Below are 72089 nucleotides of genomic sequence, written 5' to 3'. Positions count from 1 at the left end.
CAGATGTAGACTGGGCAGGTGATCGAGATAGTAGGAAGTCTACCTCAGTGTACTTCACCCTGGTAGGAGGGAACCTAGTCACGTGGAGAAGTAAGAAGCAAAAGGTAGTAGCTCTATCAAGTGCCGATGCAGAGTTTAGGGGAATAGCCAAAGGAATAACAGAGATTTTATGGCTCAAGAAACTCTTGTGTGAATTGAACTTCCCACTAAAGGAAGATTGTAAATTATTCTGTGCTAATCAAGCAGCTATGAACATCTCAGAGAACCCAGTTCAATATGATCGAACAAAGCATGTGGAGATAGTCAGACATTTTATAAAGGAGAAACTTGAGAAGCAAGTCATCAGTCTTCCATTTGTACGATCCAAAGATCAAATGGCTGATATTCTCACAAAGGCAGTCACAGCTGAAGCTTTTGAAGATGCTTTGTGGAAGTTAGGTATCGGTGATCCGACGACCTAACTTGAGGGGGAGTGTAGGAATATATTGTGCATATATTTAGAGTATATTATGATTTGTAATTATTCGTAGATATTTTGTTCCTTATTTAGTTCTCTTAATCCTTGTATAAATAAGGGCTATTATTGCTTTGATTAATTAATACAAATCAAGTATTCAAAACCCCAAACCATTGTCTTAATCTTTATTTTCGCATTAATTTTTTTGGTAAAGTAAATTTTATAAAATGCCTGAAAAAAGCCAAAGCTTACATCCTAGGTTCAAGAGACTTAGGCGTCATAACCCAACTGAAGCTCCAAAAGGCCAATACACGACCCTTGTCATACGCTAGGTAGGAATGACACCTCAAAAGTATAGCTATCAATTAGCCTTTACAAACCTATTAAAGCTTCTATAGATTCTATTACAAAATAGATACTAAGCTCAATCTATTTGATGCTTAACAAAACATGACAGCTGCACCTATACAAAATATAGGACAACAACATCAACTAGTGTGTTACATGCAATTTCGCAACAGGGCCAAAATACTTTAATTGGTTTGTTCAAATAGCTTCAAGATGTGTTCAACAAGCATCCAACACCTCTTAAGGTGGCTGGCTGGACAATCACAAGACAACAAATAAAAGAATGGAAAAAAGGCATGCAGTTCCACAGCTGACAAAACCCACGCAAAGCTCACCTGCATTATCAAAAACACTACCAGATAGCGATGTTTTATAACCATTAGTTTAGGACAGGAGGTCACCAATAGCTGAAAACAACTAAAAACTCTAACATACCATACATAGTGATCTTTGCACACTAAGAAATGATATTTAATTGTCAAAGAATCAAAATATACAAATGTTTTAAAATTAAAGATCATGGAATAAAAAGCAAAAGGACCCTCTATGATGAAGAGCAAGATGAAAAATACAATAGAAAAGAAGAGCAACACTAAGAAACAACAAAAACAAGAGCAAGAACACAAAAAAGATTAAAGAGGTATCTTGGATACCTCCCCTTCAAACAAGATTGTATAATATTAATTAATCAACATTATATTAATGAAACGAATCCTTACAAGTCTTGAGTACAACCTTCCAAGGACAAAGATATCTTTTTTAATGGAGATCACACACACTCACTGATACAAAGCACTCTAAGTTCACCAAACTTTTAGCATAAGTTAGGATTTAATTTTTGATTTTATTTTCCAACCTAGCTATTAATAGATAGCATTGTATTTTCTTTAGGCCGTGAATTATAATGATATGAGAAAATTGAAGTTTTGTGTTTTAAAACCTTTGTTGTTCTTATGATTCTTGAATTAAAATTATATTTTCAAAAGTTCTTTTGCTTAGTAAAAGTGGCGAACACACTTGTGCCTTAAGAGCCTTCTAACTTGCTAATGGTAACGTACTTAGTGAGTTTTGAGTTTAGCCAAATCTATCTCTAAATCATCCATACAAAATAACTCTATGTGGATTCTTTGGTGGTGAATTTCATATCTTTTGAATTCATTTACTTTCCATCACAAGTCTTTATCTTTTTCCTTCCATTAATCACCTCACGTCTCTATAGAATTATTATCCTTATCTTATCCCTTTTAATTCCTTGCAAACTTAATAAAACCAAAACCCCCCAAAAAGATCATTTTCATTCTCGTCATTAGTAATCCAAAATCATTTATTATATCTATAGCATTATCACATCTATGTTTTTTTTTATTTTTCCTACAAATAAAAAATAGGGAAATTTCATATGGTAGCATCGAGCTTTCATGAAACGTCAGTGGTAGCACTTTTGTAAGATTTTTTCTCATGGTAGCATCTAGTTTATGCATTATTTAACTGCCATAGCATTTTCTGTTAAATTCTCGTCGATTTCTATTTCATTCACCATTTTGACGTTTCTACCCTTATTAAGTGTTGGTTGTTGTCTTTATAATTTGCCCCAAACATTTGAGAGCGTTGATGAATTAAACGATAAACTAAACGTCAAAATGACGAATTAAACATTTAAAAGCATAAAATGGTTTAGGGCAAATTGTAAAGACAACAACCAACACTTACTAAGGATAGAAACGTCTAAATGGTGAATCAAACGGAAATTGACTAGAACTTAACGGAAAATGCTATGGCAGTTAGATAATGCATAAACTGGATGCTGCCATGTTGAAAAATCTTGTAAAAGTGTTATCACTGGCATTTCATGAAAGTTTGATGTTACTATGTGGAATTTCCCTAATAAATAAATAAAACACAAATAAAATCTTCTATATACTTCACACAATAAAAAAAATATTATTTCCAGACAAGCATTAATATTCTCATACTTAATACTAAAATTTTATAAATTTTCATCATACCATAAAATGACACCTCAACTAGAGAGGGAGAATTAGCTACAATTACCTTGTATTTCTTATTTTGACAGGAGTTTAATAATTAATTGATAAAAATGTCATTCAACATTTAGAACAGAGTAACAAGCATCACAGGTGTCAATTATATTCCTTACATCGTGAATCGTGATCATTTCTCTATAGTTTTAGAAGAACATGGGAAACAAGGTTGATTTTATAGAAGCAATAAATTACAATGAAGATAATAAAAGAATCATTTGGGTGGCAATTTAGAAGTGTGCGCACCTCATCTTGATTCTCAATGTATAAAAAACACAAATTTTTGGGTTAGATGTTTCTCATATATGGGTTTAATAGCCCAACTAATACAATTATTAAATATAAACCACTTGTTTTAAGGTCTTCATAGTGATTGATGATCTCTCATGTAGCTAAAAAATAACCTCATGATTTTAAGCTAAACTTTTAGCTCAAGAATCGTGCCGGTGAACAAAACTTTCCTGTCGGTAAAACCAACTTTGCATGGTGTATCATTTTCTTCGTTACTTCATTAGAAAGACAAGTCATATTATCTTCCACCACTTTTATATCTCCAGACCTTAAATCTGGTTCACCAATCTCAGGTTGGACCCGACAAACTGGGCACAAAGTCGAGCAAGGATCCACCAAACACGTGGGGTGGAACACGTGACCACATAAGGGCATCAAACGCAGCGTTTCATGAACATCATCTTTAAACACTTGAACACAAGTTGCACATTTTAAGCTCACCACCACATTTTTTCCAATATAAACCTTTGCAGCCGAGTAAGGAACAAATACCAACGCATTCTTATGGGCACAATTACTTGATCTCTTAACAGCCCGAACATTGTTCGAGTCATTTGCGCTCGCATGGGGTGGTCCGGGCGGACGATACAGCTGCTGCCTGCGGCGAAAGTAGACACAACTAAGATAGATTAAGATGCATAATATAACTTCTACGACAACAAGTGTCAAAGCTAATGTTTTCATGTTTTGACTAGAACAAATATGGCTGCATGAGGAGATATATATATATATATATATATATATATATATATATATATATATATATATATATATATAGTAGTTAATTAGAATCGGACGTTATTGGACGCGAAATATTATAAGTAAAAGAATGGCGATGCTGACCATAGAATTGGTAAATTAATCTAGGATTATGGCCGTGAATTAACAAGGATAAAGTGGGTTATTGTTCAGGGTGTTAAATTTTTTAGTGTCTAAAAATTTTATCTTTATGTATAAGGTTGATATTAATTAACTTGATTTAAATATAGTCTTTATTTTTCTAAGTAATATGAGTAATTAGTATCTTAATATTTTAAAAGACTATTTTTTATCTTTTGCTTTGAGGCACATAGATGAATCTGTCTAGGATGGTACAAATGGTCTTAAATGTAATGTGCAGGTTGTATTATAGTTTATTAAGATGATATAATGATGATGTTTAAAGAGTTTTCTGGGAACTTTCGTAATTATATTTTAGTATTGATCACAGTATTATGTGGAGGGATAATAACTTTGGATGCTTGCTTTAATTTGACCAAATCTAAATCATTACTATAGTTTTTCGTGTGCATTTAAATTAAAGGAACTTCTTCTTTGGTTGATGTTTTCAGCAATCATTTCAAAAGTATAAATATTTTTATATTTTAAATGATAGCAACATATTTTATGAAATACTAGTGATTGAAATTTTTTTTATAATGCCATATTTGAAAACGATAATTTTATTTGAAAATTTAAAATTGATTAAAATCTATTGTTTGGTAAATCAAAAATTTTCAAATTTGAATTTAGATCAGAATCCACCATTGTTTTTAAAGTAGCTAAAATTGAGGATTTGAGAGTGACTACTAAACCTTGTCATTCTCAAATCCTTCATTTATGATTTCATAGTTAAAACCCATAATTTGAAACGAAATACTTGTTCCCAAACACTATATAAAAGATTTCCACAAAATAGCAATTTAATGTTGTATTTAAAGTTACAATAACATTAATGTGCTAAAAACGTTTAATTGACTGTTAAGTTGTGAAATATCTTAGGAATATTTTATATGGTAACAACATATTTTTTATGAAACACGAGTGGTAGCAAATCTTAACTATAAAATCTACTGTAGTTTTAAGGAAAGAAGTCAAGGGCAAATAAGATATTTTTACAATTTAACGACTAATTAAACTTTTTTAGCCTATTAATGTTACAGTATTTTTAAATACAACATTTCAATGTTATTCTGTGGAATTTTTTTTAAGATTTGCTATCACTGCCGTTTCATACTATGTATTTTATTGTCATCCGGTTACCCAAATTTACTGTAGGCAAATACTCAAGGACGAACCCAGGATTTTAAGAATGAAGTTGCACAATATTTTTCAATATGCATTTTAAATTAAAGCACGATAAAATTAAAATTTAATTTTGCTTTACATTGATAAAGCATGAAATAGAATGATGCATATAAAACGCAAAAAAATAAAGTAAAACTTTACTAACTCGTTAGTGGTTATCGTATATGAAATATAGAAAGCATCTTAATTCTAACAAAATTGTACACTTGATTGTTTTATGGACTAACCCGCAAAAGCCCAATATTCATGTATTATCTAGTTTTTGTTTCTTTTTTATTTTTTAAACTAAAATAGACTCATTATTATAACTATTGAATATGTTTTTATTTAATACTCCCTGCAATTCACACTATTGTCTTATTTGATTTTTACATTTTATCCGGTGCACTAATTTAATGTTAAATATCTCTAATTGTGCAAAATTAAAATTATAAAAAACTAATTTTAATAAAGTTTATATTTAAACAAATCAAACAATATTACACTTGATTATATTTTTTTCATCTAAATTAATAATATAAAATACAAATTATAAATAATCGATAAATAATATCAAAAAACTAAATGGGACAACTTATCTTGAATTAGCCTAGAGGGAGTATAGTACAAATTAACAAGTAAAACGCACCTACGGCAGTGGTCTCAAACTGTTGTCGTATTAGCTTTCAATTGGTCGCAAGTTCAATCCAAGGGAACAACAAATGTTTTGAAAATATGTATTTCATTTCAAATTATTAATGTTTATGGAATTATAAATAAGGAATTTGAAATGATAAGGTTTCGCTAGTTAATTTAAAATTTTTAACTTTAACTATTTTAAAAACAAAAATGAAATTGACTCAAATACTAATCTAAAATTTTTTTAATTTGTCAAACACTAAATTTAATCCAATACTAGATTTACAAATAAAATTATGATTCTCAGACACTTCTATAAGTGACAAAAGAACTTTAATAGCATCTCAACAAACGACTTTTAGTTTTAAACCTCAAAAGAACATCCAATACAATTGAACACTTATTATTATACCAACCCCACAAAAAAATTCGTACAAAATAAATGTAGAATCTAAAAATGCGAGGGAAAAAAAAATGTAAAATCAGAAATTTAAATTTCCCAAGTAAAAAAGTCTTTAACACAAAATGATGAAAAAGAATAATTAAAAAGAGCAAAGACTTGACTTATGTTGGTAGTCATACAAATCACATGTTAATTTTTCAAAAATCAATTCATCCCTCATCACCCGTTGATAAACCAAACACTTTATACGCATTTTCTTTGTGCTTTCATCATTCACTTAAATCTAGTCTTCCATCCAAATCCTACCTACACGACGTCGTTTCCTACTTCAATGACCCGCACCCGTCCATGACCAAGTTCAGCTCTACAAAGCGGGCATGTTGTGTGACCCGCTAGCCAGCGGTTCACACAACAAAGATGGAACACATGTTCACATTTAGGAATCTTACGTAATTTTTCACCCTCCTCGAACATGCTCAAGCACACGGGGCACTCTAACGAACCCTTTTCGAGTTCGAGGCTTGAATTCTCGGAATATAGAAAGACAGGAAAAGTGTCAAGCACGGAAGATTCAAGCCCACTTTGGGCTTGATCATGCACATTCTCATGGCTCGCCCACCAACCATAACTATTCCAACATCTACGATAACAAGCTACGTAGTATATAATGATTAGTAACACCAAGATTAATACTCCTTTTATCGCATTCAATTTTGTTTTCGATATATGATGTTGGTGATGTTGATCAATAAATTGTGCTCGTACGAGTGAAAATTGGTAGGAAAATAAAGAAAAGATGACCAATTTAATAAATATGTTCATATTGAAAATGTTTGTAACAAAAAAAAAAGAAGTATAAGAAAGAAAGTATGATAAATTTTAAAATGTGAAGCATTGTGTTATATATAAGTAGTTAGTGGATATCTCAAAAAAAAAAAAAAAAAAAAAAAAAAACAATAGATAGTAGGAGATAAAAGAAATGAAATAAAAACATTGACGTAAATGGTGTGACAATTAATTTGGAAGTTTTTGGAGTAACTTATATGATTTTGGAATCAAAATAGAAGAAAAGATGATATTGTTCTAGAACGTTCTTATTTTTATATTAGTGTAGTAAATTTTGGACTGGAATTTTTTAGTATTGGTGAGTCTACTAATTAGTTATGATAGTTTGTCATTATAAGATGGTTAGTCAATGGAGGGAATATTGAGTTGATAGGTTAGACCCTTTTTGTATGTTAACAAAGAAGATTGACTCATTTAGATATGTTTTAACATTTTATTAGTCATGGCTTCAAGTATTTGTTTTAGATGTACGCTAAATTGTTAATAATTGCTTAAGAGTGTTCTTTTTATATATATATATATATATATATATATATATATATATATATATATATATATATATATATATATATATATATATATATATATATTGTGTTCTTTTTAGTAGTTATCTTGTTGTTATATCCTTTTATAAATTTCTTGATAAACTTATGCTTTTGCATACACTCATTCACCATTAAAGAAACAATTCTAATAAACCATTATATTTAATCTTATTTACGCTTAAAACACTCATGCATTACAAGTGTGGTACCATTCCCACTAGAAAAATACTTGTTTAAAGTTCTAAGATTTTTTTTTTTGAATCCTGGGTAAGTCGTATGTTAGAGGATCCTTATATACAAAGAATAATGCCTTTTATAAGAGTGAAGGAAAAAATCTTTTAACCATTAAGACTAACCTATTATTCTTTAGGCTTCTAAGATTAAATGTAAGTTTTCGTTTCCCTTTAAATTGCATCTAGGATTGATTTAGGCTTATTTCCATCATATATTGTTGTAAATATAATTGCAAAATAACAAGAACAATGTTATCGAAATCTAACTGACTCATGGACTATGTCACTCTCTGTAGAACATTTACGGCACTATCCAAGATTTGTGCTAGAAAATCGTAATAATCAAATGTCTTCATGATAAAACAGCCTTCTGTATATATTACTAGTAATTTGCACAATACTACTAGGCAGAAAATACCAAAATTTATGAAGTAATGCTCAATTTCTCAAGAAAAAATATAAGAGAGAAGAGAATGATTTGTAATATGTATAATTTTTAGTTTACTTTACAAAATGCTCAAACTTCTCTTTATATAAGACTAAACACATATGTAATATCAAATAATTTAAATGGCATTAAAGCGTCACTTTAATGTGCCACTTTAATGCCAAAGTAAATGGCATTGAAGAGCCACTTTAAATATGGAATTAAATGACATTAAAGAACTACTTTAAATATGAAATTATATGTCATTGAAGAGAAATATTACAAAATAATTATATATAACTCTTAAAATTTCAAAATATTAACCCCAAAGATATTTTTTTTTGTAAAATTCACTATTATAATGTTGTAACATATATAAATCAAAGTTTTGTACATAAGTACAAGACAACAAAACTCCTAATCTATGTGATCATAGTATTATAAAACCATTTATAAAATTTGCTATTAAAAATGATAGTAAATATTAAGGCTATAACATCTTATATTAAAATTTCCAACTCTCCTAAAACCCTTACAACTAGTATTGCTATTTGAGTCGGTCAAATACATAAGTATCGAGAAAAGTCAAGTCAAATCACATAGGAGTAATTAACAAATAAAGAAGAGCAAAACGCATCTTTAATATAAATATATAATTGTTATTCAGTTAGGATTTAGAAAATGATGGATTATATACAAAATTAATTTTTATTTAAGAATTAGGTAAGTTGTCAAACAACTTAAAATTAAGTAACACGGAAAATAATTAAGTCAAATACTTTAATAAGATGAGAATTTACAAATTATAGTACAACTGCATGTATTAAGAAGTCAAATTATCTATAGAATAAGGATACAAAATGAGAAATATATAAACTATTTAGCTAGGAACGAAAGAAAACAAGTAGTGATGGTAAACATAATAGGGTTTTATTGTTTGTAATTTTTTATTTTTTATTTTTTAGATTTGATTTCGACAATATATATAGATAGAGAAGGAAAGATGAATTAATTATTCATATAGATGATGAGCATCCAACATCTATAAAAAAGACACTCAGCCATTAGACTATAATCCGAGATTTCCTATTTTGTAATTGGTTGTCTCTATTGTTTGTGGACAAGCTAAGGGTCTTCTCGATCAATTAAAAGATTTGATTGTATTATTTTCTCTTTGCTTAAAATATTCAAAAATTTGAAGTTTTACAAAATTTCCAAGGTCAATACCAATGATCGATATTTAATTTCTTCTGAATTATTAACAAGTCCATGTACACAAAACTTAATTTAATTCAGTATACAAGGCCAACTAGAAGTCACTTTGGATATTGTATACCATTACCAGGCTTTTATTTATACTATGAACACCCATATCTATGGTGATTTAGGATTAGATTATTGAACTAAATCACCATACTTTCTCATAATTTAATTAAGTCTTGTATATATTAATGTTCATAAGAACAACATTGATTGCTTCAAATTATGAAATTTTGATAAATACCAATAGACAATGGTTGCTTAAAAATAAACACAAATAATTTTAAACTTAAAGTAAAAATCAAAAATTATAATTTTTATGTAAATTATTATAATGTTGGGCTTTTGAGGTCAAGTAGATGTGTTTAAAATGAATTTATAAATATATCAAAATCAATGTGGATACAAGACTCGATTTTGAACCGATCCGAAACTGACTCGATAGTCCTAATGGACACCTCTAGGCTCTAGTGCCATCTATACAAAGTAGAATTCTCCAAAACAAAACTAGGGTATTAATTATTTGAATGAAGTATATAATATACATATATACATATATATATATATATATATATATATATATATATATATATATATATATATATATATATATATAGGGTCGCGTTCAAGTGCAAACCACAGTTCTATGCGAACCGTGAGAACCAACAAATGTGTTACCTTTTTAAAGAACGTTTTTAAAGAAAAGGTGCTACTTTTACACAAAAACTGTGTTACTTTTGTTTTCAAAAAAATCTGGTACTTTTTACCAAGAAACAGTAACTGTCAGAAAAAAAATATAAATCTAAAGTAACACGTTTTTCTTGAAAAAGTAACATCTTTTTATATAAAAAGTAACACCTTTTTATGGTTCTCACAATTTTCATATAAGAATAGTTTTCACTTAAACTTCACCACATAAATATATATATATATATATATATATATATATATATATATATATATATATATATATATGTATATATATATATATGTATATATATATATATGTATATGTATATATATATATATATGTATATATATATATATATATGTATATATATATATATATGTATATATATATATATATATATATATATATATATATATATATATATATATATATATATATATATATATATATATATATATATATATATATATATATATATATATATATATATATATATATATATATATATATATATATTAATATTACAATATATTAATTGTAGTTATAATACTCATTGAAATAGTCAAAATAAGCATCAAGTTGATCATATGGAGTAGAAGAAAAGCCCTTTGAGATTGACAGATGATGACTATTTGTAAAATCAAGATCAGCACGACAACATGGGCACGTTTTATGAGAGCTCAACCATTGATCAATACAACAAACATGAAATAGGTGATCACATTCAGGCAACCATCTTATCATCTCATTATCCCTAAACTTATTTTGACAAATCACACAAACCCTAGATTCTTTGCCCATTCTAGGTGGTCGTCGAATTGAGTAAGCAAACGTTGGGAACGTCCTTAATAGGGCGAACCCAACTACTTGATCTTCATGATCTGCCCCACCGAAGGAACTGTATTCTTCGATAGAGCCTATGGATAACCTGTCCATGCGAGAGGGGTCCAATTCCCCACTCGCATGATAAAGATGATCAGGTAAATCCTTAATTTTAAGAGATGATAAACTCGAGTTATTAAAAATAATTATGAGTATTAGAGAAAATAAAGCTCCATATAGAAATGTAAGAGCTTGTTTAGTGGTGGTGGTGCATGGAGGCGAGAGCGAATTGGTATTGGTTTCCACGCCTTGAACACCATCTTGGGACGACCTTAAGGTATAGGTCAATTTGTGAAATGGGGTGGTGGGGCTCAAGAGGAGAATAGATAGGATGAAGAAAAAGATAATTGCATGGAATGTATGATTACAACAATTTTTGGTACACATTATATTAGCTTAAGTTAATTAATTAACTTTGGAGTTCATCGTTTAGCATAGTATATATGTATATTTATAAAGTTGCGAGGAGGAGTCAATACAATATCATACTCGATTTGTTCTTTTAAGTTGTTTTTATAAATGATAGATATTTATTTTATGTAATGAAAAATTTGATGAATGAAAAGTGTGGATCATAAATATTAAAAAATATTAAAAAAAGTTAGGAGAAAAAATATAAAGACCATAAGCAATATAAAAATGTTAAAATAGTGAAAAATATGCAAAGGTTATAAGCATTACTGAAATATTAATATGAAAATGAATAAGCTATGTCTAAAATTTATGGTATAAATAAAAAAATCTTTAAAGAAACCACAAAGAAAAAGAAAACAACTTTAATGAATAAAAGAAGTATTATTCTCTAGAAGGTACACTTACGCTTTATTTTTGCTTATTAAAATGGGTATAGAGCAATATAAATAGATGACGTAGTGGAGTAACATAAGAAGAATGTTTCAAAATTTTAATTTTGTAAATTGCAAAATAAGATTAGCCTATAGTTTGACTTTTATGTAAGCATTATTTTGGTATAATTAAGGATTTAAAATCAAATAAAATGAAATGAAAATAAAATTTTCAAGCTATTGACTGATGTTTTTTTATTTAGGGTAGAAGGAAAAAAAAAGAAGCTTATTATTTGTTGGGGTTGAGAATCGAACTATTGTTAATCGGTTATTAGGGTAAAATAAAAAAAAGCCTTTATTACAAAATTAACCTCGGGTTTTAGTTGTCACTCTCCTTATTTGCTCATGTAATAATATCTTTAATATGATAATAGATTAAATAAATTATAATTAAATTCTATAGAGAAGTACTGCAGAATAAAGACAAATCATACTACTGCAGAATAAAGATAAATTATAAAAGAAAATAAATTTGTTAATTTATTTTGAAAGTTTTTTTTCTATTAATTTTTTATATCATTAATAATAATAATAATAATAATAATAATAATAATTATTATTATTATTATTATTATTATTATTATTATTATTATTATTTTATTATTATTTTATTATTATTATTATTATTATTTTATTATTATTATTATTTATTTTGAAGGTAGGGTAAAAATCCATTAGACAAGGGAAAAGAAAATTAATCTTCTTATATGTGATTAGAATCGAACTTTTGTTCCAAGAATGAAAACAAAAGTCCTCAACCACTAGATTAACTTACAATTTTCTTCGTTATATTATTATAAATAATATTATTATAATTAATAAATGATTTTATTATTATTATTATTATTATTATTATTATTTATTTGGAAAATGAGAAATATATTATTATTATTATTATTATTATTATTATTATTATTGCAACCAACTGACATTCTTAATGTTAATCAAAATAGCTTATTAAATATTTTGTACTCGATCGTTCCTTTTTATTTGTCAACTTTACTTTTTGTATGTTTTTCAAAGCAAATTTTAAACTTTAATATCTCTAAATACGCATCATAAAAAATTATAAAAATCATATATTAAAAAATTTTACATCAAGATGAGTCTATGAAGATCCCATATGAATACATCTTATCTTCAATATATACTTTAAAAATTAAATTTAAATTTCTCTCTTTTAAAGTGAAAAAAATAAAGTGAACAAATAAAAAGAAACAAATAAAAAGAAATGAATCAAGTATTTTATTTGAATTGTTATTGGTATAATCATCTAAACCAATACCAAAAGTTTAATAAACTATATATAATCAAGAATCCAAATTAAAATAGATAAAATTAGTAACTTTGAAATAGCTAACAGGAAGATCATAATAGTCTCATTGACAAATTGACTTTGTTTTAGTAAACCCAAAAAACAATAATACTTCATTAAAAACAATCTTTGATGTACATAGTGGACGTTCACAATATTGTAATGGTCGACTTTTGAATAGGCTAGTGGATTTTGGATAATAATAATGAATAAACCAAATTATTAGTTAACAACTAATTTTCTGAGAGACCGTTTCTTTGAAAGATGTCTCTTAAGCCTAACCCATTAGAGCTTAATTAAACTAAATAATAATAATAAGCCGACTAAATTAGAAATGGTCTCTCAAAGAGAAAGTCTTTCATAAGATTTTGTGATTAGTTAATTAGAATTCATAACTAACTAATGTAAAACTCCTTCAAACTTCCTACTTGCGTATGGGTGGGGGACTTGGTAAACAAGTATTTTTATAGGAAATTTAAATTTACAGATTGCACGTTGCAATTTGACCGGCGTTGTTGTATAGGACCGAATGTTGGCCCGTAAAAAAGGTTTTCGAACAAAGGATGAAAGTAATAAAAATGCGTATGCTGAGGTGGATGTGTGGTAATACTATGATGGATAGGATAAGAAACCAGGAGTTTAGGGAGAAGTTAGGGGTTGCACTTCTCTTCGCAAAGATGCGGGAGAACAAGTTGAGATGATTTGGGTATGTGCAGAGAAAGACACACGATGCCCCAATAAGAAGGATCGAATGCATCATAGTGGAGGGATAGTGGAGGGCAAGAGACGTCGAGGAAGATCTAGAAGAACCTAGGAGGAACAAATTAAAAGTGACATGTATGAACTTCACCTCTCCAAGGACCTGACCAAGGATAGGGACAGTTGGCAACGCCTTATCCACGTCTTAGATTACTAAACCCGTCCCTTTTACCCAGCGTTTGTTATTATTCATTGCCTTTAATTATCGCTCTTTATCTCCTTCTTTGCTTTTATCTTTATTTTTAGTTATTTGTACGTATTCTATTTATTCTATTTGTAAGTTGCAAGTTTCTCTCTCTCTGAAGACCTTTCTCGAGTCGAGGGACTCTTTGACCGCACTCTCATTTATGGGTATGAGCTGTCGTCGTTCTGTTCTCCCCAGACCCTAACCATAGTTTTCTATGAGCGGGATACACTGGGTAAGATAAGGATGACACTTGATCTAACCGATCTAAACTCGGGTAAGAAATTGAAGAATTATTAATAAAACTATATGAATAATCTAAAAAGGGGTAAAAATAGATAATGACTTATATTGATTTAGTTTCTTATGATTTTTCTTTTTGGAGACATGAAAAATAAATTGTGGGGTTATAAAGAGAAGGATTCAACATCTTTTAAAAAAGAACGATTAAGAAGAGAGATACAAGAACATGAAGGTGAAAATAAAGTAGAAAATTCTAAATATTAATGTAAATAGCCATAAAAAGACAAAATAAATAATATTAAAAAAAAAATAAAAAATAAAATAAAAAATCTCAAAAGCCCTCATGTAAAACAGAGACACATAAACGTAATTTACTACTTTTTAAAATAATCATTATTTATGTATACATCGTCAAAATGAAGTGGGTTAAATAGGGAAGAAAAAGGGTTGATCATTGATGTGAGTGTTTTGGAAAGGGCTAAAATTAATTTGATTTGATTACTCAATGGATGGTTTTATTATGAGGGTCGATAAAGGGTTGGTTGATTTTGATGGTTAAAGTAAGATTTCCCATAAAATCTTTTAATTTCATTCATTGCTTTGCTCTAACAAGATAGATTTTGAAAAGATAACTTGTTAAGATGGAATAAAATGTATGATCTAAACACAATAACACTATAATTGTTTTTTAAAAAAAAATCAAATTTTAAACTTAAGAAACAACTTTCAAACTATCTATTTAAAACATTTCCTCTTCATTTTAATAGTTGCTTCAATTATTATAGCAATTACTATACATCAATTGATCTTATTTGATATATAGCGGGAAAAATAAAAATGTAAGAATTATTAAAAACCAGTGTAAATTAGTTTTTAAAAGAAATAAAATGTATAACAAAAGTAAGTAATTAATTAGGGAAATTAATGTATGTGAACTCTTAGCAGCTAATTAATAATAATAGATGAGCTTGAGAAAGAGTCTTAATATTATTATGTTATTTAGCCATGAATGGGATAATAACTAAATATAGATAAGAGATATTTTTCGTTCAACCTAGTAATATTTGAATTTGTCTATCCTACTAACTTAATCCACATTTTATTGAAGAATTAGTATTTGGAATACTTGTTTGCCCATTTTCTTATTGATATTCTTAAATTGTAAATTTGTGGCAACAAACATTCAAATCCTTATTTCTTTAGTTTTGTTTTGCATTCTCAAATGTTCTTTCCATTTGAAATATTCCACTCTAAGGAGAGAGAAATTTAATTGATGTTTTTGATATATATTTAGAAAATAAAATATATCTATCTGAGATCTTATTAGATTCGTCTTAATGTATACTTTTTTATTATTATGTATTTTTTATAATTTTTTATTATGTGTATTTAGAGATATTAAGGTTTAAAATTTACATTGAAAACTATGCAAAAAGTAAATGGGAAGAACAAAAAGAAACGGAGAGAGTAATAGACTAAGAATAAAAATAAGAATATTTCTCATGCTATCTTTGGGTTCGACAATCGCTATATTGCAAAAATCAGAGTTTAGGTTATTTGTAAATTTTTAAAAGGCTGATAAATGATGAATAGTATGCTGAATTGCATTCTTGTGGCGGGCGATCGTGTATACGTAATCTCATCAATTTGCTCATTCACATATATCCAAATTAGCATGTTAGCGAATGAACTCATTTGAATGCTAGGCCTACCACCTGGATTCATCATTTCAATACTTTCACTGTATCTTAAATTATTTTCTCATCTGTTATTTTAGGTCGTTCCATTATTCATCTAAAAAATCTTTCTATTTATATTATAAATTTTAGATATAATTAATTTTATTTATTCAAATTTTAACATTTTATTGATATTTATAATCTCCACATATCTTTCCATAATTTTGTTTTAATATTTTAATATTATTTATAATTTCCACCTCTTTTCCCTAACTTTATTTTTTTTTAAAAAATGATTGGGATCCCTAGATTTTTTCGAATGATTTTATTTTAATATTTTTTTAAAACTCATGGGTCTTTACTTATTTCTATTAACTTACTTTTTTATTGAATAAAATATATAATCATAATCTAAAAATATTCACTTTTTTTTTAATTCATGATAGATAACATTACTTATATGAACATCAATAAAGAACGAAAAGAGTTCTATACAAACTTCCAACTACATCTTTAGAAACCCTTTCTATATACACTTCCATTGTAATGCCAGTTTTACATAATACATAATAGAAACTTTGTAAATTGATTTTTATTGATTAATAATAGTAGTGTTAAATGTTATTGTTATTACTCTTTGATATAGTATTCAAAAGGAAACACTTATCTTTATTTTCATTTCTTGTTGTTTCATATATTCAGGAAAAGTATTTATAGTAAAATTCTTTAATTTATATAAAACTATTTATTTGTTCGTATTTGGGTAATGAGTTGAAATTAAAATTTTCAACGAATTCAAAATTAAGACATGAAGATGATAGTCTACCAAACAAATTCATAAATAACTCAATTCCCTTAATTAAATAACTAACCTAGAAAATTTTTTAAAATAATAAAAAAATAGCAAAAAGATTATAGAGGATTGAAAATGACAAATATATTTCTGAATAATTGAAAAAGAACAACAAAACAAAAATAAAACTTGACTTGAAAAAGAAAAAATTACTTCTAGAAGAAACCTTTAGCTCCTCTGCAGATAAATTATAAATTATACTTTGCAATGAAACTTTGTAATTATTTTCTCTTAGATTATCAATTACATATGACAACTGAAATCGTATTGCTTATACTTGACATATTACTATATTAGTTTAAAAAATCAAATTCAAAATCAAAAAAAGGAAATAAATAGTTAAATAGGAGAAGAATGAAATAGAATATCTACAAAAGTGATCTTAAATAAGTGTTCACAAGAATGAAAACAGAGTATCCTACAGAAAAGATAAGACAAGTCGGAAACGCTTAGTATTACCACCATTGGAGGAATTGTAACATATGAGAGGTATTGGTTAACTGCATCAAACAGTAACTGTTACCAGTATTAATCAGAAAACATATTGTAACTCGTTCACTTATATGAGACTATTTCGATCGCTGTTTATTGCAAACCGAACATCACCCAAGTGTGGAACTGTATTTACTCGTAGAAGCGGTGAATACAAAGGAAAGTACTAACTGTTCCTTTTGTAGGTAGTATTAAATGGTGGTAATGAGAATGAAAACTAGTGTAATTTTAGTTGAAAAATTTCTTGCTACCTTGATGGTCATGTTTGTCCAACTTCAATTATCTCATTTTCTTCATAAATTTCATTCCAACGCATTACCATCGGGAGATGTGGTACTAGGTGGTAATAGAAATTTGTAAACAAAAAAACTTTTTTGTGATCAAGGTTTCATTACCATGGAAATGACATGAAACTTTTGATGAAATTTTACACTATAATCATTCTCATTACCATCATTTAGTACCACAAACTAAACAGGCCGTAATAACTCACAAGCACCATTAAAAGGATACATAGATTGCATCTGTTTTAATTTCACCAAAAAAGAAAAAGAGAAAGAATAGACTTTGAAAGAAAAAGTATGAGTTTGTTAATCTTCTGGGAAACCAAGGAACTCGTTTATAAGCTTTGCAACAGGTTTAGCATCACCTGAAGGATAAGGCAGAAGAGAATCTACATTCATACTAGCAAGAGTCTTGTGAAGGGTTTGGGGACGCGCACAAAACAAATGTTTCCTCTCTGCTAATTCTTCCGCCAATTCAACTTGATGATTGTCCATTAAATCCTCATTCACCACCACAACTAATGGCTTGCCCAACCGCAATGTCTCAAAGATACTGCCTGATCCTGTAAAAATAGCCAGTAACATGCCATTAAATTACGCCCTCTTAAAACAACAGTGTCGGTGAGGTCTACCTCTGCTATAGGTAAGTATTTTCACGGAAATAAAATATTCTCAAAGCTCGCTAATTGGCTCCAAAATATCTTTCGGCAAAGGAAATCTATGAAAACAGGCTACTTCAAAGCTTCAAGGATATCACTGCAAACCCATTTAGCATGCAAAGCATCAAATATTGCAAGAAAGATAATGTGACTCCAAAAGAAATTTCAGTGACCAAGAAAATAGGTAGTCCAACATGATTTATGAGGACCCTTGGTGCACAAATAAACAGAGCTTGAATATCACTGCAAATAAGTAGGGTAACACATTGGCACCCAAAATATTAAACATTTGAACGGGCAACTTTATGGAGCCTAAGCAAAAAAGGACCAACACAACCAATAAGTTACAACGTAACCAGCAAAAATCTGAAAAAGAACAAAAAGAGTAGATATCAATTGATTTTGCCATTTTTCCATCACAAGGCAAGGATACCAATCAACCTAAACCCGTTTTGAGTAATTCTTGAGTAAGGGCGCACCAGTAGCCAGTTTGGAAAATATTTTTACACGGGTCAGTATGTGGTGTAATAATAGTAAATAAGACGAAAAAAATGATCCAATAACGACAGACACATCAAAACCGAATAAAAAGAAAACAAGTTTTTTTTTTTTTTACAGCTATAGACACACTTAGCAACTAGTGTCTAGTTATATTTGGCACTGTTCAACTTTCCCTTGAGGTCGTCTTAGTTCGTGCGGCACCTGATAATATCATCCCTTGTTAAAAAGTTATTAAGGGAAGAAAAAAGCTATTGAAGATATATGTCTATATGGTGGTTGCTTTTAAAAACCACTTTACATTTTGTGGGATTCTTCTGGTCGAGCATAACATGGGATTGAGTTCATATGGATGTTGCTCTTTTTGAAAATGGCTGTGATGGCTCCATGAGCCCTTAAAAATCTCTCAAAACGCACAAAAAGACAATGTGCAATCATTGTATGCAGCTGAGGAAAGCTCAATCACGCTTAAATTGTCTAAAACTACACGCCATATCAAATTGTTGCTCTTGTTCCATGCATTTATTAGCAAAATATCATGAGGATTGGTACGTAGTTGAGTTTTCCTCGTCAAAAGGCAATAGCATCTCCACCATGGATTTTGATCGAGTTAAGTGTTGGAGATGTTGTTAGAAATGAGGCGGAGTACAAAACTTCTTCGCTTTGACGAAAATTTGTACTTGAGGTTTTGAACATTATATTCAGGCTAGAAATAAGAAAGGATCAAATAAGAGCATAAATAATGTCCTTGACAACGCATTCTAAACTTCACAGTACATTATTACCAAATAAAATAATAAATTAGTCTAACCTACTCATGACAAATCTTCATGCAACCATTCTCACACAACAAGAATACCGAGATTGCTAAAGGCTTTTAGAATATATATATATATATATATATATACATATATATATATATATACATATATATATATATATACATATATACATACATATATATATATATATACATATATATATATATATATATATATATATATACATATATATATATATATATATATACATATATATATATATATATATATACATATACATATATATATATATATACATATACATATACATATATATATATATACATATATATATATATATACATATATATATATATATATACATATATATATATATATATATATATATATATATATATATATATATTGTTAGATTGTGTATAGCAATTACATGTATTACAGTTATTAGTATAGGCAAGTATCATAGCAGTTACCAGAAGTAAGTATTATAGCAGTTACTTCAAGCAGTTTCTTTGAACCCTTGTATAAATGAACACCATTACAATTGAATGAATAACACAGAAATTCAGAAAATAAACTCTCAAAATTGGTATTAAACCAGAAATCATGGTATCAGAGCGGCAACAATTCTGAATCGTTTTTGCAACTTCATCATATACCGACTAACCTACCTTAAAATCCAAAATGGAAGAAGAACCAAGAACTGTCATAACACCAGACCAACCGATCATGATGGGGCAATTGTTGCAACTGATCAACCAGTTAAACACCAACAAATTACCCACCGAAAACACCAACACCCTCTCAATATCAGAGAAGCTAACAAACCAGAATTACACAAAATGGTCCAGGCTGATGCACTTAGCCATTAGTGGACGAGGTCGTCTCAATCACATCATCGACGACCCACCATCCAAAAACGACCCAGCGTACAACCAATGGACCAGAAGTGACTCGATGGTTATCTCATGGATTGTGAATATTGACTCAGACCTGGTGAATCAGTATCTCGATTTCCCAACAGCCAAAGCATTATTGGCAAGGGATTGAGACGCTATACAGTAGTGGGAGAGACGGCCTGCAAATATTTGACCTAACAGTCAAAACCAACAAAACTCAACAAGGCACAAACACAATCGAGACCTACTACAGTAAACTACTCATGCTTTGGAAGGAAATAGATAGGAGACAACCGAACCCCATGAAGGATCCAAGAGACATCATCATCTACAATCAATTAACTCAACAAAATCGTTTATACCAGTTTTTAGCCGGAATCAATGATTCATTTGACAAAGACAGAAGAGATCTTCTCTTAGACTCACTCCCAACAGTGGAGGAGGCCTATGCTAGCATAAGGAGGGAGGTAATGAGACGTGTAATCATGAAAACGGAGCCCTCATCAGATCTAGAATCACCGGGCTCCGGTGGAGTTTTTACGGCCAAAGGAAGGACTTACCGACAGGAAGATGACAAGTCTCACCTCAAATGTACCTACTGTGGAAGTACAAGGCACACGAGAAACGAGTGCTTCAAACTCGTTGGCTACCCTGAGTGGTGGCCGGATACAAAGAAAAAAGGGGAAAAGAAACCGACCCATTTTTCCGATCACAACCGGACTGGTAGGGCAGCGGTGGGATGGAGCAATGATGAACCCCCATCAATGGAGGAAAAAGAAAAACAAGGGGCGGCCATGACCAGTATAGGTATCGAAGGAGGAGAAAGAGACCTCCTTTCAATCAGAATCGGCGCACAAACAGAACAAGAAGAGGAAAGATTAGGGTTAAGGGGAGGGGGACGTGAAAATGAGGCTTCTCAGCCCTTTATAAAGGGAAGAGGACCACGTGTTTTTTTTTCATCACAACCCGAATCCCACAATCTTTCTTCCTCTTTTAATATGTCATCCTTTTGTGAGAAAGGGTGGATTTTTGATTGTGGGGCCACAGATACAATGTCATTTGACCCGAATGATTTTTTGACTCATGACAAACCTAAGAAAGACATCATTAAAACCGCAAATGGGGAAGGGATTAAAGTGAGCGGAACCGGAACTATTTCTTTCACAAGAAACCTCACTTTAAAAAATTGTTTATTTGTACCTGACCTGTCACATAAATTATTGTCAGTAAGTCAACTTACGAGAGATCTTGATTGTACGGTCCTCATGAAACCCGGTTGTTGTATTGTGCAGGATGCTCAGACAGGAAAAATTATTGGGCATGGTATTGAGAGAGATGGATTGTATTACTTGGACGAGGAGAGTCAAAAGGGCAAAGCGGCACTTGTTCGCGGGCCAGAGGAAAGGCAACTATGGCATCGACGTTTGGGACATCCTTCCGTAGGGTACCTAGAAAAACTTTTTCCTAATTTTGTAGGGTTAAAACCTGAGTTTAAGTGTGAAACATGTATTCTTGCAAAGAGTCACAAACACTCGTATTCTAATAGCTTGAATAAAGTTGATGTGCCCTTTATGCTTGTTCATTCTGATGTGTGGGGCCCTGCTCCAGTTGTAGGACTACATGGTTTTTCGTACTTTGTTACATTTATTGATGATTGTACCCGCATGCGTTGGATTTATTTCCTTAGACAAAAATCTGAACTCTTTCGTGTGTTTGTTGAGTTCTATAATATGATTTGTACCCAATTTCAAACCCAACCCCGCATGCTCCGAACTGACAATGATAGAGAATATATCAATTCTAACATGGACCTATTCTTTAAACAAAAAGGCCTCATACATCAAACATCTTGTCCTAACACACCCCAACAAAACAGAGTGGCAGAACAAAAAATCGCACACTGCTTGAGATGACCCGTGCTATTATGCTTGACTCTCGCGTTCCCACTCATCTTTGGCCGGAAGCCGTCGCTACTGCCAATTGCCTTACCAATAGACTTCCCAGAAAGAGTCTCCAATACCACACACCCCTAGCCACTCTCCAAACCCATTTCCCTATACCCTCTACGCATATTCTACCTCCTCGCATATTTGGGTGCACGGTTTTCGTTCATTGTCCAACAAGGGTACGAAACAAATTTAAACCAAGAGCAGTGAAATGTGTTCTTATTGGATATGGTCGCAATCAAAAAGGTTATCGGTGCTATGATCCCTCGACTAGAAAAGTCTATATCACGATGGATTGCGAGTTCATCGAGAATGAGTACTACTATCCCCATCTTCGCCGTCAGGGGGAGAAGTATCATGACGACTACGATCTCAGTTGGCTAGTTAGTCCGTGGTTGCCCAACCTTGACCCAAAAGATCAAGTTTACAATGCTACAGAGTCACCTCACCAAGATGTTCTGTCCACTCCTCTACCACTATCAATCCTGTCTGACCATCAGGTAAGTCATACAGCTCTTGATAAAGTTGTTTCAGCAAGCACTAACAGTGATAATGTGATAGTTGATACTTTGACCTAGGAAATTGACGCAGGCAACACTAACAGTGATAATGTGTTTGTTGATACTCTGACTGAGGAAGTTGCCACAGATACAGTTGAAACAAGGTGTCATGATGCATCATATATGTTACCTCCTCGCTCCACCCGAGGGGTTCCTCCAAGAAGATATGATCCTGAGTATGAAGCACAACGTTTGAGATATCCTATTGAGAAGTCGTGCGGATCAGGAAATTTGTCACAGAGTGCCTTAGCATTTAAGGTAACTTTAGATACAACCAAGAGCCCAACCACAGTCGAAGAAGCCCTAATGTCTGCACATTGGAGAAAGGCGATGGAGGAAGAGATTAACGCTCTTAATAAGAATGGCACATGGGAAAAATGCATCTTACCGAATAAAAAGAAAGTCGTCGGATGTAGATGGGTATTCACGATCAAGTACAAGTCAGTTGGCACGATTGAAAGGTACAAAGCTCGACTGGTGGCGAAAGGGTACACTCAGACGTATGGAATTGATTACTCAGAAACCTTCTCTCCAGTTGCTAAGCTTGATACAATTCGAGTTCTGTTCAGCATTGCAGCAAACTTAGACTGGCCCCTTCATCAATTTGATGTGAAAAATGCATTTCTGCATGGAGAGCTACAGGAGGAAGTGTACATGGAAGTCCCACCAGGGTTTACATTAGGGTTCTCAGAGAATGAGGGGTGCAGATTAAGGAAGGCTTTGTATGGGTTGAAACAATCCCCTAGAGCATGGTTTGGAAGATTTACCTCTGCAATGAAGAAATTTGGTTACAGGCAAAGCAATTCAGATCACACCTTGTTTCTTAAACGAAGAGGAGGCAGAACAACATGCCTGATAATTTATGTCGATGACATGATCATTACCGGGGATGATAGAGACGAAATTGCAAATCTGAAGGGAAAACTATTTCAAGAATTTGAGATGAAAGACCTAGGAAGGCTGAAGTACTTTCTAGGGATTGAAGTTCTTAGATCAAACAAAGGAATTTTCATATCCCAAAGGAAGTATGTTTAGACCTGTTAACTGAAACAGGGATGCTGGACTGCAAGCCCATCGAGACACCAATGATGATGAACCCTGGACTACAGATGATTGAAGGAGGGAAATTAGCTGATCGGATGCAGTATCAACGCATGGTAGGGAAACTAATCTACTTAGCTCACACAAGGCCTGATATTGCATATGCAGTAGGAGTAGTCAGCCGATTCATGCATAGACCACAAGTTCAACATATGGACGCAGTTCATCAAATTCTTCGGTACCTCAAAGGATGCCCTGGAAAGGGAATTTTATATCAGAAGAATGGTCATCTTAATCTTGTGGCATATACAGATGCAGACTGGGCAGGTGATAGAGATGATAGCAAGTCAACTTCAGGCTACTTTACTCTGGTGGGAAGAAATCTAGTCACCTGGAGGAGCAAGAAACAAAAGGTGGTGGCCATGTCTAGTGCAGAGGCTCAGTTCAAGGGTGTAGCAAAGGGAATCACAGAACAACCTGTGGCTGAGAAAGTTACTAACTGAACTGAGATTCCCTCCTAAAAGGAGTTGCGAGCTATACTGTGATAATCAAGCGGCTATCAACATTTCAGAAAATCCAGTTCAACATGATCGCACCAAACATGTAGAAGTTGACAGGCATTTCATAAAGGAGAAATTAGAAGCCCAAGTAATCAAGCTTCCGCATGTTAAGTCCAAGGATCGGCTAGCAGACATTCTTACAAAGGCAGTTGGAACTCAGTTCTTTGAAGAGGTTCTATGCAAGTTGGGTGTTTATGACCCTACGACCCAACTTGAGGGGGAGTGTTAGATTGTGTATAGCAGTTACATGTATTACAGTTATTAGTATAGGCAAGTATCATAGCAGTTACCAGAAGTAAGTATTATAGCAGTTACTTCAAGCGATTTCTTTGAACCCTTGTATAAATGAACACCATTACAATTAAATGAATAACACAGAAATTCAGAAAATAAACTCTCAAAATTGGTATTAAACCAGAAATCATATATATATATATATATATATATATATATATATATATATATATATATATATATATATATATGGAGGCAATGGTAATAAATGGCTTCAAGTTCAGGTGGTTCTGACCCAGCGCAAAGAATGATTTGGCAACCTTTCTAGGATATCAACCATATTTTAGAAAATGTTGGAGGAAACAAGTTATTCAAGCTAGATGCGTTCAATGTTGTCCTTAAATTCCGGTTATGTCATTGTTTGACCGTTCTAGACTTCTAGTCAAGAACGTATTGGAGAATGTAGGCGTTGGTTCAAAAAATTGTTGTTTCATTCACATAATGGCTAACATGAACCTTTTAAACCTCGAGAGAGAAACAGAACAAGTGGAATTTCTATGATTGTATGGCCCTTGGGGAAAGCTCCAAACAATTGGATTTTCCAAATCAATTATAGGCCATATCAAATTTTTTGCCCGTGTGCTGTGAAGGCTCTTGCAAACCAACTATAATATTTTCTCTTCAAAAGGCCAAACAGTCTAATCCCGCAAACAATTTAATTTTAAAAATAAAATACACCTAAAGTGTTGTTATATTTTAATGATGCTACCTCTAGCCCCTGGATTTTTGTTAAATTGTTGGTATTGCTAGAAATGAGCAAGGCCTGATGCCATTGGCTCCGTCAAAGACAACTTAATTTATTGACTGGAATCCTTAGCTAGCTGAAGCTCTTCAGGCAAACACAGTATTGGACATAGTGGTGGAACATGAGAGAAGCAACTTCCTATTTGAGGGGGATACGCTCATTTAATCGTCTATAGACGCTATACTATCCAAGATAAGTTTGAGAAGTGCTCAAGCGCTTCTTTACTGTCAAACTGTTAATTGAAGGTTCTCTAGCTATGAAATGCTCATTAGGCACTTTGAACTCTAAAGTTTAGGTTGCTTACTAACTCCCTAAATGGGCAGTGGCTATTTAAGACAAGAGCTAGATGATTCGTTAGAACTTAGAACAGACTTTATGATCTCAATATGATTTCAGCTCAGCTTATCATTTTCCAATATGTTGATAGTTACGAAATTACATCCCTAAACATGTGTTTTCTTATAGCTTCAATTCCCACCAATAAAACCTCTGAGGTGGTCATGGATGGCAATGACAATACAGGAAGATGAAAAAAGCGATTAAATCCAAGATGCACATCTAAAAATAGTATAATATCTAGCTTTACTCACTTAGCGCTTAGCTTCAACCTACAGCACCTACTGCTGCCCTGGCGAAAGGTTCAAAGCACAATAAGGGTAATATAACTCAATTGCAAGAACACAAAAAATAAATACCTAAATCAAAAGACACGAAGGAAACCAGGTCAATTCAAGAAATCCAAGTAATACCAGCAACAGTATAGTAGAATTCATCAAGTTTAGGAAACTCAATTTCAAATGTTGAACTACTCTTTATGAAACATTTGCTGAAACAGAAACAAGCAAGGGCGGAAAAATTAAGATGGATTGAAGTAACATGTGCACTTGTCTATCTTTACTATTATCAATGATGAAGGAATTGAGCTTTCATATGGGACAACACACAGCAATACTGTGTAAATAACAATGGAAGATGTGCAAGGTGAGGTTAATTTCTCGCAGACTGCAACTGTATCTCATGTGCAAGAGTTTAAACCTTGTTTATTAATATTAAATGCTTTTGCTAGAAGAATATGGGGAAAATTTGGATTGGACAGTGTAAATGCTGAATGAAGGTGTAGTTCTGCTTGGTTTTCTTTCAGTTGAAAGTAAGAATAAAGTGCCCAAAAATAGGCCTGAATTGTTTGATAGGCATGAGAAACCTGTCATCATAAACACTTGGGTGTCCTGTTTTATAAAAAAGGGCAGAAAGTGTACAATCAGAACAAATTTGTGAGGTTAATATGGGTTGAACATCAGATAGTAGAGACAAAGCTCTCTTGCGGTAAGGAAAAGCATCAGATTTAGTTGATAATCAAGGATTAGGAGTTCGTATTGGATGACTACACATTCACCTAGTTTGATGTTACGATTTAGGCACTTCTCCTATCATATTTCCTTGTCAAGAAGTAATCAATTTGGATAACATTCATTCCGCTTCTATAAGTCAACAAATAGTTTTAACGCTAAGTATTCACAAATTATATGATTGTACAAATTCAAACATTGATCCTCCCTTCTCATTTCTCGTTTCATATAAAAACCAACATACTCTATTAAAGACACTAAAGTTAACAAGTAAATGAAGAATTTTCGAATTTCTCCAAAATGTGTAGCTATAAATCTCACTCACTTAGCTTTGAAAATGATATAACGATATTTTGCAAAGGAGAAATACAATATGTGTTCCTGTTAGCAGAGCCATTGCATCTTTTGCTAAAATTTCAGGAATAAAAACAGGATAAATCTGAAATCCTTTACATATCACATTTCTGACAAGAGGAAACTTTCTATAGTACTCCCTCGAACTTGCTACTAAAAATGGCATTTTCCCTCACATGTCACTATGTCACTATCATTAGCTTAAAGAGGACTGAGGGAGTAGATTGTAATAGTTTTGTGGACAAGATTTTGTCTAGAATTGCATTGTTCAAAACAGAGTAGTAGAAAACTTCCATACGTAGCAAAATTAATCCTTGCTACTTATCAGTTGTTAAGTTTACACACTTCTTGGGCTTACATGTACCTCATTCCGAAAGCCAAACTTTCTAGAATTCCACAGATTTTGTAGAACCCATCTTTAGAAAGGGAAGTCGATCTCATCTAAGGTGCATACCTATTGTAGCACAGAAAAAGATTTGCAAGAGTAAAAGTGGTGAATCAGGAATTAGAGACTGTTAACTTTAAATCATAGCTGCTGCTTGCTGTGGGCAAATATGTGGCAAACATGAAAAAAAAAATTATCAATGGGTTAAGAGGATAAATGCCGTCTAATTTAAGAATCATCATAACTAGTGGGATTATATTATTTACACCAAAAATACCAAGTCAGGAATTGGAAACATATTTGTCAAGTAAAAGGAGAAACTCATGACTTTTAAATCTCATGGGCATAAACTGAGCTTGATCTTTTCAATTAGCTTTGCGTATAATAATCCTTTGCATGTAAACATCTTCAAGGAGAGGAACAAATTCCTTGTCATGGATGGTTTGGAGTCAAGCGAATATCCCTAAACATTCATTTACAGCATAATTGTCCATTCTCAATGGAACAAATATTTATACTTCATAGTTCTTGGTCTTATTGTGTAATGGACGATAGCAAAATCACTCACGAAATCATGTGCACTATTATAAGTCCTTTATAGAAACTTGAAAATGTAAAGTTAAGAGCTTTGCAACAGGATAAATAGTCTTATTTTTGACTGGTATATACAGAATAATATTCATTGTTTCGTAGAACTAAATGGTGAGACTAAATTCTTTTTTCAGAATCTGTTTTGTTTTTGTGATTTGAGCTGTACTAATTTTGGGGCATGGCAATGACTGCATACATAAAGGGAGGCTTTATGAAAGGGATTCTCACCCCCAAAATCCATAGGAAGTAATAAAGTATGCTGCCTTATTATTATATATGTTTGATCTTCAACAAAACCAAAACTGCTAAGGAAAAAGACAAGTGACTTACAACTTACGAGTGTATAATGCGAGGAATTTTTTTCAATAATATGATTCAAATTGATTACTAGCTATCAAACATGCCAGCAAAGTTTGATTGCAAGGAACATGAACTCAATGCTCATCTAGACCTAGTCTACTGCAAGCCTACAATAAAACCATTCCTAAAAATGCAGTTAAACAAATTAAAAATGAATAAAAATAAATAAATAAAATAAAAATAAATGATCGGACAAGTATACCTGCGTGACTTATAACAAGAGAAGATGATCTCAAGCTCTCTGCAATGCTTGATGAAAATGTGAAATACTCAACAGCTAGAGACCCATCACCACCAATGGACTACAATTACATCAAAAAAAACAAAGGTCAGACAAACCCTGCTACAGAAAAGGAGCTCATGCAGTACTGAATCACTGAAACTTCCAAGTTCCAAGGGACACAAAGCTATATTCGCAATGCAGCTGTGCAAAGACGAATTTTCCCACAGGCCCCCCACAAAAATTATCTCTCCAATATTTAGCTAAATTGCATTAACCTATGCTTCCAATGAAAATTCAAACAGCCAAAAGACAAAGTGACAAACAGACACAAATTATCCATCCAACCCCTTCTGCATATGCAGAGATGCAAGTTAAAAAGGGCAAAGATATCATATTGACCCAATATATGTATAATAGTCATGAACTAGTTTCCTCCAAAAGTGTCAATTGTAAATAAACATTCAGATTAACAGCTCTGCTCCACTTTCTGATTCCGATACCCCCCAAAAGGAAAGAAACAAATCAAGGAACAGAAAAGCACCCACTTGATTCAACAATTAAATGTCTGCCAGTTTAAAACTTCCACATGCTGAATAATTTTGACAGAAAAATCCACCTCAAATTCAAGCATAGCTCCCATGCTTTGATGTTTAAATATAAATTTGTTTAACAAAATACCACTGTTCAACTATGCAAGCTCAAGTGAGGAACCAGCTGAAGTGCATTACCCTTTACATAAGGCAGCAATTTTTACTAGCACACCAACATGAAAAACGCATTGCAAAACAGCATCATATAGGAGTTGAAGTAAAAACAAGGCAAAAATTTGTAAATACCTTGTCAGGGATGTAGGATCCACGACCAATTTGAATTAAAAGGTGAGTAAACCCTTTTGCATATAACTCTTGCTTGACTTCTGGAGTATCCACTGCTCTAACAAGAGCATCAAACAAAGTAGTTCCAACAGTGACAAAAGCTATTTTCTTGGAGTCCTTATTTTCATCAGAAGTTCCCATTCAGTGAAATACTTACTCTTAATAAACTTCAGAGCTGTCCATATGCAGGTTCACAATATCAAACTTCAGGTGAAAAAAATACAAATAAGGCAATAGTTTTGAATCCTAAAAGTATTTAAAAAGAATCAAAAACAACAATCACATTACACTCTTTAGGAACCCTTTCAGCATACACCGCATTGTAGTGCAAATGACAAACAAATTTACCACTATTTAGACCCAATTCAGCAAATCCAAAAAATCAACTATCCTAATTGCTAGATTCATCCAAATTTTATTAAGTCCAACTGCTAGATTCATCAAAAATACCAATCCTAATTGCTAGATTCATCAAAAGATTCCAAAAAAATCAACCATCCTAATTGCTAGATTCATCAAATATGCAGTAGACAAATAAATTAAAAATGAAAAAAATATAACCTAATCAAATTACAAAAATTTCACCATTATTAAGACCCAATTCACATAAATTCCAAAAAAAAAGCAACTATCCGAAATTCCTAATTGCTAGATTCATCAAAAATTTAAAACCTAGAAAAGAAATTGAAATTGAAAATAAATTGAAATTGAAAAAAAATAACATACAAAAACATTGAGAACGCAATACCTTAAGAGCAATACAAGAACAACGGATAGCACCAGGGGGAGACGGTGTTACATTTCACCGGTGCCCGGTGATGGAGTGGATGTGGTCGCGTGGAGGAGTTCGGAGCCCGGAGTGAGAAATAAGAAACCCAATCCTTATAATTCGCCACCCTTTTCATTTTTTCGCCACCCCTAGTAAATTACCATATTGCCCTTGATTTTTGAAAAAATTACAATTATGCCATTGAAGCTAAAATTTTCTATATAAACCACAATCACACTAAAAATACTCTCACTACAACTAAAAACCAACATACAAAAGCAAAATTTGGGAGCAAAAATTAAGTTCAATCCGGAATTTATCAATCGAGGTAAGTTATTTGTAATTAAATTTAATCACGAAAAAAAAAAAAAAAAAATATAGGAGTCGCCCAGATCTGGGCGACTGGACCCCGGTTCAGTCGCCTAATTTTAGGCGACTGAACCGGGGTCGAGCCGCCCAGATCTGGGCGACTCCTATAACTTTTTTTTTTTATTTATTTTTATTTATTATTAAATAAATGTTTATGTTTTGTATATATAAAAATTTTTGTTTTTTAATTTTTTCCTTATATTTAGGAAAAATATATTTAAAGTTTGAAATTTTAAAAAAAAACCTCATTTTTATTAATAAATTAAGTTATTTGTAATTAAATTTAATCACGAAAAAAAAAAAAATTAAAGGAGTCGCCCAGATCTGGGCGACTCCTATAATTTTTATTTTTTTTTTATTTTTTCCGTATATATTTTATTAATTTTATTATTATTAATTTAATTATTATTATTATTCTATTGTTATTTTTGTTAATATTAAATATATGTTAATGTTATTATTATTAATATTATTATTATTATTGTGATTGTTAATTTTGTATTATTAAATATATGTTAATGTTGTTATTATTAATTTTATTATTATTATTGTTATTGTTATTTTTATTTATTATTAATTATATGTTTATGTTTTGTATATATTTTTTTTAATTAAATGTTAATAATTTTTTGTTTTTTTTTTGTTATTTTTTTCCATATTTTATTTATGATTATTATGTATTTAGAAATATTATTATTTATAATATTGAATGAAACCGTAAAAAATTGTAGAAAATGGCTGGTAATCAAGGAAAAGGAAAGGGTTTTTTTAGGCAATTGTTGAGAGGTAATAGTTCTAGGCCTACCTTACTCAGAGGGGACCCGCATGAGAGAGGGGTCACGGTTTCTGCTAGGAGGGCTAGGCAGGAAGAGGCGGCCAGACACAGTGAGGCCCAAAGGTCGAGTACGCTGAACCAAGTGCGTACTCATTTTGATGACCAGGCTGATAGCCTCCAGAGTAGTTGGGGGGTTTATAGTGATGATGATAATGATGCTGATGATGTTCAGTTCCAAGGTCCTGAGCCTGCCCCATTGGACTGGACTATAGTTCGTGGCCCCGAAGGCAGATTTGCCCGTGGCGGCCCTAGTTCTTCCGCCGCATCTGAGCGTGCAGGAGGAAGTTTTGTCGATAATGAGCCGCCACGGGGCAGGCCCTCACAGTCCACTAACACAGACTGGTTAGTGACATCACCCCAGCCCGGGGGGCCGACAGATACGCGACTGATCCCTAGCTATGGCGGGCACATAGCTAAACTTATTTATGACGGCTCCGAGCGTACGCCTCCGATTCTGGAGTGCCGTATTAGGAAGAGACCGGTGGAGTCCATCATCGGATTGAGGGATTTGTCCGTTGAGCTAGTCGATTTTCTACCTTCCACTTCCCTCGGTCGACTACCGGTCATTATGCACCAGCACATCGACTCTGCTTTGATATCGGCGTTCGTCGAGAGGTGGCAGCCGGATACGAACACCTTTCACATGCCCTGGGGAGAGATGACGATTATGTTGCACGACGTGCAACGCATATTGGGCATTTCTATTGATGGTTCTCTGCCGGCTGAGCCTTCGGAGGCGGAGTGGGAGGTTGGTATCACCAATCTGGTCGGCGAGCCTCTGTCTGAGCTTCGACGTAAAGGTTCATTCACCAGCGGATGCATAAGCGTTGCTGAACTGATGCGGCTGTGTCATAGGTCGCATGCCTTGGATACCCAGACCACAGCGTACTACATGGCTGTCATTGGCTCTACCTTGTTGGCGGATAAGACCAGGACTGGCATGCGACCTCACCCGATAGTTGTCGTCAACGACGATGAACAGGACGTGGCTTGGGGTGCGGTGACTTTGGCGTTCTTGTACAGGCAGCTCGGAATGGCATCTAGGGCTGGTTGCAGGACCATTGCTGGATGCCTCACATTGCTCCAGACATGGATCTATGAGTACTTCCCCGCTTTCCGCCCTCATTCTCGCCGAGATGATGTGCCAAACACGACTAGGGCGGAGATGTGGACGCCGAAGAAAGTAGGTCGTGAGCTGGACAGGTTGATATCATTCCGCAAGGTTCTGGACTCAATGACAGAGACTCAGGTATTTTACATTACATTTTGTCATGCATGTTGTTTTTTATGTGTAGGAAATTTGTTTTTTAACTTGGCCTGTAAGCAGGTTGAATGGACTCCCTACAATTGTGGAGCTGCTGCATTGCTGCATGAGCACCCACGCACCACAGTCATCGGGGGTATCACCTGCTTTGATGTTGTGGAGGTGTATTTTCCGGAGCGGGCATTGCGACAGATTGGGTTCGTGCAGTCTATTCCTCCAGCTCCTATGAGACCAGCCAAGGCTCTTCGACCGGCACACGGAACCTACTCCGTGACCTTTCCTTCTTCTGCTGCTGCATTTGTGGAGGCGTGGAGTAGGTTCCCCTACAGTGGCCGCCTTGTTGAGCAGGGACTTCGACGGGCTACTGTTCCTTTAGAGACTGAACCTAATTACGTTGAATGGTTCAGAGTTTGCTCGCACCCGTACATATCCCGAGACGAATTGCTGGCTTCCGGTCCTGGTCCTGGTCAGAGCAGATCTGATTACGTGAGTTTTATTATAAATTTTTTTCAAGTTTCTTTTATTTAATGATTTAATAACGCACATTGTACTGTTGTGTTTTCAGTTCGCGAAAGAATGGGCCAGTCGATTCTCTCCAGTGGCAAGACTACCTACGCGGCTTGCGGATTTGAACTCCCGTCAACGACATGCGTTAGAAATATACCTTAATGATTGTAGAGAATTATATGATCAATGGCAAACTGATCAAGGGCAAGGCCCTGAATAGTCTGTACTGAAACTATTTTACATTATTTATTGCATTTAATTTCGTCAATGATTGCATTTAATTTACATAAATATACACACTAACCCACATCACACAAATACATGTATATTTGTCTACCAGCATTATAAATTCCTCCTATTAATCAAAGAAATAAATAAATTGTTAACATCACACACTGTAGTATAATTATGGATTATATACAACTTCTAATGAATGTCGTGTATAAATTCTATGGAGTATCTAAATTTACAGCATCGTCAGCGGTGTTATTTGTTGGTGGGGGTACCCCGCGTAGATTATTCCACAGCATAATCCTCGTAGTGAAATTTGTGTCAAGATCTTTCGCGAAATTGTCAGCTGCTTGTTTCCAACGTGGGTGGATCGGCGGCAGAGGGGATGAATCGTCGTTCATAAAAAGTTGAACAAAATGATTTCGATTAACCCAAAGTATATGTATTAGTTTATTTACACTTCTCGCGGCCTGTGATTTTATTAAAGGAAGAATCAAACAGTTGTTTAATGAATCACCGTTAGCAGAACCATAAAAAGCAATGGCAATGTTAAGAAACGTTGCTGCAGAGTAGAAAGCCATCGGTGCATCGAACCAGTGCATGAAAGGAGCAGGTCCATCGGTGTGTGAACCTACTCTGAATATTGACTCGTCTAGTGACTCATGAGATAGATACAAAGTTAGGTATTGCGCTCTGTTCATTTGCATTTCCATACTCATAGCACGTCTTAAAATAGGCCATGCTTCCTCGCCTCCCAGCTCTGTGACGGCAATTGCTCTAAATCCACAGTTACCATCACCTAACACATCAATCCAGTCGAACAAATAAGGAGGAAGCATGAATGGGATGTAATCAGGCCATGGAAACTGTGAGAAATCACGACCTCCTGGATCATCTACAATAAATGTAAATTAAGTTAATATAACCACAATAACAAATAATTAATGAAAAAAACTAAAAATTAATTCAATTACCGGATAAGTTGAAACTGAACTTAATTCCTACTGAAGATTGCGTCTCTCGGCCACTAGATCTGCCACTTGATCTCCCGCGGGAAGAAGATCTAGACCCTCGACCACGAGAAGATGATCGGCTATATTCAAATGAACTTTTTCTCCTTCTCATGGTTTTACTAGTGCTTGGTCTTCTCTTTCTCGGTGGACTAGCGTAAGGCTCAGGTATATCCGCACCATCTGGGTGTAATTCATATTCAAGTACCTCAGCCATTCGGCGAACAAAAGCGGGATCAGATTTAAGGACTTCATCGACCAGAGATTGAAAGTACTCTTTGTCATTGGCGTTCGCGTTTCCACTCTGCTGGTAGTATGGTTACCAAAGTGTAAACCATCATTCGTCCACGCACGCACAAATTTCTCTCTAAGTGGAATCCATGTTCCAGTCAAATACCGAACGACCCTTCGGTTCCTAACCGACCACGTAGTGACGATCCCTTCCCATCTCTTTTCATATTCCCGGATTGTAGCACTTTCAACCAAGGGGTTCCATCTACTTTTCCTAAATAACTGCCCTTGTTGATTTTTCTTGCCGCCGCACAACTTGTCCACCATGTTCTCAACATCGTTGCCAATATGCCAGGTGCATAACAAATGACGTACATCTACATTAAACAAAACAGTGAACGTAATTAAGACATTATCAATAGATATAACCACAATAATGAACTCACATAGCGTTTTTACCTGGGAAGACGTCACGAATAGCTGCAGATAAACCTTCGTCACGATCGGTTACAATGACGCTAGGAGTCTGAGCACTGCCGAAAATATCTCTCAATCCCTGCAGCACCCACGAGTACGACACAGCCGCCTCATCTCGCATCAAACAAAATGCAACCAAGAAGTTGTGATTTGTTGGCGTCATTCCGATGACTTCACATAGTGGCCACTTTGATTTGTTCGTTTTGTACGTTGTATCTATCAGCACAACATACGGCCACGTACGTATCATTTGGATTGAAGTAGGATTTGCAATTAAAAGTCTGCTCAAGTGCCCGTCATTATCCAACTCTGTCCAGACCACATAATTATGTTCTGTGGCCATATGAAGACAGTGTTGAAGGGGAGTCCTGCCCTCCATTTAATCTCTCCTTATTGATTGCCTAATATTATATATCTGATTCATACTAGCATAAAAACCAGGAAAATTATCTCTAATAGAATTCATAATAAAGGCCGGTTGCATTCCGGTTGCACTAAGCTGTCGTATGTGCTCCCGAATATCTACATTAATCCTCGCCCTTACATGACCATCTCTGTACACCAAGAACGGGTGGTTATGTTTTCCCTTTACACCAGGACACACCCTTACCGTCCAAGGTCTTTCTCCTGGTTTACGACTACTTCCTACAATCATAAATTTACACCCACAACTCCTACTTTTAGAACCAGGTCGGGCAGCATTATCTACATTATCTACATCACCCCTAAGTTTACCATAGCGGTGACATCTTAAATAACAACTAACTCTGGAACGTCCTTCTTTCTTTTTATAAGAAGCACGTGTAAATAGAAAACCGATTGTAATTGCTATCGCATCGGCCCAACTATGTAACTCATCTATGGAGATAAATTCCCTATCCGTAACAAAGCGACCGGAGTAGTCTACGTTGTCTCCAAAATTTTCAAACTCCTGCACATTTGAAATGATATAAATTAAGTACATTAATGACTACAATAATAATATTTGGATTAATAATAACAACAACAACAACAATAATAATAATAATAATAATAATAATAATAATAATAATATTTATAATAATAATAATATTAATAAATAAATAGATAACGATAAATCAAATTAATAATGACAATAACAATAATAATTTTAATAATAATAAAAACATTACGTTAACAAAAAAAATTTAAAAACATTTAAAATAAATAAATAATGACAAGAAAAATAATAACAATAATAATAATAGTTATAACAATAATAAATAAATAAATAATTATAACAATAATAAATAAATAAATAAATAATAGTTATAACAATAATAATAATAACAATAATAATAATAATAATAATAACAACAAATACAACAATAATAATAATAATTATAACAATAATAAATAAATAAATTACGTAAATTAAAATATTAAAAAATTTAAAAAATAAAAATGTCAACAATAAAAATTAAAATAATGACAACAACAATAATAATACTAACAATAATTATAAAAATAATTTAAAAATACGTAAATTTAAAAAAAAAAAAAAAAAAATAGCAGTCGCACAGATCTGGGCGACTGAACCGTGGTCCAGTCGCACAAAACTGGGCGACTGAACCATGGTTCAGTCGCCCAGTTTTGTGCGACTGGACCACGGTTCAGTCGCCCAGATTTGTGCGACTTGACCATGGTTCAGTCGCCCAGATTTGTGCGACTTGTTTTTTTTTTTTTTTTTTCTTCGAACGGCAATTTTACGTACCGCATCCGACTCATAGTCGCTTTCGTTAGCCATATTCAACCAACTACGCCTTACAACTTCTTTAACACTTTTTAGAGAGATAGTACCAGTTTTTAGTGAGATAGTACCGTGTTTCAATTCGTATTTCAAACGCATCTCAGAGTTCGATATATATAGACAAATCATCCTCATTAATTCTTAATAGTGTTATTAAGCGTGATTTACATTTATTAATTATTTTTTAACTCCAATGGCATTTTTGTAATTCTTTTAAATCCAGGGGCAATTAAGTAATTTTGGAGGGGGGTGGCGAAAAAATGAAAAGGGGTGGCGAAAAATAGCAACACCCATAAGAAATGGTAAAAAGACATCATAAGGATGCCATATAGTATAATTTTTACTAAAATTAACATTAATTTATTTCTTAATATATGAGTTGCATATCACATTATATAATGTTTTTAAATTTTGTAGGAATAAATATATTTTTGAATTTATAAGTTACTTAAAATTTCCAACTAAAGATTCTTAAAATATATATTTGTTTTTTTATGTTGAAGTATTTACTAATTATTAAAGCTTGTTCGATATCATTTTAATTTTTAAAATATTTCACCAAAAAACAAAAAATACATAATATAAAAAGCGAAATTTCACATAGTAGCATCCAGTTTTCATGAAACGCCAGTGGTAAAACTTTTGTAAGATTTTTCCACATGGTAATAGCATCCAGTTTATACACTATCTAACTGCCGTAATATTTTCCGTTAAATTCTTGTTAATTTTCGTTTAATTCATCATTTTGTAAGATTTTTCCACATGGTAGTATGTAGTTTTTGCTCTCAAATATTTAATTCACCATTTTAACGTTTAATTCACCGATTAATTTATTAACGCCTTTAAATGTTGTAACGATTAAGTAGATTTGTATTAATGCTTGGAATGCACCTTTTGAACTTATGAAATGCACATTTTGAGCTTATAAAATGCGTCTTTTGAATTATTTATTAGTGTTTGTAATGCACCTTTCGAACTTTATAATGCCAATAATTTGAATGAAAATAAAATTGTTACAACATTTAAGGGCATTGATAAATTAATCGTTGAATTAAACATTAAAATGATGAATTAAACATTTGAGAGCAAAAATTGGATGCTACCATGTAGAAAAATCTTACAAAATAATGAATTAAACAGAAATTAACAAAAATTTAACGGAAAATGCTGCAGTAGTTAGATAGTGCATAAATTGGATGCTACAATGTGGAAAAATCTTACAAAAGTGCTACCACTGGCGTTTCATGAAATCTAGATGCTACCATGTGGAATTTCCCTTATAAAAAATCATCTTAAGAATGACAAAAGATCATTATAAAACGTTGTTAGAAGATTACCCAGATTTGCGTTAAAAAGTATAAGAACTTTAATTAATACTTATATTAACAATTTGATTCTTTTCATTAAAAACACTATATATTATAAAATCCTCTATCTATTTTATAAAATATATTATAATTTTATACTATTAACATGTAATTGCATATCTATTTAAAATCTATATTTTATACCATTTTATCTAATAGCTTCCTGCATTGCACGAGTTTCTATATTAGTGCAGGAATATAAGATTTGGGTATTTCTAAGATTTTGACATTTAAATGTTTTTTTATTTTAGTAATAAGAGTTGGATCTCACTTATATCACGTTAGATTCGCCCTGGGGCAAATATTTTCATGCTAACAAATATCTGATCACCAATATCAACTCACGAGTATTAGAATTTAGAATCACACCCAAGTACATTACAAACCTTACTTATAAAGGTCAAGTCCCTTGATTAAGAAGCATAATCTTTTTTTTTCCTCCTTTATATATCATATCTAATTCACTTTGATACAATTTACTAACCCAATTGTATAGGTTAAAATATGTGAGTAACATGCAGTATGCATATGTAACGTCTCATATAATGTCTAATTTTCGAAAACACTTTTAAGAAAAAAAAACTCAAACTAAACAACTATAAAAATATAAGAATTCAATAACTACTTTTTAGGCCAAGCGATTAAACGTGCAAAATAAGAATGTAAGAAAAACACAAGAGAAACGCTCAAAATTAGAAAATTAAACCATTCCAACTCCATCACTTAAGCTAATTAAGTTTGAAAATAATTTAAGAAAATAATAGTAGAGTTGAAAATCCATTTGTGCACATAAGATAATACAAAGCCAATTAATTAATGGAAAAATTACCTAGAATAATCTAACATTTTCATAATTTTCCTACAATAATATTAACGATTGATTAATCGTGAATAATCCCAAGTTTAAGGGTTATTTGTCTAGAGTAAACTTGGGTAACCTGATAACTTGATGACCTGTTATAGTAGATAATTCACCAAAAAAGTAAACTGAAAATTAATGTAAAATTAGTGAAAAATTTTAAAAGTTTACATAAAAAGTTCTAAATAATAAAAAAAATAGAAATTTTTTAAAACATCTTTTTAACGTTTTTTTTGACATTTTATTTTAATTTATCTTTTTCTAAAAAAAATAAAACTTGCTATAACAGGTCGTCAGGTTACCTAAGTTCATTCTAGGCAAACACTCCCTAAAGTTAAAATTATTCATGATTAATCTATAGTTGAAATTATTGTAAAAAAATCATAAAAATGTTGGATTATTCGAGGTAAATTTTTCGTTAATTAATTGATATTTAATAATGACAATCATATGAAGTTCATCATCTCAATTAATCAAAGCGAGCTTAATAGTCTTAGGTAATCCTAGTGTGCACATCCCTCATAAACTTGGATCACAATAAATACAAGAAAGACCAGACATCATCTGTTTATTGTCAGCGACTATACTAACCAAACAGGATTCTGAGTTTGGTGAAAGACCAGCTGCAATGATGAACCTAGAGTCTATTGTTTAAAATGGATGTACTCTTTGGTATTGTTTTGGGGCTGCTTTGTCTGCTTCTTGTTTTGTACAGGTTAACAGTCTAAATATGCCGGCCAAGAGCTGAAAAGGGGCAAGGCCAGTGTGAAATGGGCAGTGTGAAATGGGCAGTGTGATGAGGTCAGTGGGATGAGAACAGCACAACTATAATCATTAGTGGCTAAGCACAGTAGAAAACAAGATCAAATGTAGTTATCCTGGTCGATACAAGAAACAAAGCAACATTTTAACATAGCCAAAATAAAAAATGTAGATGTAGTATTTCATATCCCAATCCTTATAATTCGCCACCCTTTTCATTTTTTCGCCACCCCCCTAGTAAATTACCATATTGCCCTTGGTTTTTGAAAAAATTACAATTATGCCATTGAAGCTAAAATACTCTATATAAACCACAATCACACTAAAGATACTCTCACTACAACTAAAAACCAACATACAAAAGCAAAATTTGGGAGCAAAAATTAAGTTCAATCCGGAATTTATCAATCGAGGTAAGTTATTTGTAATTAAATTTAATCACGGAAAAAAAAAATATATTATAGGAGTCGCCCAGATCTGGGCGACTGGACCCCGGTTCAGTCGCCTAATTTTAGGCGACTGAACCGGGGTCGAGCCGCCCAGATTTGGGCGACTCCTATTATTTTTTTTTATTTTTTTTTTATTTATTATTAAATAAATGTTTATGTTTTGTATATATAAAAATTTTTGTTTTTTAATTTTTTCCTTATATTTAGGAAAAATATATTTAAAGTTTGAAATTTAAAAAAAAAACCTGATTTTTATTAATAAATTAAGTTATTTGTAATTAAATTTAATCACGAAAAAAAAAAAAAAAAATTAAAGGAGTCGCCCAGATCTGGGCGACTGGACCCCGGTTCAGTCGCCTAATTTTAGGCGACTGAACCGGGGTCGAGCCACCCAGATCTGGGCGACTCCTATAAATTTTTTTATTTTTTTTATTTTTTCCGTATGTATTTTATTAATTTTATTATTATTAATTTAATTATTATTATTATTGTATTGTTATTTTTGTTAATATTAAATATATGTTAATGTTATTATTATTAATATTATTATTATTATTGTGATTGTTAATTTTGTATTATTAAATATATGTTAATGTTGTTATTATTAATTTTATTATTATTATTGTTATTGTTATTTTTATTTATTATTAAATATATGTTTATGTTTTGTATATATTTTTTTTAATTAAATGTTAATAATTTTTTGTTATTTTTTTGTTATTTTTTTCCATATTTTATTAATGATTATTATGTATTTAGAAATATTATTATTTATAATATTGAATGAAACCGTAAAAAATTGTAGAAAATGGCTGGTAATCAAGGAAAAGGAAAGGGTTTTTTTAGGCAATTGTTGAGAGGTAATAGTTCTAGGCCTACCTTACTCAGAGGGGACCCGCATGAGAGAGGGGTCACGGGTTCTGCTAGGAGGGCTAGGCAGGAAGAGGCGGCCAGACACAGTGAGGCCCAAAGGTCGAGTACGCTGAACCAAGTGCGTACTCATTTTGATGACCAGGCTGATAGCCTCCAGAGTAGTTGGGGGGTTTATAGTGATGATGATAACGATGCTGATGATGTTCAGTTCCAAGGTCCTGAGCCTGCCCCATTGGACTGAACTATAGTTCGTGGCCCCTAAGGCAGATTTGCCCGTGGCGGCCCTAGTTCTTCCGCCGCATCTGAGCGTGCAGGAGGAAGTTTTGTCGATAATGAGCCGCCACGGGGCAGGCCCTCACAGTCCACTAACACAGACTGGTTAGTGACATCACCCCAGCCCGGGGGGCCGACAGATACGCGACTGATCCCTAGCTATGGCGGGCACATAGCTAAACTTATTTATGACGGCTCCGAGCGTACGCCTCCGATTCTGGAGTGCCGTATTAGGAAGAGACCGGTGGAGTCCATCATCGGATTGAGGGATTTGTCCGTTGAGCTAGTCGATTTTCTACCTTCCACTTCCCTCGGTCGACTACCGGTCATTATGCACCAGCACATCGACTCTGCTTTGATATCGGCGTTCGTCGAGAGGTGGCAGCCGGATACGAACACCTTTCACATGCCCTGGGGAGAGATGACGATTATGTTGCACGACGTGCAACGCATATTGGGCATTTCTATTGATGGTTCTCTGCCGGCTGAGAATTCGGAGGCGGAGTGGGAGGTTGGTATCACCAATCTGGTCGGCGAGCCTCTGTCTGAGCTTCGACGTAAAGGTTCATTCACCAGCGGATGCATAAGCGTTGCTGAACTGATGCGGCTGTGTCATAGGTCGCATGCCTTGGATACCCAGACCACAGCGTACTACATGGCTGTCATTGGCTCTACCTTGTTGGCGGATAAGACCAGGACTGGCATGCGACCTCACTCGATAGTTGTCGTCAACGACGATGAACAGGACGTGGCTTGGGGTGCGGTGACTTTGGCGTTCTTGTACAGGCAGCTCGGAATGGCATCTAGGGCTGGTTGCAAGACCATTGCTGGATGCCTCACATTGCTCCAGACATGGATCTATGAGTACTTCCCCGCTTTCCGCCCTCATCCTCGCCGAGATGATGTGCCAAACACGACTAGGGCGGAGATGTGGACGCCGAAGAAAGTAGGTCGTGAGCTGGACAGGTTGATATCATTCCGCAAGGTTCTGGACTCAATGACAGAGACTCAGGTATTTTACATTACATTTTGTCATGCATGTTGTTTTTTATGTGTAGGAAATTTGTTTTTTAACTTGGCCTGTAAGCAGGTTGAATGGACTCCCTACAATTGTGGAGCTACTGCGTTGCTGCATGAGCACCCACGCACCACAGTCATCGGGGGTATCACCTGCTTTGATGTTGTGGAGGTGTATTTTCCGGAGCGGGCATTGCGACAGATTGGGTTCGTGCAGTCTATTCCTCCAGCTCCTATGAGACCAGCCAAGGCTCTTCGATCGGCACACGGAACCTACTCCGTGACCTTTCCTTCTTCTGCTGCTGCATTTGTGGAGGCGTGGAGTAGGTTCCCCTACAGTGGCCGCCTTGTTGAGCAGGGACTTCGACGGGCTACTGTTCCTTTAGAGACTGAACCTAATTACGTTGAATGGTTCAGAGTTTGCTCGCACCCGTACATATCCCGAGACGAATTGCTGGCTTCCGGTCCTGGTCCTGGTCAGAGCAGATCTGATTACGTGAGTTTTATTATAAATTTTTTTCAAGTTTCTTTTATTTAATGATTTAATAACGCACATTGTACTGTTGTGTTTTCAGTTCGCGAAAGAATGGGCCAGTCGATTCTCTCCAGTGGCAAGACTACCTACGCGGCTTGCGGATTTGAACTCCCGTCAACGACATGCGTTAGAAATATACCTTAATGATTGTAGAGAATTATATGATCAATGGCAAACTGATCAAGGGCAAGGCCCTGAATAGTCTGTACTGAAACTATTTTACATTATTTATTGCATTTAATTTCGTCAATGATTGCATTTAATTTACATAAATATACACACTAACCCACATCACACAAATACATGTATATTTGTCTACCAGCATTATAAATTCCTCCTATTAATCAAAGAAATAAATAAATTGTTAACATCACACACTGTAGTATAATTATGGATTATATACAACTTCTAATGAATGTCGTGTATAAATTCTATGGAGTATCAAAATTTACAGCATCGTCAGCGGTGTTATTTGTTGGTGGGGGTGCCCCGCGTAGATTATTCCACAGCATAATCCTCGTAGTGAAATTTGTGTCAAGATCTTTCGCGAAATTGTCAGCTGCTTGTTTCCAACGTGGGTGGATCGGCGGCAGAGGGGATGAATCGTCGTTCATAAAAAGTTGAACAAAATGATTTCGATTAACCCAAAGTATATGTATTAGTTTATTTACACTTCTCGCGGCCTGTGATTTTATTAAAGGAAGAATCAAACAGTTGTTTAATGAATCACCGTTAGCAGAACCATAAAAAGCAATGGCAATGTTAAGAAACGTTGCTGCAGAGTAGAAAGCCATCGGTGCATCGAACCAGTGCATGAAAGGAGCAGGTCCATCGGTGTGTGAACCTACTCTGAATATTGACTCGTCTAGTGACTCATGAGATAGATACAAAGTTAGGTATTGCGCTCTGTTCATTTGCATTTCCATACTCATAGCACGTCTTAAAATAGGCCATGCTTCCTCGCCTCCCAGCTCTGTGACGGCAATTGCTCTAAATCCACAGTTACCATCACCTAACACATCAATCCAGTCGAACAAATAAGGAGGAAGCATGAATGGGATGTAATCAGGCCATGGAAACTGTGAGAAATCACGACCTCCTGGATCATCTACAATAAATGTAAATTAAGTTAATATAACCACAATAACAAATAATTAATGAAAAAAACTAAAAATTAATTCAATTACCGGATAAGTTGAAACTGAACTTAATTCCTACTGAAGATTGCGTCTCTCGGCCACTAGATCTGCCACTTGATCTCCCGCGGGAAGAAGATCTAGACCCTCGACCACGAGAAGATGATCGGCTATATTCAAATGAACTTTTTCTCCTTCTCATGGTTTTACTAGTGCTTGGTCTTCCCTTTCTCGGTGGACTAGCGTAAGGCTCAGGTATATCCGCACCATCTGGGTGTAATTCATATTCAAGTACCTCAGCCATTCGGCGAACAAAAGCGGGATCAGATTTAAGGACTTCATCGACCAGAGATTGAAAGTACTCTTTGTCATTGGCGTTCGCGTTTCCACTCTGCTGGTAGTATGGTTACCAAAGTGTAAACCATCATTCGTCCACGCACGCACAAATTTCTCTCTAAGTGGAATCCATGTTCCAGTCAAATACCGAACGACCCTTCGGTTCCTAACCGACCACGTAGTGACGATCCCTTCCCATCTCTTTTCATATTCCCGGATTGTAGCACTTTCAACCAAGGGGTTCCATCTACTTTTCCTAAATAACTGCCCTTGTTGATTTTTCTTGCCGCCGCACAACTTGTCCACCATGTTCTCAACATCGTTGCCAATATGCCAGGTGCATAACAAATGACGTACATCTACATTAAACAAAACAGTGAACGTAATTAAGACATTATCAATAGATATAACCACAATAATGAACTCACATAGCGTTTTTACCTGGGAAGACGTCACGAATAGCTGCAGATAAACCTTCGTCACGATCGGTTACAATGACGCTAGGAGTCTGAGCACTGCCGAAAATATCTCTCAATCCCTGCAGCACCCACGAGTACGACACAGCCGCCTCATCTCGCATCAAACAAAACGCAACCAAGAAGTTGTGATTTGTTGGCGTCATTCCGATGACTTCACATAGTGGCCACTTTGATTTGTTCGTTTTGTACGTTGTATCTATCAGCACAACATACGGCCACGTACGTATCATTTGGATTGAAGTAGGATTTGCAATTAAAAGTCTGCTCAAGTGCCCGTCATTATCCAACTCTGTCCAGACCACATAATTATGTTCTGTGGCCATATGAAGACAGTGTTGAAGGGGAGTCCTGCCCTCCATTTAATCTCTCCTTATTGATTGCCTAATATTATATATCTGATTCATACTAGCATAAAAACCAGGAAAATTATCTCTAATAGAATTCATAATAAAGGCCGGTTGCATTCCGGTTGCACTAAGCTGTCGTATGTGCTCCCGAATATCTACATTAATCCTCGCCCTTACATGACCATCTCTGTACACCAAGAACGGGTGGTTATGTTTTCCCTTTACACCAGGACACACCCTTACCGTCCAAGGTCTTTCTCCTGGTTTACGACTACTTCCTACAATCATAAATTTACACCCACAACTCCTACTTTTAGAACCAGGTCGGGCAGCATTATCTACATTATCTACATCACCCCTAAGTTTACCATAGCGGTGACATCTTAAATAACAACTAACTCTGGAACGTCCTTCTTTCTTTTTATAAGAAGCACGTGTAAATAGAAAACCGATTGTAATTGCTATCGCATCGGCCCAACTATGTAACTCATCTATGGAGATAAATTCCCTATCCGTAACAAAGCGACCGGAGTAGTCTACGTTGTCTCCAAAATTTTCAAACTCCTGCACATTTGAAATGATATAAATTAAGTACATTAATGACTACAATAATAATATTTGGATTAATAATAACAACAACAACAACAATAATAATAATAATAATAATAATAATAATAATAATAATAATATTTATAATAATAATAATACTAATAAATAAATAGATAACGATAAATCAAATTAATAATGACAATAACAATAATAATTTTAATAATAATAAAAACATTACGTTAACAAAAAAAATTTAAAAACATTTAAAATAAATAAATAATGACAAGAAAAATAATAACAATAATAATAATAGTTATAACAATAATAAATAAATAAATAATTATAACAATAATAAATAAATAAATAAATAATAGTTATAACAATAATAATAATAACAATAATAATAATAATAATAATAATAACAACAAATACAACAATAATAATAATAATTATAACAATAATAAATAAATAAATTACGTAAATTAAAATATTAAAAAATTTAAAAAATAAAAATATCAACAATAAAAATTAAAATAATGACAACAACAATAATAATACTAACAATAATTATAAAAATAATTTAAAAATACATTAATACGTAAATTTTTTTTAAAAAAAAAAAAAAAAAAAAAAAATAGCAGTCGCACAGATCTGGGCGACTGAACCATGGTTCAGTCGCATAAAACTGGGCGACTGAACCATGGTTCAGTCGCCCAGTTTTGTGCGACTGGACCATGGTTCAGTCGCCCAGATCTGTGCGACTAGACCATGGTTCAGTCGCCCAGATTTGTGCGACTTGTTTTTTTTTTTTTTTTTTTTTTTTTTCCTTCGAACGGCAATTTTACGTACCGCATCCGACTCATAGTCGCTTTCGTTAGCCATATTCAACCAACTTCGCCTTACAACTTCATTAACACTTTTTAGAGAGATAGTACCAGTTTTTAGTGAGATAGTACCGTGTTTCAATTCGTATTTCAAACGCATCTCAGAGTTCGATATATATAGACAAATCATCCTCATTAAATTCTTAATAGTGTTATTAAGCGTGATTTACATTTATTAAGCGTGATTTACATTTATTAATTATTTTTCAACTCCAATGGCATTTTTGTAATTCTTTTAAATCCAGAGGCAATTAAGTAATTTTGGAGGGGGTGGCGAAAAAATGAAAAGGGGTGGCGAAAAATAGCAACACCCTTTCATATTGGTGTAGTAGTTGCTTTTGTTTTTGTTTTAGACTTGTAGGTCAGTAAATGGTGTGAATCCGAATTTTGTAATCATAGTCCACTTCTATGTTTTATCCTTGAGTGGCATGTCTCGATGTTGCTCTGTTTGAATGGTTTTTTCTCTTTCGAGGGTTTTTTTTTACCGGCAGTCTTTGCTTTTACTGTTACAGTATTTTTTATCAGTAATACTTCCTTTTTTCAGAACAAAATACTAATAAAACAGGACGGTCTGCTGAATATTTCTATACTTAGATCACAACAAATAGAATGACTTTATTTCTCTCATATTTCACTTTAAGTGATTTGATGTATTTTAATAATTAGCCATGAGCAGACAATCGTATAATCAAACATGCATTGTAGATTAGTTTCATCATTTCAACATCAAGTGCATACAGGGGCGGTTCAGGGTGTGCGACCGCCCAGGGAACCCAATATAAACAAGCTTATTTCTTTTTCAAAAATCTTTAAAATTATTATTATTGAAGGCAAATCAATAACATCAATTCATCCTATGCGAAAAAAATACAAATGCTAATGCAATCAACCTAATATTACCAATTCTCAATTTATTTCTCAGAAAGTAACTGCTAAAAAATGGATATAGAATCCTCTTAAGTAAGTGTTGAAGAATAAACAATGGTTTTGTAAAATTGATAGGGGCTCAATGGCAAGAAACGAAGCAAGAAAAATAATGGTAGTGGCTATTGATGATAGTAATGGCGGCGACATGCGAAATAAATGTGATATTTTGGTATTAGAAGGAAATAATTTCTAGTCTTTCACTCGTGGAAAGAAGTAAGTGCTTGAATATTTTTTAATTGCCATTGACTCTATTTCTTTTATTTTTTGTATTAAATTTTTATTTTTTCTTTTATTCTGATTGTGTTCTTTTTTTTTCTATCTATTTGATGCTTTGATTACTTTTGATCATTTGGCATTTGATGTCTTTTGTCACTTTTATTTTTACTCAAAATTATAGTTATCTTGTTATTTGTTTATTGGTTTGATTGTCATATCTACTTATTTTATTATAAAAATTAGTATTCATAAATGTTTATTTTTTTTAGTTATATAGCATAAAATTTAGTCTATGTTAATTTTTAAGTGTTTCGTGAAGAGCTTTAATTTTTTTAAATAACTAAAAAATAAACAGGGCCATAAAATTCTTTGCTCTACTCCTAAGTACATAATTCAAAATATCTAACCATAGTTCTATTTGCCAAGTCATCATTTCAACATCAATTTAACTCAACCACAATAGTAATTAATATCATAAATATTTCTCATCTAAATATAACCACATCTTATTACATCATCAAAACAATAATAATACAAATTTCCATCTTCTGTGTCCTTTGCGATTTTCAAAACACCACGTCAACACTAGTGGTTATCGTAATTTCCATCGCAATTTTAAAGGATTGAGTATATATAAACATCAGAAAATGATAGAGCTAATCAGCTAATGGAAGATTAAAAAAAAAGGTGGCCAACAGAAAGACAGTAATGGAATGGAAGTATGCATTTAGAAGCACTCAACAATGCCATGCCCCATTAGAAATCCGAGGTATGGAAGAACATGTTACATGTAGCATGTTTGTTAGAAAGATTGGCTTCCAAGGCTTCCAAGCCTTGAGGTGATTGTTAGACGGTGACAATTCATCTGATAATCATCTCATGGGTCTACTCATGCGGAAACACTCACATAGCATTCGTGGACTCGGATCCCAAACTCACAAATGATGAACATTGACTTGTACATATACTTGAGGATGTTAACACTTTCTCACAAGGCCACACTCACGTGGTAATAGAAGGATAATACCCACGTTTTTAATAATGTGGAATTTTTCTCATATGTAAAGTGACGGTACTTTCTTTTGAACTTGACCATAATTTGGAGGAACACTGTAACCCCCATAATGCCACAAAATATAACATTTGCTACTGCCCCAAATATAAGAATCTCTCCTTGATATAAACGTTGTAGGTTAAGAAATCCAACAGAAAAGTTTTAGGTTGCGTTTGGGAATAAATATTTCATTTCTAGTTATAGATTGCAATTATGAAATCATCAATGAAAAATTTGAGAATAACAAGGTGTGGGGAGTCATTCTCAAATCCTCAACTTTAACCAATTTTATAACAATGGTGGGGTGAATTTGATTCAAAACCAAATTGGAAATTTTCTTATTGCCAAACACTAAATTTAAGTCAAATATCTACTTTCAAATGAAATCATCATTACTAAACATAGTATTCAAGAATTTCCTATAAGGTAGGAATGTAGGCATTATGAAGAGAACTACTCTAAAGTTCAGAAACTCACATATAATATTTTTACGTGACCACTAATTTACTCATTTATTTATTTTTTATCCTTTGTTTTAATTATGCTAATGGCTTAGCTTGTGTTGTAAGTTGCAGGCTTACGAGTTTAGCTTTATTCATTCTCTTTCGTTGCAGGAATTTCTCTATTTGGGCTTTTTTCACATCCTTCTTCATAGGTATGGATTGTCGTCTTCTATCCCCCCCTAGAGTAAGATCATAGTTTCTATAAATAGGATATACTGGATACGATGATACTTAAAAATAAATGAAATATATGATTATAATAATGACATTATTTTAGATACTTAAAGAATGAGGCTAATAAAGTTAAGATTAAAAGAAACTAAAAAAAAATGGAGAATTTCAATTCATTAAGCGACAATATAGCTTGCAAAAACTGAAAAAGAGAAAAGAAGGTATGAAAGACAAATCTTTACTTAAAAAGATGATAAAATGGTACAAATAATTTTGTCATTGGATCTCCTTTTTATGGTTTAAAATCCAAAAAATAGATCCTTGATGTTAGTATGAGGAAACGTGAAAGCAAAAGGCAGTAATAAAAGAAGTGTGAAGTTAGTATTAGTAGTAAATAAAAGTAGCCTTGGGATCTCCAAAAGCTTGCTGGTTTATGATAATGATATAAGCCAACACAAACATCATAAGTTCAGTTTCAGTAACTAAAGTGAGGAGTGACTCCACTGAGTGAGTGCTACTCTAATTCTTTTGGTCAAAAATGGAAACACCAAAAAGAAATTCATTCATCATCATACAAGTAGCTCATGTACCATGCAGCTTAATTACTTTGAATTGATACTAATATTTTCTTTCACAACATGTCGAGTATACACTATAAAAGGACGCTTATATAGCGATTAGCAATTTCGTCGCTAAAAACATTGCTCAAGTTATATAGCGACAGACTTGTGAATAAAATAGCCCGTTGTGTTAAATAGTGTAATCTAGAAAAATCTAGGGAGTAATGTATCAAGAAGTAAGTAAAAAAATTCTATGATATCCTAGAACTATCTAGACTAACACCCTAAAGCTAATAGTCTAGAACTATCTACAAGTTGTAGAAAAGACTAGAAACATAATGATGGTGAAAGCACCAACATAAAAGCACTATATATATGTGTTGCATGCTCTCATTTGTAACCAAGCCACATAATACAAAAAACCTTTTTTCACAAAAGCCATCAACTCTCCTCTTTATTTTTCATACTAGCATCTTCAATATTTATTAATCAAAATCAATAATCCACTACAACTTCCGCATATTAATTCTAACATTTGGTATCAAGAGCCACTAATCCAAAGCCTTTTTTTTAATCATATATCATCCAAATTTCATATCAATACCAACTCCACATATATATATAAATGGCCTCCCCTAACCCCAATTCAAACCCAAACACAAACATATTTAATCCCCAAGTTAATTGGGTACCTATATTTAAAGGGGAGAAATTTGATCAATGAAGTATGCAAATGAAATCAATTTTCATTACCCAAGATATATGGGAAATTATTCAAGATGGTTATGAACAACCCAAAGATGCCAATGAAGAGGCTTCTTGGGATGACACAAAAAAGTGTCAATACAAGCAAAACAAAAGAAGGGATCATTATGCCCTCTCTATAATATATCGTGGACTACATGAGACGATCCTACCAACAATCATGACCGCCACAACTGCAAAGGAGGCATGGAGCACTTTGGAGACAAAATATCGAGGCTCGGAAAAGGTAATACTCTTCAAATTACAATCTTTATGGGGTCAATTTGATAGTATGCAAATGACCGATAATGAGTCAATTCAATCATATACCGACCGAGTCTCAAATATTGTTAACCAAATTCGATCCAATGGAGACACCATTGAAAATGTTAAAATAATTCGAAAAATATTAAGAACTTTAACCAAAAAATTTGATCATATTGTGGCTGCTATAGAAGAATCTAATAAAGATTTAAGTTCACTCACCATGACTGAATTAATGGGCTCTTTATTAGCACATGAAGAAAGAATGCGTAAATTTGAAGAGCAACCAATTGAACAAACTTTTCAGGCTAAATTAAAATTTTCTAATAATGGAAAAAATATAAATGGCCACGGTAATAATTTTCAACCAAAAAAGGGCAATTTTAACAACCGTGGTAGGGGGAGAGGAAATCATAAAAATCAAGGGAGCCGAGATAACAACTCTTATTGCATATTATGCAAGAAAAACAATCATAATACAAGAGATTGTCGGTACAAATGCAAAAGATGTACTCGACACTCTCATTTTGAAAAAAATTGTTATTTCCAGCAAAAGGAAGAGGCTAATTTCACAGAAAATAATGATCAATTATTTTACACATGTCTGAATGCTCAAGAAGAGCAAACTGACACATGGTACATCGATAGTGGTTGCTCCAACCACATGACCGGAAATAAAAATTCATTTGCTAATCTTGATGAAAATATAAAATCACAAATAACACTTGGTGATGGGAGTAACCAAGTAGTTGCCGGAAAAGGAACAATTGTTGTTAAAACAAAAAACGGCTCCTCTAAATTCATCCCCGATGTCTTTTATGTCCCTGGGCTAGCACAAAATTTGTTAAGTGTGGGTCAGTTAGTCTAAAAAGGCTATATGGTAAAATTTGATAATAATCAATGCCACATATATGATAAGAAAAAGGGGCAATTAATCACTACCACTAAAATGGCTCCAAATAAAATTTTTCCACTTAAAATGCAATTGGAGTTTAATACTGCCCTAAGTACAATGGTGAATGAATCCGAATTGTGGTATTTGAGATTCGGACATTTAAATTTTGACAGTTTAAAACTGTTAAAAAATAGAGAAATGGTGATTGGGCTACCACCAATCACTAATGAAAAGAAAATTTGTGAGGGTTGTATCTATGGCAAAATGCATAGATCACCATTCCCAGCCTCATCATGGAGGGCTAGAGCTCCATTAGAGCTTGTCCATGCTGATATATGGGGTCCTACCAGGAATCCGTCTCTTGGCGGAAAAGGATACTTTCTGTTGATTGTGGATGATTTTTCACGCATGATGTGGGTGTATTTCTTGGAGAAAAAATCAGAAGCATTATCCCACTTCATGCAATTTAAAGCCCTAACAGAAAAACAAAGTGGGCATTCAATAAAGGTTCTAAGAACCGATCGTGGGGGAGAATTCACAAGCAAAGAATTCAACAAATTTTGTAAACAACACGGCATCAAAAAGGAGCTCACAGCCAGACGCACACCACAACAAAATGGTGTTGCAGAAAGGAGAAACAGGACAATTGCTGAAATGGCTCGGAGTATGATGCAAGGAAAAAATCTGCCTAAACATTTTTGGGCAGAAGCTGTCCACACAGCTATTTACATACTTAACAGGTCTCCCACAAAAGCGGTAAGAAGCATGACGCCGTATGAAGCTTGGCATAAAAGAAAGCCAAGGGTTGAGCACCTCAAAGTTTTCGGGTGCATTGCATATGCCCACGTCCCGAAGGAGAATCGGGATAAGCTAGACGGAAAAGGAGAAAAATGTATCTTTATTGGATACAGTGACGAGTCTAAAGGATATCGTCTCTATCAGCCCGAATCCAAGGAGTTGATCATCTCCAGAGATGTCATATTCGATGAAAAGGCGCAATGGCAATGGAACGAGAACGATGTTGAAGTTCCAGTAGAAGTCATTCCACCACCAAGCCCAGATGAAGGAGAAGATCCAATTCAGTCACCAACTCAATCATCTGCAAGTCCATCACCATCAACCAATCTAGGAACACCATCAAGGAGCCCAAGAAGTCCATCTACATCACAAAGCTCAAGGTTGGAGCCAAGTCGCTCAAGCCCAGCTCAACAAGTTTGAAGATCACAACGAGATCGATGTCCACCATGCTACTTGGAAGATTATCAATGCAATCACACCATCATGGCACTCTTTGCAGGAGAACCACAAAACTTTGAAGAAGCAGCTCAAGAAGAAAGATGGATCGAAGCCATGAACGAGGAGATTAAGATGATAGAAAAGAACGACACATGGGAGCTTGTTGACAAACCTCAAGACAAGGACGTGATCGGTCTCAGATGGGTTCACAAGATCAAGCACAATGAAGATGGCTCCATTCAAAAGTACAAAGCTCGTCCAGTTGCAAAAGGATACTCACAACAACCTGGAATTGACTTCAACGAGACATATGCTCCAGTTGTCCGTATGGAGACAATCAGGTCAGTTCTAGCACTAGCAGCTCAATTTAAATTGCAAGTTTATCAATTAGATGTCAAATCAGCATTTCTCAATGGGGAGCTAGAAGAAGAGGTATATGTCGAACAACCTCAAGGATATATAATCAAAGGAAAAGAAGATAAGGTGTATCGCCTTCGAAAATCCCTCTATGGGCTCAAGCAAGCCCCTCGGGCCTGGAACAACAAAATCGATGGATATCTTCTCCAAAATGGCTTTGTAAAAAGCCCAAATGAGCCATCACTATATATCAAGACCCAAGGGCCAAAGTTTCTCATCTTATGCCTATACGTAGATGATCTAATCTACACAGGCACCGATCTGAGGATGATAGAAGACTTCAAAAAGACAATGATGTCAGAATATGAAATGACAGACCTCAGAGCTATGAAGTACTTCCTTGGCATGCAAGTCAAGCAAAGTCCAGGTAAAATATTTCTCTCACAAGAAAAATATGTCGAGGATATGCTCAAAAAATTCAACATGAGCGATTGTAAGCCAATGGCTACACCAATGGCTACAAATGAGAAGCTCTCAAAGAATGATGGAAAAGAAAAGGTGGATGCATCAATCTACCGAAGTTTAGTCGGATCTCTCATATATCTTACAAATACAAGACCAGACATCGTTCATGCAGTCAGCATCATCTCAAGGTTTATGAGTGAGCCAAGCAAAGCTCACTTAGCAGCAGCCAAGAGGATACTCAGGTATATCAAAGGAACAAAAAGCTATGGGATAATGTACGAGTCCGAAGCAGACTACAAGCTCATAGGCTACACGGATAGTGACTGGGCAGGAAGCATCGACGATCGAAGAAGTACGAGTGGATACGTGTTCCAGCTAGGGTCCAAGTCTATCTCATGGTCATCAAAGAAACAAGATACGGTAGCACTATTATCATCAGAAGCAGAATACGTATCAGCGACAAGCGCGGCATGTGAAGCAGTATGGCTAAGAAGAATCCTAAAAGATCTACAACAAAAGACAGAAGATGCAACTACCATCTATTGTGACAATATGTCAGCAATAGCCATGACAAAGAATCCAGTCTTCCATAGTCGCACAAAGCATATTGAGATACGACACCACTTCATTCGTGAATTGGTCGAGAAACAAAAGATCAAGCTAAAATTCTGCAAGACAGAGGAGCAACTCGCAGACATATTCACCAAGGCACTTCCAATAGAAAAGTTCATCAAATTCAGAAGACAGCTAGGAGTCCAAGATTTTTCAGATTAAGGGGGAGTGTTAAATAATGTAATCTAGAAAAATCTAGGGAGTAATGTATCAAGAAGTAAGTAAAAAAATTCTATGATATCCTAGAACTATCTAGACTAACACCCTAAAGCTAATAGTCTAGAACTATCTACAAGTTGTTGAAAAGACTAGAAACATAATGATGGTGAAAGCACCAACATAGAAGCACTATATATATGTGTTGCATGCTCTCATTTGTAACCAAGCCACATAATACAAAAAACCTTTTTTCACAAAAGCCATCAACTCTCCTCTTTATTTTTCATACTAGCATCTTCAATATTTATTAATCAAAATCAATAATCCACTACAACTTCCGCATATTAATTCTAACACGTTGCTATATGCTTCGTTGCTAAATAGGATTTCATCGCAATATTCATCGTGTTTTTGTGCTGGAATATTTCCCTCGCCTGCATCGCAAAAGTCGTCGCATCTGATACTAATATTTTCTCTCACCATAAGTTTCGTCTCACTACAACAAATTTAACTTTTCGCGACATTGAATTTAGAGACATTTATCTTTAGTATAATAATTGTTGATTTTTATTTTAAGTTCCACTATAAAGTGATTTAGTGACATTTTATTTGACCTTTAGTGGCATATATAATTGTTATTATAGTCTATAGTGACATTAATGAGAAATATCACTAGTAGCTATGTCACGAAAAGCTTTAGTATGATTTTTTATATGCTGCTAAAGGATTTAATAATTTTCACTAAATCCACTTATAGTATTAGAAATTTAAAGTAGTGATATTTAAATTAAATATCGCTAAATATATCTACTAAAAACAAATTATGTTGTAGCATCTCAAAGGATTAAAGGAGTATAAATTTAAGTGATCCCGTTATTTTAAATCTCTTCGTTAGCGTGCAAGTTATTTTAAACTCATTTAATTCAATTTAATACTACCTCCTATTCATCTAAAATGTCTCATTTACTTTTGAAATACTATTCATCTATTACTCTTAAATTGCATTTTATTATTAATCTATAAGTTAAAACATAGTCATGTGGGATCTTATTTGTTTCGTTTTGATGTAAAGATTGTTAATATCAACTTTTTATAATTTTTAATTATACATAAGTCGATATATTAAGTGTTGTCTTAGTAATTTTTGTCCATTTGTAGTTTGGTTAATTTTGTCTTCCTAAATAGTATTGTGTTAATATGTTTGTGTTTTCTACCTTTTGTAATATGTTTTCTTTTGTAGTTTTTTTCTTCATGGGGACCTTATAGGCTAGACGAAACTCAAGTTGAGGGGTTCTCTTCGATGGTGACCTCATCGTGATAAGTGTTAAGATAAGAATGAGAAAGAGTTTGGAAGAGAAAATCCCGTGGTTTGTATTGCTCTGTATTGGAGAATATATACAATGCCCTTGAGCCCTAAAAGACCTACTTACCTAAAACACCTAGTTACCAAAGATAGAACATTACCAAAGGTAGAAGATTACAGAAGATTACAAACTAAATATACACAATATATATCCAAACACTCCCCCTCAAGTTGGCGCATGTAAGTCACATATGCCCAACTTGCGACACAAAAAACAAAACGACTGACGACCAATTGCTTTTGTCAAAATATCTGCCAACTGATGACCAGTAGGAACATAAGAAGCGGAAATAGTGTTGGCTTTTAACGCATCACGAACAAGATGACAATCATTCTCTATATGCTTAGTACGTTCATGAAAAACAGGATTTTTAGCAATGTGAAGGGCTGATTGACTATCACAAAATAATTTCATGGGCACAGAGTGCAACACACCAAGAGACCGCAATAGTGATTTTAACCACTTTAATTCACACGTTGTAACAGCCATAGCACGATACTTAGCTTCCGAAGAAGATCGGTAGACAGTAGGTTGCTTCTTAGTCTTCCAAGACACAGGAGACGTACCAAGCAAAACAATATATCCAGTCAAAGATCGACGAGTCAATGGACACGCTGCCCAATCACTATCACAAAAAGCATTCAACTGCAAAGCACTTTTACTCAACAAGATACCCTGACCAGGATAACCTTTAATATAACGCAACACGCGTAGAGCAGCATCCCAATGAGCAACCTGGGGATTACTCAGAAACTGAGCCAAAATATGCACAGAGTAACTCAATTCAGGACGAGTAACAGATAAATACACCAAACGACCTACAAACCTTCTATATCGATCAGGATGTTCGAATGGATGTCCTTCCACATGCGCAAGACGATGATTTTGCTCCATAGGAGTATCAATAGGTTTACAACCCAACATACCTGCTTCAGTAAGAACATTTAAGGCATACTTGCTTTGAGAAAGAAACAAACCATTAGGACCACGAGCAACCTCTATACCAAGAAAATATTTCAAGACACCAAGATCTTTCATATTAAAGCAAGTATTCAAATATGTCTTGAATCGATCAATACTAGCAGAACAAGAACCAGCAATAATGAGGTCATCCACATAAACAAGAACATGAAGAGCAATATCATTTTGTTGGTAACAAAACAATGAATAATCAGCATATGACTGAACAAACCCAAATTTGTGGAGAGCATCAGAAAGCTTTGTAAACCATTGATGAGGAACTTGACGTAACCCATACAAAGATTTACGCAACCGAAACACCTTTCCAGGCGCAGGACTAGTATAACCTGGAGGTAGATGCATAAAAACCTCCTTATCCAAATCTTCATGAAGAAAAGCATTACAAACATCCATTTGATGCACATCCCAGTTACGTGCAACAGCAAGAAATGAACGTACAGTACCCATTTAAGCTACAGGAGCAAATGTTTCATTATAATCAATACCTGCTACTTGGCGATTGCCATAAACCACAAGACGTGCTTTCAACCGCTCAACAACACCATTTGAGCGATATTTAACGCGATACACCCAACCACTGTCAATGGCCTTCTTGCCCGGAGGCAAGTCCTCCAGAGTCCAAGTACCATTACGTTACAGAGCATCTACCTCTTCTTTCATAGCTGTACACCATCCAACATCTTTAATAGCCTCTTTGAACGAGCGAGGCTCTTTCACCTTATTAATAACTGCCAAAAAATGTTTATGCCTCATAGAGAATTTATCATAATTTACATAACAAGCTATGTTAAACTGTTTACCTGAGGAACTCTGTGAAACAGGAGAAGCAACATTGGATGGGGAGGGGTCTATTTCGCGAATCATAGCATGAGTCACAAAACCACGAAGACGAGAAGAAGGAATTTACACACGTTGGTCACGACCAAGAGCATCACCTGTAGTATGTTCAAGCACACCGTTACCATCGCAACTGCCCCTGGAATCTGCGCACTCTTGCCCCGAACCAGCTTCTGCTCCAGACAGCTCCACACCGCCGGCACAGCAGCAACAGACGTGGTCTGCACAACCACAGCAGAACCAGCAGTAGCACTATACTGCACTTAAGTCACGACACTATCAGCAGGAGCACACCCCACATTAACTACCTCGTCATCATACACACTGGGGTGTGTGGGCAACAAAAACGCATCAAGAGAGCTGGAAGGAGGATACATACCAACAGGAACAGCAGCTTAAGGAAAAACATGCTCCACTAAATGCACATCCCGACTCACAAAATACTCATGAGTATCCAAATCATACATACGCCATCCTTTTTGTCCAAATGGATACCCAACAAACATACAACGCCTAGAACGGGGACCAAATTTGTCTTTAACTTGAGGCCGATAAGCAACATAACACAAACAACCAAAGACTTTCAAAGAGGACAAATTTGGAGGAGAACCATAAAGAACTTCATATGGAGATTTGCCATGTAAACGGGAGTGGGAGTTCTATTGATAAGATGACAAGCAGTTAACACACATTCTCCCCAAAAATCAATGGACAGATTAGCTTGAAAACGCAAGGCACGGGCTACATTAAGAACATGCTTATGTTTACGCTCAACTCTACCATTTTGTTGAGGAGTATCAACACAAGAAGTTTGATGCAACATACCATGTTGAGCATAAAAATCCTTTAAACACAAAAATTCCTGTCCATTATCGCTGCGTAACACTTTTACTTGCTTATGAAATTGAGTTTTGACCATAGCTACGAAATCTTTAATCAATGGGAAATTATCAATGGTGCCCTTGTACTATTGAAAAATTACAATGGTACCCAACTGCATTTCAGTGGTACCCCCCAATTATATGGTAATTACTACCGTGACCTTAATGATGAATTTTCCGTTAAATGTCCGTTAAATTTAGAATTTAACCTAACCATGGTTAGTTTCTTCATCTTCTTCCCTTTTCTCTTTCATGGCTGCTCTTCTTCCATGGCTGCTCTCCTCTCCTTCATTAATTTATTATGAAGTTTGAAGTTTATTAATTTCCGTCACAACATCTTCCTGTTCTTTCCTCAGGCGGTCTACCTCCTTTGAATTTTCCATAATGCTGGTTCGATTCTAATAGCAATTTTCCTACTCCTTAATCTAATTTTTCTAAAATTATTTTAATATTGAGTTAAAAAGTGGAAGAAATTCGAAATGGGAATGAAAGAGAGGAGAGCAGCCATGGAAGAAGAGCAGCCATGAAAGAGAAAAGGGAAGAAGATGAAGAAACTAACCATGGTTAGGTTAAATTCCAAATTTAACGGACATTTAACGGAAAATTCATCATTAAGGTCACGGTTGTAATTACCATATAATTAGGGGGGTACCACTGAAATGCAGTTGGGTACCATTGTAATTTTTCAATAGTACAAGGGCATCATTGATAATTTCCCTTAATCAATTGACTAACCTCATATTTGCCAAGCATCAAATAAACCCATGTACAACGTGAATAATCATCAACAATGGTAAGAAAATAATGAGCAACAAATATTTCTAGAAACATTAAATTACAGGTAAGAGCAGGCACATAAAGTACATTATCTAGAAACAAATCAGCACCAATTTTCACACGACCCTCCTTAGTAGCAGTAATATGTTTACCATTAGGAAGACCAACGAGCTCCGAAGCAATATCATAAATTTGAAAAAATAAATTAAGGTTACCAGACATATGATTGGAGGCACTTGTATCAATAACCCATTGATTAAGAATAGCCTTACCATGTAACTTCGGAGTAGAGGTCGATGTCTTGGAAGAAGCTAATGCGGCAAGAAGTTGCTGAAATTGAGAGTCGGTAAGGGAAGGCAGACTGGAGCGATCCACATTAGATTGTGCGCCGGAAGAAGGCTGCTGGCGTGTGGTATCATCTGAACCTGCAAAGTTATTACCACGACCACGGCCACTGCTAGCTCGGCCCTTACCACAACCTGCAGTCTACCCACTCCCACGGCCACCACGGCCACCTGTACCAGCCACTCTGGATAACCAATAATCTCAAAACATTTCTCCTTTTCATGACCCTTACGCCCACAATGGGTGCACATACGAGGATCACTATAAGCACCACGATTAGAAGAGATACCATCAACAGCAAAACCAACAGTGTCGGAGCGAGTCTTATGAACATCACTCACAGTTTGGTGGCATTCAGCAGAAAGTTCTTTCCCATGTGCATAAGAAACTGAAGGTAAGGGATCCATCAATAACAATGATTGAGCAACATCACGATATTTTTTAGGGTCAAGACCTAACAAGAATTGATGTAACTTTTCATTCTCTAAAAGTTCAGCATATTCATGTGCAGCGGAACAAGTACAAGAAGGTTTCTTAACAGCACTAGATAACTCTTCCCACAGGGTACGCATTTCACCATAATATTCTGACACACTACGACAACGTTGTTTGCAATCACGAATCAAATCTTTCAATTCATGAATGCGAGGACCATTACGAAGAGAGTATCTATCACGTAGATCATCCCACAATACTTAAGCATGGTCAGTAAAGATACAGTTTTACGAATGGACAAATCCAAAGTATTATATATTCAAGCAACTAACATGGAATTAACAATCCCCCATTGATCATAATCAGAAGAAGTAAGAGCAGGTTCTTTAATAGAGCCATCAATGAACCCTAATTTATATTTAGCGCGCAAACTATTACGAATTGAACGCAACCATTCATCATAATTATTGCCTTTCAATAAAACAGGACAAATAACGGTACCCGTATCAACAGAGGGATCCAAATAATAGGGTGTGAAGGGCTCATACCGAGATGACCGCGGAGGAGGAGGAGGGGGCGACTTGTCACGCGTACCTTCACCAACACCGGACATGTTGAAAAATATAGCAGAGAAGAACAATGAAGTAGCAGAGAATACCCAGGCGGCACGTTGCACAAAGAAACTAAATACCAGAAAAAAAAATTATCAAAGAGCACGTCTTTCATTAACTGAAATTAAAAAATTGTCTCTAATTTAGAGAGGCTCATGATACCATGTTAAGATAAGAATGAGAAAGAGTTTGGAAGAGAAAATCCCGTGGTTTGTATTGCTCTGTATTGGAGAATATATACAATGCCCTTCAGCCCCAAAAGACCTACTTACCTAAAACACCTAGTTACCAAAGATAGAACATTACCAAAGATAGAAGATTACAGAAAATAACTATGGGAAAGAATTTCTCATATTTAGCAGTTACATAATATTAGGCAGTTATTTATATTCAGTTTCTTTATAAAACAGTGCTAATGTATATATATATAAGAAGTTACTCTGCAATAATAACATAAGAGAAAAACTGTATTTTTACATGAACAAAATCTTTTAATAATCATCAAATCTTCATGGTATCAGAGCCTTAGGATTTAGATCCGGGAAGGTCTCATCATCTACCGTATCTTACCTGTAAATGGCTGATTTTCCAGAAGAACAAACACCAAATACCCCAATGTCCATGGAACAATTGGAACAGATGTTTCAAATGTTTCAAAGACTCAACAAAACAAATAACCAACCAGAAAACTTTACCTCTGTTAAAATTTCTGAGAAACTAACATATCAAAACTATACGAAATGGTGCAAATTAATGCACGTCGCCATTGGAGGTCGAGGGCGGCTCAGCCACATCACCGCCGTCCCTCCAACCCCATCAGACCTAAATTACGCTCAGTGGGAACAAAGAGATGCCATGGTCATTTCATGGATAATTGAGAATATAGATGGGGAAATTGTTAATCAGTTCCTGGACTATACGACAACACAAAGTCTATGGCTAGGAATCGAAAGCCTTTTGGGATGTGGAAGGGATGAACTTCAGATATTTGATCTTAGTTCCAAGGCAGCGACGACGAAACAAGATAATGACACTATAGAAATTTACTATGGTAAACTGAACATGCTGTGGAAAGAGATTGACCGGAGAATGCCAAACCCAATGACATGCTCAAAGGACATAACAGAGTTCAATAGGTACATACAGAGACAGCACCAATTCCTCACCGGGATACACGACAGTCTTGACAAAGAAAGGAGATAAATTCTCAACCGTGAACCCTTACCGACGGTAGAGACGACCTATGCTACAATCAGACGAGAAATATCACGCCGGAGAATTATGAATGGCGCCTCATCTTGGGGAACAAATCCCTCAGAGATTGGATCGGGATTGGCCACGAGAAACAAAACACTCCAGAAAAGCCGAGAAGAAGATGACCGGACAAAACTCCGGTGCACTTACTGTGGAGGGTCCCGGCATACAAAGGAAGCATGCTTCAAACTTGTGGGATACCCCGAGTGGTGGGACGATCTACAGAAAAGGAAAGCCGCCGCCAAGGCACCGGCAAGCCGGACCGGCGGCAAGGCTAACCTTAGCACTGCCGATCAATCAACATCATGTCAGAGATTAGAAGGAATAGGGGGATGGAGCAAGGGGGAAGAAGAGGCAACAACAACTAATGAACAGGTAGACAACAATGGTGAGAAACAAAAACAAAGAGAGAGAGACACCACATCCGTCAAACAGGGGGAAGGGAAAGGGAAGCAACCCATGGAATGCCCCAAACACCCTTTATATAATACCAAAACCCTAAAACTCACCTCACAACCCCCCAGCCCATCATACTTCGGCCCAATATCACACTCCAAGCCCAATGGCTCTTCTAGCCCACAACACACTCATTCACAAAGCCTTCTTAATCATAACACTACTTCTCAATGGATATTTGACTGTGGGACGACCGATACGATGACCTTTGATCACAGTGATTTTTTATCCACCCACCCTACTACCCGAACACACATCCAAACGACTAATGGGGAGTGTGTACCGGTTGCCCAAGCTGGAGCAGTCAATATTTCTCCTTCTCTTCATCTTAAAAATTGCTTGTTAATTCCCTGTTTGTCTCATAAATTATTGTCCGTTAGTCAGTTAACCAAGGACTTAAAATGTACTATGACTTTAACCTCTGAAAATTGTATTGTACAGGATGCTCAGACGGGGACGATCTTTGGGCGTGGTACTGAACGAGGTGGACTATACTATGTCGATGAGGTGATTTAAAATGGTGGTGCAATGCTTGCTCATGGATCTCCTGCTCACCAATTGAGGACTTGGCATCGTCGTTTAGGTCATCCATCCTTAGGTTATCTAAAACAACTTTTTCCTTCTCTTAATAGTTGTACTAAATCTCTAGATTGTGAAACTTGTGTACTAGCTAAGAGTCATAAACATTCTTATTTTCTCAGTAATACTCGTGCTCCCAAACCCTTTGATATAGTACATTCTGATGTATGGGGCCCAGCCCCACATACTGACTCTCATGGTTTTTCATATTTTGTGTTATTTATCGATGATTGTTCTCGTATGTGCTGGGTTTACTTTTTAAAACACAAATCTGAGGTTTTTGATGTCTTTGTAAATTACTATAACCTGATTCTCACTTAGTTCCATACAAGACCTAAAATCCTTCGCTCAGATAATGGTGGTGAATATATCTCTCTTGTAATGAAACAGTTTTTTCTTGAACATGGTCTTATTCATCAAACATCTTGCCCCGACACTCCCCAACAAAATGGGGTCACTGAACGCAAAAATCGTACCCTTCTTGAAATAGCATGGGCTCTCATGTTTAACACTTATGTACCTGTCCATTTTTGGCCTGAGGCTATTGCTACTGCCACCTATCTCACCAACCGAATCCCCACAAAAAATCCTCAAATTCCAAACTCCTCTTGCCATACTCAATACCTTTACTCCTGTTCCCTCGTCTCACTCCCTTCCTCCTCGCATCTTTGGGTGTGTTGTGTATGTCCATCTTCCATCTAGAGTCCGAACAAAGTTTGAACCACGGGCAGTCAAATGTGTGTTTCTTGGGTATGGCACTACACAAAAGGGCTATCGATGTTATGACCCTGTCGATAACAAACTTTATACCACCATGGACTGTGACTTCTTTGAACAATCTCCCTACTACACCCAACCTCGATCTCAGGGGAAGATTATGAGTGAGGATCTCAGCTGGTTGACTCATCCCTTGGCTAACAGTCGAGCTCCCAAAGAGCAAGTAGGCACTACTACCGATATTGCCACTGACATTGTTCCTGAATCATCTCCTCAGACTACTACTCCAGTCCCTGAGCATCCGGCCGAACGAGAGGTAACACCAAGTCCTACTACTCCTTTCATTGATACTTCCACAGACTATATTGTGCCAAGTAGTGTTGTTGTCCCCAGGAAATATAATTTGCCCCCTCGAAGTACAAGAGGAATGCCCCCTAAGAGGTATGATCCTGAGTATGAATCCCAGAGATCCCGATATCCTATTGGTAGACCAGGTGATGAACAACTATCACACACAGCTGTTGCCTTCAATGCATCTCTTTATTCCAGTACTATTCCGAAAACCACTGAAGAAGCTCTCCAAGAACCAAAGTGGAAGCAAGCTATGGACGAAGAGATCATGGCTCTCCAGAAAAACGGAACGTGGGAGAAGTGCAGATTACCAGGTGATAAGAAGACGGTTGGTTGTAAATGGGTTTTCTCAGTCAATTATCATGCTGATGGAACCATTGAGAGGTATAAAGCAAGGCTTGTTGCAAAAGGATACACACACACTTATAGGGTAGACTACTCGGAAACATTCTCACCAATGGCTAAAATCGATACCATTCGAGTTCTCTTCTCAGTAGCAGCAAATAAAGAATGGCCTCTGTTTCAATTTGATGTAAAAAATGCTTTCCTACATAGAGAGATTGAAGAAGAGGTATACATGAAGCCACCACCCGGGTACTCAGATAAATATAGCCAAGGAGAGGGGTGTCGACTAAAAAGGGCACTATACGGCTTGAAACAATCCCCTAGGGCGTGGTTTGGGAGGTTCACTACAGCAATAAAGAGATTTGGCTACAAACAGAGCAACTCAGACCATACTCTATTTCTCAGGAGGAGTGGAAACCAAATTACATGCCTCGTGATCTATGTAGACGATATGGTGATTACCGAAAACGACTCCAAGGAAATTGATCGACTCAGGAGAAAATTATTCCAAGAGTTTGAGATGAAGGATTTGGGACAACTGAAATACTTCCTTGGAATAGAGGTTCTAAGATCAAGGAAGGGGATATTCATCAATCAGAGAAAGTACATTTTAGATCTCTTAGCAGAAACAGGCATGTTGGACTGCAAGCCAGCATATACTCCGATGGTAGCTAATCATGGTCTACAAATCGTTGAGGGGGCAGAAGCAACAGATCAAGATCGTTATAGAAGGATGGTGGGAAAACTGATCTACTTATCCTACACGAGACCAGATATTGCCTATGCAGTGGGGATTGTAAGTAAGTTCATGCATCGACCTCAAGTGGGACACATGGCAGCAGTCCTGAGGATCCTGAGATACTTAAAGGGAACCAGTAATAAAGGAGTTTTCTACTCAAAGAATGATAATCTTGATCTTATTGGTTACACAGATGTAGATTGGGCTGGTGATCGGGACGACAGAAAGTCTACCTCGGGATACTTCACTCTCGTATGGGGTAATCTAGTCACTTGGAAGAGTAAGAAACAGAAGGTGGTTGCTCTCTCCAGTGCTGAAGCAAGGTGGTTGCTCTCTCCAGTGCTGAAGCAGAGTTCAGAGGGATAGCAAAAGGGGTTACAGAGATTCTGTGATCAGGAAACTTCTAGGAGAGCTTGGCTTTCACCAGACACGGGCAAGCCTTCTATATTGTGATAACAAAGCAGCGATAAGCATCTCTGAAAATCCTGTCCAACATGACCGAACGAAACATGTAGAGATTGATCGACACTTTATCAAGGAGAAACTAGAAAGCAAGGTCATCCGTCTCCCTTTCACTAGATCTAAAGACCAATTGGCTGACATTCTCACAAAAGCAGTTTCATCAGAGGTCTTCAATAGCACTTTATGCAAGTTAGGCATCGGTGATCCCACAACCTAACTTGAGGGGGAGTATTGGAAAGAAGTTCTCATATTTAGCAGTTACATAATATTAGGTAGTTATTTATATTCAGTTTCTTTATAAACGAGGTAAATTAAAGTTTGGATCATAGTAAAGGTTGATTGGTTATGGAATAAAATTGATGCGTTGGTGATTGGTCATTTTCTTTGCTAAGGTAGTTTTGCGGTTTCAAGAATCGAACCGTGGTCTAGGCTTATGTGTAAATACTAAATAGTACAAGGCTTAGTCTAAGATGCTTTCACAGTTTGACGCTACGGTCAACCAAACACAATGTTTCTTTCTGCGCAGGCAATAGGCATCTTGCGTCAAAGTTCTTGGCTTTATTCTTTGACCTATTGCACTATTCCAAGATGTTGGAACATTGTTGGATTAGAAATGATCATACTTTTGATGTTTTTGAAAAAAAAAATAAAAGAGTAGGAAAAGTTGAAAAATGAAAGATTAGTTAATATATTTCGTATAAAATAAAAAAATAATACTCCCTCCGATTCATTTGAGCTGTCCCATTTAGTTTTTTGACATTATTCATCGATCACTATTAATTTGTATTTTATTTTTAATCTAGACGTCAAAATATAGTTATGTGGGATGTTGTTTGATTCGTCTCAATGTAAATTTTATTAATATCAAATTTTTATAATTTTAATTATGCACAATTAGAGAGACTTAGAATTAAATTAGTGCATTAGATAGTGTGCCAAAAGTAAATGGGACAACTCAAATGAATTGGAGGGAATATGTTGTATCTTATAGATTGTAACAAAAAAAATCTTTATATAAAGATTTAGAAATAGTAGAACTATTTGAATTGTGTGGATAATTAATGATACAAAGAAATATTAAAATGTCTTGATGAAAATAAAGAAATGGTAAGTACATTTTCATAAAAAAATAATTATAACATATAAAAAAAAAAACAAAATTAAAAGGAAAATTAGCAAAATCTAAAGGTTAATGGAAAAATCTAGCAATAAATTACCCCAAACCTACTATAGCTAGTATATCGGCAACTAAGCTACTTAGATTTGGCCCCTAAGTTACTCTCTGTTTAGGGATGGGATATGAAATATAGTAATGATTGACCATCTAAATAAAAATTAACCTCTAGCCTCTTCTCTCACTCCTTTTTCCTTTAAAAAATTCTAGCATCTATTGTTATTTTGGGGGCTATAATTAATCTTATGGTTGATAGTAAGCCTTTAATTACTTTTTTTTTTTTTAATTTTTAGTTATAAACAAAATTCATTCTCTCTATATGATAGAGTTATTCTATTTATTTATTAGATTCGATCTATCCATATATTAGGTTTTAATGTCTTTTATGGTGAGAGTTTGAAGTCTTATTATCAATTCAAAGATAAAAAAGGTATATGACGTCATCACAGTTATCAATTTTGCTAATACAGTCAATTGTATTAAACTTATCTCTATTTCAAAAAACCACCTCGAAGGATGCTGTATCAAGCGATGGAGAGAAGACTTCAGTGTTAGATCTCATCTACAATAATCGTGACTTATTCCATATAAAAATTTATTTGATTAAAATTGTTATGGATTTTATTAATTGTTACTCTATTATAGATGTTGTATGACATTTTTATCAATTAATATAATTCCTTTAAAAAATAAAACTATCCTTAAATAGTAATTAGGGAGACTTAGGCACACTTTTTGCGGTTAGCCGGTCCCTTTGTTATTTTTTGGTAAAAGATAAAAGAGTTTTATTATGAGTCAGGCTCGTAAAATTAGCTTATTTTTGTAATTAATCACTTTAAAATTATAAATAATCACTTTAACACATCAAATGCATATGGGTCATCCCAATAAAAATGATCTCAGCATGAGATCGTCTCATTTAAGAATTTGTGTTATTGAATTGGCATGTACATATGTTAGCTGATAATTACTAAGAAGTCAACCTTATTTAGATTTAAACTACTTAAATGAATATACTATATAGTGTGTTTGAAGTTCATTCTTGTTGCAAGTGATTGTGTGAGGAAAGTAATCTGAGCAATGTAATCATTCACGTAAATTGGATCCATAAGCATGTTAGTGAATGAGCTCATTTGCAAGCTAATACCTGAAATCATCAAGTTAGTACTATCCAGACTACCCACCACACTACACTCCTTACAAATCCTATCAACATACACCTTTATAGTTGTGTCCGCGTTTGTAACAAAAAAAGTACACATAACAGTGTCTGAACATGAAATGATTTCTAGTTAATGGTTATCTCATTACCAATTTCAACTCGCTATAATAATCCCACCCAATTATATTATAAACCTTATTTACAAACTCCTTAAACCAAAGTCTCATGATTAAGACTTATAACTATTTTCATTCCTCCTTTATACACCGCATGTACTTTACTTTTACACATCTCACCACCTTAATTGAGTAGGATGGGGTATAGTGTAGTATTCATTATGCAATGTAAGTTAGAATTAAAAATAGAATAAGATCGGCCAATATTTTCATTTGGACACTTCACCAAACGTTTAACGTGCATAAAAAAACATAGCCCACTGTTACAATTCACATGTAATGGAGTATTTGAGAAACAGAACCAAATCTTGCATGTTATTGATTTTGAAGAGAAAGCCCCCTTTTTTCCTTTTTTTTATTTACAATTGAATGGAGGGTCTCTATTTATAGAGAAATGTTTAAACTAATCCTATGTGTCATGACCAACTATCAAACTAATGCTTAGTTGTCTAAGCTGGTACTAACACCCCCCCCCCCCCCCCCCCCCCCCTCAAGTTAGGGACTGGTGAAACCATGCCTAACTTGGTTATTAAAGAGTTGAACTTTGTCGATGGTAGGGGTTTTGTAAAGACATCTGCTAACTGATGTAAGGTAGGCAGATATGTAAGCTCAATTAATCCTTCAAGTACCTTTTCTCTTGTAAAATGGCAATCCAATTCAATGTGCTTTGTACGCTCATGGAAAACTGGATTTTTGGCAATATGTAGAGCACTTTGATTATCACAATGTAATGTGACAGGCTGTAGGTTATCTATTCCCATTTCTTCTAACAAACGAACAATCCAAGTGACCTCTGATGCAGCACTAGCCATTGCTCTATATTCTGCTTCTGCTGAGGATTTGGATATTGTATGTTGCTTTTTGCTCTTCCAGCTGATAGGAGAATTCCCTAGCATGAGAATAAAACCAGAAATGGACCGTCTTGTATCAGGTAATGCTCCCCAATCACTGTCTGTAAATGCTTGCAACTTGAGCTGTTCTGATCCTTTGAGGAGTATCCCTTGTGAATTAGAGTGTGCCACATACTGAAGAACATGTTGAAGTGCTTTGTAATGGGGAATCCTTGGAGCATGAAGATACTGACTTAACACTTGAACACAGAAGGAGAGATCTGGTCTAGTATTTGTTAGGAAATTAAGTTTTCCTACCAAACACCTGTAATGTTCAGGGTCATGGAACAACTCTCCTTCAGTAGCAGACAATTTAAGATGCAAGGGGAGAGGAGTGACAACAGCTTTGATCTTAGTAAGGTTTGCCTATTGTAAGAGCTCTTTTGTGAATCTGTGCTGAGAGAGAATAATACCATCTATGCTATAAGTAACTTCGAAGCCAAGAAAGTAGTGTAATCTCCCTAGATCTTTAATCCCAAAGATTGCATCAAGATGCCTTTTGAGTTTATCAACAGTTGCACTGTCTATCCCAGTCAAGATTATGTCATCAACGTAAACTGCAGCCATGGTGATGAGACTTCCTTGTTTCTTAATGAACAAAGAGTAATCATTTTTTGATTGAATGAATCCTTGATGTTGTAATTCATGTACCAACTTGGCAAACCACTGTCTACTAGCTTGCTTAAGTCCATATATAGATTTCTTAAGCTTGCAAACTTTGTTTTCAGGATTTGTCAACCCAGGAGGAAGCTTCATATAAACTTCTTCATGCAAATCACCATGGAGGAAGGCATTATTTACATCCAATTGATACAGATTCCACCCTTTTGAAGCAGCAACAGCAATCAGACTTCGAATTGTAGCCATTTTTACAACTGGAGAAAAAGTCTTAGAGTAATCAATCCCATATTTCTGAGTGTATCCCATGGCTACTAATCTGGCTTTTAGCCTTTCCAGACTGCCATCAGCATTAAGTTTGCTTTTGTAAACCCATTTACAAGAAATGGCTTTCTTTCCTGTAGGCAAGGTGACAATATCCCATGTGTTGTTATCTTGAAGGGCCTTTAACTCCTTTTCCATGGCCATAACCCAACCAGCATGTGCTGCAGCTTCGTGATAGGATAGGGGTTCAGTGGGAATGGTAGAAGAAGTTAGTAATTCAGTTTGAGCAGAACTTAGTTGAACAAGGTTACACCAGTGGTTAGTAGAAGGAAAAATCAGGTTAGTTGTTTTGCTAGAGGGAAGAGAGTATTGATAATCTTGTAGATGAGAAGGAAGCTTCACAGGTCTGGTAGATCTTCTAGGTTGTTCTGAAGGATTATTCATGTGATTGGTAGAAGAACAAGTAGAATTAGTGCCTTGGTATGTGGGAGAAGAGGAAAAAGATGCAGAAGATGCAGAATTGAAATTTGGGCTTTCAAATGTGGATGTGGCAGTATCATGTGAAGTGTCTGGTTCAAGGTTATGGAAAACATCAGGCAGATCATAAATGGAAGAATGAAGAAAATTGGTGGATTCAGGGAGAAAGATAGGAAATGTAGACTTGGATGGTGTTAGTGGTGAGGTAGAGAAATGAAAAGGAAAGTGTTTCTCATGAAACACAACATCTCTACTAATGATAATCTTATGAGTGGTTAAATCAAGGACTTTATATGCCTTGTGGTTGCTAGGATATCCTAGAAAGACACATGGTGAAGCTCTAGGATCGAGCTTTGTTCTGTTCTTTTTGAGAGTAGACACAAAGCAAAGACACCCAAAAACTCTTAGGTGATCCAAATTGGGTGGTTTGCCAAACAACTTTTCATAGGGAGATAAATTTTGTATGGATTTCAAAGGAATTCTGTTGATTATATGAACAGCTGATAGCACAGATTCATTCCAATAAGAAACAGGAACCTTAGATTGAATATATAGGCTTCTGGCGGTCTCCATAAGGTGTCTGTGCTTTCGTTCCACTACTCCATTTTGTTGTGGAGTGGAACTGCAACTTTTTTGTAGCATGATCCCTTTATTATTATAATATCGCAATATTTCACCTTCTGTCAATTCTTTTGCATTATCACATCTTACTGCCATCACCACACCTCGAAATTGCACATTAGCATAAGCAACAAAGTTTTTCAAAATAACAACAACATCAAACTTATGTTTAACAAAATGTACCCAAGTATGTCTGGAATA

At 34.6% G+C, this 72089-nt stretch overlaps 7 protein-coding genes across 8 annotated transcripts; 3 read left to right on the top strand and 4 right to left on the bottom strand.

Annotated features, from left to right (window-relative positions):
• Positions 1-17348: 17348 nt before the first annotated feature.
• LOC130818933 (uncharacterized) lies at positions 17349-30756 on the bottom strand. 2 transcript variants are annotated; one of them, XM_057685210.1, is made up of 4 exons: positions 30631-30756; positions 29844-30086; positions 28987-29086; positions 17349-18327 (listed from the first exon to the last, which is right to left on the bottom strand). In XM_057685210.1, the coding sequence occupies exons 2-4, from the start codon at positions 30021-30023 to the stop codon at positions 18071-18073; spliced, it is 537 nt and encodes a 178-aa protein (XP_057541193.1). In that variant the 5' UTR covers positions 30024-30086; positions 30631-30756; the 3' UTR covers positions 17349-18070. The 2 variants fall into 2 exon arrangements, with proteins under 2 accessions (XP_057541193.1, XP_057541195.1); XM_057685212.1 differs by having other exon boundaries at positions 29844-30057.
• Positions 30757-33312: 2556 nt separating this feature from the next.
• LOC130818934 (uncharacterized) lies at positions 33313-33961 on the top strand. Its single transcript, XM_057685213.1, has 2 exons — positions 33313-33605; positions 33685-33961. Exons 1-2 carry the CDS (start codon positions 33345-33347, stop codon positions 33844-33846), a joined length of 423 nt encoding a protein of 140 aa, XP_057541196.1. The 5' UTR covers positions 33313-33344; the 3' UTR covers positions 33847-33961.
• A 114-nt stretch (positions 33962-34075) lies between these two features.
• Positions 34076-35084, bottom strand: LOC130818604 (uncharacterized). Its single transcript, XM_057684767.1, has 2 exons — positions 34832-35084; positions 34076-34752 (listed from the first exon to the last, which is right to left on the bottom strand). The coding sequence occupies exons 1-2, from the start codon at positions 35082-35084 to the stop codon at positions 34076-34078; spliced, it is 930 nt and encodes a 309-aa protein (XP_057540750.1).
• A 7545-nt stretch (positions 35085-42629) lies between these two features.
• Positions 42630-43182, top strand: LOC130818603 (protein MAINTENANCE OF MERISTEMS-like). Its single transcript, XM_057684766.1, has 3 exons — positions 42630-42938; positions 43017-43079; positions 43174-43182. The coding sequence occupies exons 1-3, from the start codon at positions 42630-42632 to the stop codon at positions 43180-43182; spliced, it is 381 nt and encodes a 126-aa protein (XP_057540749.1).
• A 727-nt stretch (positions 43183-43909) lies between these two features.
• On the bottom strand, positions 43910-46350 carry LOC130818602 (uncharacterized). The gene is made up of 4 exons (XM_057684765.1): positions 45392-46350; positions 45122-45309; positions 44666-45005; positions 43910-44586 (listed from the first exon to the last, which is right to left on the bottom strand). The coding sequence occupies exons 1-4, from the start codon at positions 45786-45788 to the stop codon at positions 43910-43912; spliced, it is 1602 nt and encodes a 533-aa protein (XP_057540748.1). The 5' UTR covers positions 45789-46350.
• A 5023-nt stretch (positions 46351-51373) lies between these two features.
• Positions 51374-52516, top strand: LOC130818601 (uncharacterized). The gene has a single exon (XM_057684764.1). The coding sequence runs from the start codon at positions 51374-51376 to the stop codon at positions 52514-52516; it is 1143 nt and encodes a 380-aa protein (XP_057540747.1).
• Positions 52517-58164: 5648 nt separating this feature from the next.
• Positions 58165-62226, bottom strand: LOC130818600 (uncharacterized). Its single transcript, XM_057684762.1, has 11 exons — positions 62174-62226; positions 61876-61884; positions 61325-61675; positions 60703-61226; positions 60171-60637; positions 59300-59416; positions 58999-59213; positions 58863-58914; positions 58653-58775; positions 58518-58565; positions 58165-58326 (listed from the first exon to the last, which is right to left on the bottom strand). Exons 1-11 carry the CDS (start codon positions 62224-62226, stop codon positions 58165-58167), a joined length of 2121 nt encoding a protein of 706 aa, XP_057540745.1.
• Positions 62227-72089: the final 9863 nt, after the last annotated feature.

This window comes from Amaranthus tricolor, chromosome 7 (assembly GCF_026212465.1).
Source record: "Amaranthus tricolor cultivar Red isolate AtriRed21 chromosome 7, ASM2621246v1, whole genome shotgun sequence".
Classification (NCBI taxonomy): Eukaryota; Viridiplantae; Streptophyta; class Magnoliopsida; order Caryophyllales; family Amaranthaceae; genus Amaranthus; species Amaranthus tricolor.
This window is presented reverse-complemented; position numbering and strand designations above follow the sequence as displayed.

What these genes read in the sequence shown, in the direction of transcription:
- LOC130818600 (XM_057684762.1), bottom strand. Translation starts at nt 62,226, where the DNA reads ATGGACATTGGGGTATTTGGTGTTTGTTCTTCTGGAAAATCAGCCATT. An exon ending in TGTGCTTGAACATACTACAG is followed by an intron (nt 58,566 to 58,652) that starts GTGATGCTCTTG and finishes TTCGCGAAATAG; the next exon opens with ACCCCTCCCCATCCAATGTT. An exon ending in TGTTTCACAGAGTTCCTCAG is followed by an intron (nt 58,327 to 58,517) that starts GTAAACAGTTTA and finishes TGGACTCTGGAG; the next exon opens with GACTTGCCTCCGGGCAAGAA.
- LOC130818601 (XM_057684764.1), top strand. Translation starts at nt 51,374, where the DNA reads ATGAAATCAATTTTCATTACCCAAGATATATGGGAAATTATTCAAGAT.
- LOC130818934 (XM_057685213.1), top strand. Translation starts at nt 33,345, where the DNA reads ATGAGACCAGCCAAGGCTCTTCGACCGGCACACGGAACCTACTCCGTG. An exon ending in GTCAGAGCAGATCTGATTAC is followed by an intron (nt 33,606 to 33,684) that starts GTGAGTTTTATT and finishes TTGTGTTTTCAG; the next exon opens with TTCGCGAAAGAATGGGCCAG.
- LOC130818604 (XM_057684767.1), bottom strand. Translation starts at nt 35,084, where the DNA reads ATGGCTGAGGTACTTGAATATGAATTACACCCAGATGGTGCGGATATA. An exon ending in GTTCAGTTTCAACTTATCCG is followed by an intron (nt 34,753 to 34,831) that starts GTAATTGAATTA and finishes CATTTATTGTAG; the next exon opens with ATGATCCAGGAGGTCGTGAT.
- LOC130818602 (XM_057684765.1), bottom strand. Translation starts at nt 45,788, where the DNA reads ATGGAGGGCAGGACTCCCCTTCAACACTGTCTTCATATGGCCACAGAA. An exon ending in TATTCGTGACGTCTTCCCAG is followed by an intron (nt 45,310 to 45,391) that starts GTAAAAACGCTA and finishes TGTTTAATGTAG; the next exon opens with ATGTACGTCATTTGTTATGC. An exon ending in GTTCAGTTTCAACTTATCCG is followed by an intron (nt 44,587 to 44,665) that starts GTAATTGAATTA and finishes CATTTATTGTAG; the next exon opens with ATGATCCAGGAGGTCGTGAT.
- LOC130818603 (XM_057684766.1), top strand. Translation starts at nt 42,630, where the DNA reads ATGCGACCTCACTCGATAGTTGTCGTCAACGACGATGAACAGGACGTG. An exon ending in ACTCAATGACAGAGACTCAG is followed by an intron (nt 42,939 to 43,016) that starts GTATTTTACATT and finishes GCCTGTAAGCAG; the next exon opens with GTTGAATGGACTCCCTACAA.
- LOC130818933 (XM_057685210.1), bottom strand. Translation starts at nt 30,023, where the DNA reads ATGGGAACTTCTGATGAAAATAAGGACTCCAAGAAAATAGCTTTTGTC. An exon ending in GATCCTACATCCCTGACAAG is followed by an intron (nt 29,087 to 29,843) that starts GTATTTACAAAT and finishes ATGTAATTGTAG; the next exon opens with TCCATTGGTGGTGATGGGTC. An exon ending in TCTTGTTATAAGTCACGCAG is followed by an intron (nt 18,328 to 28,986) that starts GTATACTTGTCC and finishes CTATTTTTACAG; the next exon opens with GATCAGGCAGTATCTTTGAG.